General features: G+C 42.6%; 2 protein-coding genes across 10 annotated transcripts in view; one reads left to right on the forward strand and one right to left on the reverse strand.

Moving 5' to 3' along the window:
* Positions 1-3,259: 3,259 nt before the first annotated feature.
* Positions 3,260-55,859, reverse strand: ABCB5 (ATP binding cassette subfamily B member 5). 8 transcript variants are annotated; one of them, XM_082193879.1, is made up of 29 exons: positions 55,775-55,859; positions 40,493-40,586; positions 39,128-39,245; positions 38,988-39,042; positions 37,676-37,823; positions 35,818-35,878; positions 33,999-34,190; positions 33,533-33,704; positions 31,866-31,990; positions 31,187-31,364; positions 29,623-29,736; positions 27,699-27,809; positions 27,220-27,345; positions 25,330-25,533; positions 23,218-23,388; positions 22,271-22,432; positions 20,163-20,420; positions 16,700-16,846; positions 15,045-15,149; positions 13,854-13,931; positions 13,151-13,234; positions 12,057-12,260; positions 10,745-10,845; positions 9,191-9,331; positions 8,249-8,405; positions 7,812-8,009; positions 7,259-7,465; positions 6,361-6,507; positions 3,260-6,260 (listed from the first exon to the last, which is right to left on the reverse strand). In XM_082193879.1, the coding sequence occupies exons 2-29, from the start codon at positions 40,527-40,529 to the stop codon at positions 6,063-6,065; spliced, it is 3,999 nt and encodes a 1,332-aa protein (XP_082050005.1). In that variant the 5' UTR covers positions 40,530-40,586; positions 55,775-55,859; the 3' UTR covers positions 3,260-6,062. The 8 variants fall into 8 exon arrangements, with proteins under 8 accessions (XP_082050005.1, XP_082050002.1, XP_082050006.1 ...); XM_082193876.1 differs by having other exon boundaries at positions 39,128-39,281; XM_082193880.1 differs by lacking the exon at positions 55,775-55,859 and adding an exon at positions 45,632-45,716 and having other exon boundaries at positions 39,128-39,209.
* Positions 55,860-71,622: 15,763 nt separating this feature from the next.
* The window catches only part of LOC309515799 (uncharacterized protein), a 4,544-nt gene continuing 4,077 nt past the window's right edge, over positions 71,623-72,089 (forward strand). Inside the window, exon 1 of one of the 2 annotated variants that reach the window (XM_082194020.1) lies at positions 71,623-71,733. In XM_082194020.1, coding sequence (XP_082050146.1) covers positions 71,732-71,733 — 2 coding nt within the window. In that variant the 5' untranslated portion in view covers positions 71,623-71,731. The remainder of the gene's footprint in view (positions 71,734-72,089) is intronic. The other variant, XM_082194021.1, reaches the window with a different exon arrangement.

Consider the following 72,089-nt stretch of genomic DNA (forward strand, 5'->3'; position numbering starts at 1 on the left):
CGGGAGGCAGGGGAAGACAGAAGTGCCTGGCGTGCTCTGGTCCATGGGGTCACGAAGAGTCGGACACGACTAAACGACTAAACAACAACAACAACTTTGTGATTGGAAAGTTCATTTGAAAAAGGATTTAATTCACCCTAGTTCAATTTAAAATTCATTCACATGTTCCTCAGCATTTTTTTCTTCAGCCTTCAGAATTATACAGCCAGCTCTGCTAAAGTATAAAATATACTAAGAGCAAAATAAGAATCAAAATGTATAGGGTAAGGTGGACAATTGCTTTATTTCCTCCAACAATTACAAACTTTAAGCTTAAACAGCTTTTTGGACAGATGAAAATGGTAAATGCAATTGCCAGAATCAGAGTTAAGTGTGACGAAACCCATATATACAGAAATTATTGAATTAAACTTAAAGCTGAATTGAAACTGAATTTTTAAAACCACCCCAAGTTCCACTGCAAAAGGAAATTAATTCACATTCAGTTCACCTGGCAATTATAGGAGTTACTTTCAGATGCAATTCAAAGATTTTTGAATTAGATCAACAGAAATACTAGATTTATTTATAACCTGCCTGCACCTTTAAAGTACAAACCTTGGTTAAAATATCGTTCTCCAATTCAGGTATGATTTGTCCTGGTCAGATGGAAATCCGACTGGTTGTTATTGCCATTTTGTGCAAGGGAAGCTAGAGTGGAAATGTTTTTGCAGCTCATGTTTTGCGTTGAATGGAACTGGGGGACAAATGAGGCAAGCAACTTGTGTTCAATTTAACATCTGTACCTGGAACTCTTTTTGCCCTAGCCAGGAGCTAAGAGATAATGGAGCAATATTACCCTTTTCATGTTCTACAGTTGCAGACAGACTAGAGGAATATAACCCATAGTGTGGGATGTTCCCAGCACTAACTAACCCTTAATTACCTTCCTTTGCACACTGAGAGTTACATGAGGGTGGTGGGTGCACTTTTGTGTGTGTGTGTGTGGGGGTACATTCTGGAGAGGTGGCCAGAGTTGGTGGTGAGTGAAGCCATTCCCTCCCTGTCTTTTTCTCTCTTAATCTGGGCCCTGCTCATGGGCGTAGCCAGGATCTATTTTTTTGTGGGGGGCAGGCATTATGCTAGGGGGGCAGAACCTAGTTATCTGCAATGGAACTAGTCTGTTAAGTATTTTTATCTACCGGTACTTACTTGATGGGGGTGGGGTCAGCTGCCTCTCTTGCCTATGCCCATGGTCCTGTTACATCCAAGCAACCACTAACTTCAGCAAACATAAGAGCAACCACAACAAACCAGAAACAGATGATGATAAAGAAAAGTTCAACTTTGTGCAAGCCACTTGGGGGTTTTATTGAATCACAGTGATGGCACCTGAGACGCTGGCCTCTTGGGTGATCCTAAGAACGCAGCGCTAAGGTTAAAGAAAACATCATACCTAAGAAGATGCTAAAAAGAAGAATGGGGCATCTTAGCAAATGTGGAATCAAAACGTTACTGGGTTATTTGGAAGTGACTTAAGTAAAGAACTACCCGACACCATGAGTCCTAGTTACGCTTTCTCCTAAAGATACATCTTACATGGCTTTACCTTCGTGAATAATGAAATTGATGGAAAAGAGGGGAAAATCTGGTCCAGTCCCTGATCAATTTAAAAAGATGTGCAGAGACACTTTCACACCCTCCTATCTTAACACACTCCCCACATGTACCTGCTGTTCATCACACACATTCACTCCGGGTAACAATGAGTTTTATTCAAAAATGCCATGGAATTTCAAAATTCTTTTCCAACTAGGTAGGCTGGAGGACAGTGGAAAGACACCAATCCTTCCACTAGGGTAGGAAATGGCAGGCCTAGGATTCTCATGCTATTACCATGACTGTTTTGCACACAAATGCTCTATGCATCATAATTGCATTGACAAAACAGTCATAGTAATAGCCTGAGAATCCTAGGCCTGCCATTTCATACCCTAGCAGAAGAGTTGGTGTCTTTCCACTGCCTTGAAGAAAGATAGAGCAACATAAAATGTAATATGGTAGTTAAAATATCACATGCATATCTTAATCCGTATGATATTTTAAGCACCATATTACATTTTCTTTTATGTTGCTCTATCTTTCTTCAAGGCTCATTTTTTTAAAATGAATTTTAGTCTCTGAATTAAGCATTGCGAATCAGCACATGGAATGATTCATTTTGGCTGCTAAAGTTCAAGTCTGAGACCAGCTTACACCACCAAATTAACCTTTCTCTCACCCGCACTCATTAGTGACTAATGAAAATGGTGATAGTGGCTTCGGGTTTGAAGAATAAGTCTTCCTTCCATTTTAAATTCAGATATTGTAAAGTCACTAATTGACCTGCAAAACCAGAACTGCCAGTTCATGCCTAATGCACCTACGGTAATTCATTGATCATTTCTGCATCCCCTGCAGGCGACTCAATCTGGATCAAGAGGGCAGTGTGCACAAACAGGTTACAGAAGTAAATCCCCCCCTTACGTTTAGCAACACCCGAGTCCTGTATGCTGGAAGCATACAAAGTTCCTCATATTTCTCAATCTTCATAACCCTGCACAAGTTCACAAAATGATGGGTCATCGTGACAATCTAAGAGCTGCATATCTGTAATGTAATGGTTTCTAGCCTTGGGATGCATACCAAAGTCTTCTCAGGGCCAGAAGTGAAAGATCACCACACCACATACAATCCAAGCTATTTTTCTCCACCCATCTTCCTTGTCTGTTATAATAACCCCTCTAGAAACTACAAGTGGGGCTGGAGCTGGATTAGGGCAGTACAGGCAGTTCTCCTCCACAAGGCGCCAAGCCAAGGGGGAGCAAAATAACAACAACAAACCTATATTTATATGGGTATCTACTAAGAAGATCCATAAAAAAGCAACTGTACCACAATAAATTGTGAAAACTAAGAGTTTTCTTGGGGTGTGTGTGTGCCAAATTTTGTCTTCACTCAAGGGGGTCTTGTGCAGTTTTTTGGCAGGAGTGCAGTGGTCAAACTGTGGATGCTGAGGTGACTTACAGGTCAGTCACAAACCACCATTATGTATGAAGGCTAGTACATTTTCAAAATGATGCTGTCTCTATGGGAAGAAAAGCAAAACAGAGTGCTAATTTGAGATGGGGCTCAGGAGGTAGGGCTGCCATATGTCTAGGATTGAAAAGGCAAATCAATCAAAAAATCATGGGTGGTTTTTTTGTGTTTTTGTAAAAACCCCAAAACCACAACCAAAAGCTCAACAACATTTGGGGGGCCCTGGTTTTTACTTCTTGAAATATGGCAACCCTAACAAATGCTTTGCTGTCTCAAAAATGGGGGGGGGTACATAGCCTACCTAAATGTTAGAGTTTTAAGTCAACATTGCTGGTCCCTGAATTCCTGCCGCCCCCCCGAATAAGCAATGTATACTGTATATTATCTCTGACCAGATTTTTGAAAAACTATGGAATTTTGAAAGAACAGCTTGAAAATGGGCACTTAAACCGATTTCTCATTTTGAAGGTATCCTCTTAAAATATATAAATGCCTATGTAAAATGAAGTTTTGACTGTTTCAACTACATGACTATTAAAAACTGCACACCTTTGTCTATGGCAACAGAGGAAGCAGCCACATTCCAACTGCATGGGACAGCTCTGGAGTTTCAGACATTGGCCACAACATAGTCCCTTCCAAAATTCTTTATTTGCTTTGTCTTGCTCTCATAAAATAAGTTCAAAGTACCCACACTGACAGCACATTGAGCTATCACAGAGTTTGGCCCTCCCTTGGAATTCTCTGTTAGGGGAGACTAATACTTTTCAGTAATATGCCTATTTAACTAAGTGCAGATGTAGCTGATAAAATGTTGGATCGTTTCAAGGTTTGCAACTTACTTGCTATAATATGAACTGAACATTTGTTGTCATAGGACACTGAATGACAAAATACCTATGGAACTAAGTCTAAAACATGCAAATTGTAAAGTGAGCCTACATGATTTGTGTAGCTAAACCAAAGCTTCAAGCGCAAACTCTCTTACATTCTAAGAAGTTAATACAGTGGTACCTTAGTTGTCAAACGTAATCCATTCCGGGAGTCCGTTCGACTTCCGGAACCGTTTGAAAACCAAGGCATGGCTTCCAGTTGGCTGCAGGAGCTCCCTGCACTCAATTGGAAGCTGTGTCAGACATTCAGCTTCCAAAAAAATGTTCGCAAACCGGAACACTCACTTCCGGGTTGGTGGTGTTTGGAAGCCCATTTGTTCAGGACCCAAGCTGTTCAGCAACCAAGATACCATTGTATTGGATATCAGAATCAAAGTTGCTGCTTGGGTAAAGCAGAAACCAAATTTGGAGAGGGATATTTGGATATTCATCTTAGATATCAGAGGAAAACACTATGAAGAAGACAGAAGTCTTCAAGAGAAAGACCCAAAGCTCAGTGGCAGAAGACATTCTCTGCTGGCAAAAGGTTCCAGGCTCAATCCCCAAGTTTTCCAGGCAGGGCTGGAAAAGAGCAATTGCCAGTTAGTATGTACAATGCTGAGATAAGTGGATCAATGGTCTGATTTGGTGCAAGGAAGTTTCCCATGTTAACTCTTGTAATATTAGACTCCAGAAAAAGTGAAGGCAAAAATAAATTGTGGCAACCCACACACATTTTTCTATGCCTTTGCCAAGTTTAAGAAGAAGCAAAAATTCAGTTACAATTCCTCCCATCAGGACAAATTGGGAAGCAGCTTGCAACTATACACAAGCAGAGAGACCATTCCCTGATCTACCTACCTTGCATCTTCATTTGTTGAAACCAGTGTGGCAACCGCTGTTGACAGCCAACCACAGATGGAGAGAGAACATTTCACTTCCCTTAGTGCCATTGAATTAAAAAGCTTTTTTACTTCCTGGGATGTTTAAAATCCCATGTGGAAGAAAGCTGTGTTTGGGCTAGTTGAAAAGATAATTTAAAAAATTGGCAGGAATTGTTTTGTGTTGTATTTTATCCCCATGACATGTGGGGCAAAGATGACAATAAAACTGAAAAAAGTATATATATTTCTAATTGCAGTGCACTCGAGAAAATAAACAAGCTGTCATTTGTACAGTGAAGATCTGTAAACTGCAGTAAATGTAGACTTTGCAGTGTTGCTAAATTTGAATTTCAAGTTTCCTTCATGCAGTGCTGATACTGACCCTACAGAAAAAGTTAGCATGGTGAAACCACCTAGGGTTTGAGAAGGCCCTTGGTTTAAACCCCACACAGCTATGAAGTTCAGTGGACGACTGTGAGCCCAGCTGCTCTTTCTCTCATGATTGCTGTGCAGATAAAATGGGGTGAGGAAAAGCTTGTATGCTGGATATAGTGTTCAGAAAATAGCTTTAAAAATATATATTTCCCTGAAATTTATGAATGGGCTCACTTGGTCAATCAGCAAAGAAACGTTCTGCAGGCACTTTTAGCTGTTTCCACCACGTTAGAACTACTTCTCTGCTTCTGGCATCTTGTGGAAGTTAAAGCTTTTGCCCTGGGGCATAACATTGGGTCTGATGGCTTTCAAGTCAGCTCCAACCTTACCGGTAAATTCTATTAGTTCTTACTGGGGTTTCCCAGTTATTTTTTTTATTACTATTACAAAAGTAAAATCAACACCATGATACAAAAACATTCCGTAACAAAGTAAAATATAAATAAATCTCTTTCCTTTCTCATGAAGATGCCCAGCAGGCCTGCATCCCACATTCACAGGCTCCTGAACATTACCTGGTGATGGCGATAAGGAACAAGGCACAGTTAGCCTTCATCTTGATTGGGACCCAAAGAACTATTTCAGGGGTGCTGAAGGTCATAAACATGCCAAAGGACGACTTGACTTCCCTCTTCTCGGAACAGGAGATTCTCCCCTCTTCCTTATATTACACAACCCCTTCATTTTGAAATGCGGTTTCATCATATGGTACAGGGGACTGTTCTTTGACAGACTCAAGTACAACGCTGCCTTAGGCATAATTTGAGGGGGTTTTTTTTTGGTTTTTTGGTATCCACAGACTTTGCAGCCTGGGCTAATGAGGTACTTGTGCATTGACAAGTGCATGATAGAATCCACCCATGGCCAGCAGCTGGCTGTGAGTTCCCTGTTCCACTACTTTGCCATTCTGGATGACTGCTATGATGTCAGAATTCTGGATCGTGGACAACCGATGAGCAATGACGATGCAGGTCCGACCCTTTCTAGCTTCATCCAAGGCCTTCTGGACAATCTGCAGGCATGGGCAAAGAAAAAAATAATATTTAGAATGATAGCCTCGATTCATCCCTACCCTGCTGCAGTACAGGAAGCAAGGCTGCAAGTTGACTAACCTTTTCACTTTCTGTGTCAAGAGCTGATGTGGCTTCATCCAGAAGAAGTACTGCTGGTTTTCGGACAAGGGCACGGGCAATGGCTATTCTTTGTTTCTGTCCTCCTGAAAGCTGTGCTCCTTTGTCACCTACTCGAGTATTATATTTCTGTAAGTTGTTGTTGTTTTTAAAAAAGAAAAGATCACAGACATTGTGAGTGTTGTGAAGAGCAAGTTAGACCTTTTGGCATCCTATCAAAACTAATAGGCTGTGCATCTGGATCCTGTGCAGATGTTTCAACAGGGAAAAAAAGAGGATTTGATATCCCGCTTTTACTACCTGAAGGAGTCTCAAAGCGGCTAACATTCTCCTTTCCCTTCCTCCCCCACAACAAACACTCTGTGAGGTGAGTGGGGCTGAGAGACTTCAGAGAAGTGTGACTGGCCCAAGGTCACATAGCAGCTGCATGTGGAGGAGCGGAGACGCAAACCCGGTTCCCCAGCAAGAAGCAAGACCCACTGCTTGCCACAGGACTTCCTCAAGGATAAGTGTGCATGGGAATGCAGCCTTAAATATGCATTTAAAAATTAATCTCTGACCATACTTTATAAGTCAACATGATAAGGTTGGGGTGGGCTACCTGTAGCCCTTGGCCTAATTTCATATATGTGGTAGGGAGAGAGAATGACCAGAGTGCGGGGAGATGTGACAGAGAGAGAAAAGGATACACCACCCAATTTTGGCTCCAGCCCTGCCCACCATTAGCACATGGCCCCCTCAGAGGGACCCTAGACAGGAAGCCCCTTCCCTCATGCAAAGGATTCAGCTGTAGGTTTCTATACAACTGGGATTTGTGCAAAATAGGATAGTTATTCCTCTGGAGAAAGAGAATGCTGGAAAACGTAAGGACATCATTTACCTCTGGGAGATTTTCTATGAAGTTGTGGATATTAGCTGCTTTAGCTGCTTCTTCAACTTCTTCCTGACTGACAACTCGGCTGTTGTCGCCATACTGGATATTCTCTGTAATACTGCAATCAAAGAGAATAGGCTCCTGTTGCACAAGACCAAGTCTGGATCTTAGCCACTGTATATGTAGAGATTTGGTGTCCACGCCATCTGCAAGCTGTAGGTAGAAATGGAAGTACAGAAAGTTTGCAATGAGCTTCTGCAGAGTTGAAAGACACAACAATAGGCAGCTGAACCTGCGTAAAATTTAATGGACGCACCAAGTTTATGGTCTATATTTATTGTTGGGAAAAATATATAGACATGTAGCATATATAAACATGTATTTTTAGGAGAAAGTAAATACAAAAACCCGCATATCAGATAAAATATGTGCATTTTAAAAGCAATTTTTGTGTGTTTAAAAGAAATGGCAAACGACAGGATCGAATGGACTTATGATTTTGAACACATACAAAACTGACACAGAATGGAAATAGCTGGATCTGTCCATCCCTGCTTACCACTTGTCCTGATCCTGGATCGTAGAATCTCTCCAGAAGCTGGATGGAGGTGCTTTTGCCACAACCACTGCTTCCCACCAATGCCAGAGTTTGCCCCTTGTTAACCTTTAAACTGAGTCCTTGCAAAACTTGAACTTCTGCTCTAGTTGGATATTCAAAATGGATGTCTCTGAATTCAATGTTGCCGTCAAATTTCACCTACATTGTGGGGGTGGGAAATGAACAAAGATATATGTTATGGGTTATGTATAAAGCCATATCTCAAATAAAGGAGTTTCTTTTTGAAGCCAATTTTAAGCAACCAGAAACTGAGCTGACAGCAGTAAATAAAACAGCATTATATTTCTTTTCTTTTATTCCAGTAGACTACACCGAGCTCTGTTAATAAAAGAAGCACAACAATTCTATTTCTGAAAGCACTATCTGTATAGTCTTACCAATTTTTCACCTTCTTCACTATAGCTATCAATCACTGGCTTCCGATCCAAAAGCTGAAAAATTCTTTGTGCAGAAACCTTTGATTTGCCAAAATCTGGTGCAAGAGAACTGGACTGAGCAACATTCATAGCAGCAAAAATCACAGAAGAGAAGACTCTGTAAAACACAAAACAAAGAAGCATAGAAAAGCAAATGTTTTGTATTGAAAAGCAGAAGCCATACATCTCTGGATTCAATTGCAAACTACTGTTTATCTTGCAGAACTGAGATTTATACAGTGAGCTCCTTTTAACAGGCCTGCAATATTACTATGTACAGTGCATCTCTAACACACTTATCCTGTCACTAAAATAGTGTATCTGTACATATTGTGTACATACGATATATACATAAGAGCAAGCCTAAAAGAGCACCCATTGTCTGCAATTCAATTCATGATAAATTATTTGTAGGACTACCCAAGCCTACTTAAGTTAGGAAAATATGCTTGTGACTGCAAACGTATACACACTTTGGACTACTTTTGAGTACACACACACACATAATTGCAATGAGAATCTATACAAGTATAACTAAGCAAAAGACTATTATAACAATGCTCAAGTTGAATCAGAGGTGTTTTATTCAACGAGTATACAATTTATGTACCTGATTGCACCAATGATTGATCTGCACACTTGTAGTTATTCACACATAACACTCAACATTTGGGAAACTTTAATGTGGGACTCCCACCCTTTGTCCAAACTGCAAGTGAGGGCAGGATGGAACTTTGTCACTTGCTTCTCCTTTGTCACAGTCTCTTGCAGATCAGAAGGCGTCAGGAAACATTTTGATAGATATACATATTTATGTATATAGATTTTCACATTAGTATTTAAAATCAGTTTATGTTTTGAGTTCATTGCCTAGCTCTTACAAAATACAGAAGACACACTCACATAAAAAGTTGCTCGAAGTCCATTAAACAATGGGCAATAAGCCACGCTCCGAATCTGAAGACAGCGGCATTTATAAAAAAGTTGAAACACTGGGCTATTCCATATGTAACTCCATGAAGGGGAGCCTTCTTCAGAGAGTCCCTGTTAAAGGAGAAAGCCAATTAAAGAGTCACAATTCATCATGAAATAAAAGGAACAGTATAGCTTCTACTCCCAAAGCATTTTAAAAAAGCAAGTCAGAGTCATTGACTAAGATGCTAGAAAGCTTTTAAAACCAAAAAACCACACTGCAGAAATGAATCCTCAACAAATGGGGGTAGTGGAATCATACTACCCATTTTCTCAACACCCAGCCCATCTTGGGACATGACTCATCTATATATGTTGGGCATAACAAGCAAGTAGCACAAACAAATACCATAAGCCCAATAGCTTGTCATTGTTATCGGGCAAGATTGGTCAAGCAAGGGTCTTCACCACTTACATACTGTGCCCAATCTGTGTAGGTGATTACAATTTCTTGTTATTCTGTATCACTGTGACGTTAAATTTCAAATCCTCTTTTGCAAATCCTTTCTTTTGATCCGAGTTGAATATACTTCTAAGTTGTATATACTGCCATCTGTCAATTTCATATTGCCGTATCTCTTCATATAATTTTAATCTGAATTTCCATTGTTCCTCTTCCAATAATTGTCTATATGTTAGCCAATTTGTCATCATATTCAGTTTTTTGATAGCATAAGCCTCCAGCGGTGATATCCACCAAGGTGCCTGTAGTTCCAGATGCGATCTATATTTGTTCCAAACTTTATATAATGCACCTCTTAATATATGACATGTGAATTCTTTATTGACTTTTACTTTCTCATAATTAAGATACGCATGCCATCCAATCTGTGTAGGTGAGCTGAGTATGGCATCAAAACAAGATGCTGCACACTGAGAGACACGGTATCAAAACCAAGACTTGTACTCCACTAATACCAAACCAGCTTGGATCACGCTAACGCTCATCAGTGTCTCTAGTGTCATCAGTAAGACCGTTTGCAAAATTAGCTGTAAATGAAGTAGAAATTCCTCCCTTTCCATTACAATACTAAAAGAGGATCATGGGAGACACATCATCACATCGCTGTGGGAACTCAGAACTGCTGGGAACACAAATAAGACTGTTTGAATGGTGGTTTCTGCATGCACCAAAGTTTTGGCATACCACTACTATTAGCTGAAAAGACTGTCTAGCAGTTTTATGCTAAAACTCAACATATTCAAAGTTCTGCAGGAGCCACTGGACTTTACACATCACTCAACTGCACATTTTGGTACTAGCTGTTTAAAGCCATTGCAAGCCCCAGATATTTGGACCTTAAAGGGGTGATATCTATCTATCTAAATTGTGTATGGGGAAATGGTACAAGGTGGATTCAATCACACTTCCATAAATTTAACATAATTATGCACAATAATATTTTTAGTTTGTGAAATAATGTAATTAAGAAATAAAACTCAGGAACTCAAAGAAGAAGACGACAGACTTGCATACAAATTTACCTGTATGGACCTTCTACGCTTGAAATGTATCTCTCAAAAAATCTGTCTTCTCTTGTTAATGAAACCACAGTTCTTATATTTTCTACAGCTTCTGTTGAAATCTGATTTGGGAAACAAGGAATGTACAAGGCTTTAGAAAATCCCGACTTCACTAAAGGTTAGGTGTTCTCCATTAGATGTTTAACCTCATAGCCATACACAATATTGAACTAGGTGCAACTAAGGGTCCAGGCATTGAAACAATATCAGAAGTCAGGCACTTGCACCCGGAGGGTTTGGGGACAGTGTCCTTGAAACCTGAAGTAACATATTGGAAGTGGTTATCTGCAGGGTTACGCCTTCAGTCAAGTACTTGCCGGACCATCCAAAGTGCACCACGCTGAGCACCTTGTGCAGGAATCACTGTCCCACTGTGGGTATTGATATCCCAGCAGTCATATCAGGAAAGCGGCCACGATTCTGCCTGAGCCAGTCTGGCACCTGAGAGCACCCAAATGAGAGCCAGTGTGGTGTAGTGGTTAAGAGCGGTGGACTCGTAATCTGGTGAACTGGGTTCGCGTCTCCGCTCCTCCACATGCAGCTGCTGGGTGACCTTGGGCCAGTCACACTTCTCTGAAGTCTCTCAGCCCCACTCACCTCACAGAGTGTTTGTTGTGGGGGAGGAAGGGAAAAGGAGAATGTTAGCCGCTTTGAGACTCCTTAGGGTAGTGATAAAGCGGGATATCAAATTCAAACTCTTCTTCTTCAAATACAGTTGGGGACGTATTCCAGTTCCATGTACAGTCGTACCTCAGAAGTTGAACTGAATCTGTTCCAGAAGTCAGTTCGACTTCCAAAACGTTCAGAAACTGAAGCACGGTTTCTGATTGACTGCAGAAAGCTCCTGCAGCTAATCGGAAGCCGCAGAAGCCTCATCAGACGTTTGGCTTCCAAAAATAGTTTGCAAACCGGAACAGTCACTTACGGGTTTGCGGCATTCAGGAGCCAAAACGTTTGAGAACTAAGCTGTTTGAAAACCAAGGCACGACTGTAATTGAATGAACCCTGTATAGATTCTGAGGGCATACACATCAACTGTTTTAATGGTTGGCTTTAGTGGAGTGTGTTTTAAATCAGTGTTCATCCTTTTACAGTGTTGAAAACTTGATGATATAGAAATATTTTGAACAAGCCAATCAACAAACCAACCAAGGGCTTCTGGGATAGGCACCAGTGGACATGAATAAAAGTTAAGAGCCGTGTTGGAAATTTTCCCTTCTCTCACTGCCACAGATCTAATCAGAACCACATATTTTAACTATATAGAACTCACTCTTCCAGCTTCCTCGAGGGCTTTTTGATCCTTTGACGCATGGCCGGTCACTGATTTCAGTCGTATAACATGGGCTATCATAACGAATGGAATACAGGCCAGGATGAGCAATGTTAATTGCCAACCATGCACAAAAGCAATAATAATAGCTGTCAAGAGTGTAAAGATCGTTGAGGTTAATAAGGCCAGCCGACTTCCAGTAGCCTAGAAATAACAAAAACAAAAGACAACACGCTGGAAGTTAACCTCATTAAAGAATTAATTGCAAACACACATGCAAGTTAATCATGTTCATTAGTGGGTCTAACTCTGCATATGGCTAGCCATTGTCTTCCTAAAATAGCAAGTGAGTCACAATTATACTTGGGAGTTTAACTAAGAAGGCACAATGCACATATTTAATCTCTCTTTAGCTTCAACCAATACAGCAGCCCTGCTCTTGCCAAGTCGTGTTCCTAAAAGTTTTGAAAAGCCATTCAACAGTCCTCACAAAATTCCTCTTTGTTAGTTAGAATGATTCATCAGGATTTTTGCAAAGGCACCTTGTAAGAGTCTCTATGCCAACATGATGTCAGCATGCGATGCTACAAATCTAGTAGGCTAGTTGGCACAATTACACCTGCAACCCAATGTCATAGTGCTGAAATAAATCATCCAGAGACATCTCTGTCAAACAACATTTAAGCGACTGCAGGAGATCCTCTCTAGACTGACCTCTCTCACTCTTAACCAACCAAATGCCCTGAGGTGTGCATTATATTCAACAAGCTACATTTACAGAAGTCAAGCTTATAGCAAGCTGAATCATCAATAGCAGCCACAAATTAAAGACAATGAGTTGTGTACTGTTCAATTTCATTCAGAGCAGACTCTCTGAAATTTATGAACCCAAGTTAGTCATATCCATTAATTTCTACTCTGAGTATGACCAGTACTTGATACAACCCACTGTCAGCGTGGTACATTAAATGCCATGCAGTTTCAAAAGTAGATTCATTATGCTCTTTCCACAAAAGCTTCTTTTTGAAATCACTGCAATTTAAATTTCAATTCTTTTTTTTTTAAAAAAGCCCCTAAATAAATGGAAATCATACTCCTTTGACTTGAGAAGCATCTGTCGCAAGCCGGGTTAGCAAAACTCCGATGCCGTTGTTATGGTCATCAAACCATCCAATTTCCTGAAAACAAAACAGATAATTTTTGCCTTTGCAAATGGATATTGTCATGGCTCAAAGCAGCCTATGAAGCTTTTGAAGTACGTGATAGTTGTTTTTTTTTTAAAGAAACACTTAAGAAGTTGGGAGGGATTGTAGTTCTGTGACAGAGCACAGGTTTTGCCTCGGGCTGAATCTTTGGCATCTCCAAGCAAGAGCTGTGGCCAATCAGCGGAGACAACACTGAGCTAGATGGTCTGACTCAGCAGGCCAACTTCCTACGTTCCCGCAACCTTTTGTATAACGACTTGAGGCTTCCCTACTTGGCTTTCAGCATGGAGACTAGAGACTGCCCCTGAAGACAATGGACCACATCCCAGACCAGGGGTCTGCAACCTTTAAGACAAAAAGAGCCACTTGGACCGAAGAAAAAAAAACTGGGAGCCGCAAAACCATTGCAACATTTAAAACAGTGGGGAGTGTCGGGGCAAACAATGCGCCTCCTCCCCTCGCTAGTGTCCGCCCCGGAGCCACGGCAAAGGTGTAAAAGAGTCCCATGCGGCTCCGGAGCCGCAGGTTGCTGACCCCTGTCCCAGACCCACCCACAAAATTGCTCCCCTTTTCCTGTATCTGTTGGTGTTACCTGTTGAAGCAATGCTTTGAATGAAAGTGATCGCAGCCTCATAGTCAGAGCTTCCCCAGACCTCCCAAACATGAATCCCTGAAAAATGTAAACATAAAGCATTTAGATTTTATTTACCTGTACAATGCCATAACATTTTTAAGACTGACGAGCTATAGACTAAAGCGCTGGAAGAGTTGAAGCTATTTACTAATACAGAAGCTCAATAGAAATCCTACAGTATGTTTTGGTATTTTTCCATTTGTTAAGCTAAGTTGAGGAAAGTTTGCTGAGGGCCAACATTTTTCTGTTAGTTGAACAAGAACCAGGCTGTCCTTATTACAACACACACTGTATTTCCATTCCAGTGCTTCTAGAATAGGAATAAGGCCAATTTGCAAAACTAGTCACCCTTTTCAAGCTTGCTCCTCTAATTAAGACACTGATAAAGTGTCCTATAAGCATAACACCCACAAATTTTGAGTACTGATTATGAAGGTCCACCTTTCTAGTCCCAAGGTCCAGGGGGCAGAGGGGGACTAGATGTTGGTCTGAGAAATGCAGTAACAAGAAGGGGTCATGAGCAGGAATGGCAAAACATGCGTAAAATTAAGTAGTCAGATAGGAGAAACTACCTTCCTGAAACTCCAACAATCAACTTCTTCCTTGGTGCTACTGGCTACCAGGAACATAGGTTGCTGCACCATCAGTCCTAAATATTTTTTTCCCCACCACCTCATCCCATTTTATTTACATTTGGTGTTCTTATCATACTGAATGCACTGCAATGGTTGCATTTTTGAGTGACAGCAGCTCCTCCCTCCATTTATAAAGCTACAGCCCAATCCAACTGTAGCTCATAGAAGTAGGTGGTAGGATCCTACTCTCACCATCTTGTACCCCAACCCCAGTTCTGGACTGCCATGGATCCCATTACAATCAGAGTTTACAGTAATCATGCATCATTATTTGATTGAAATGTGCCCAGAAGCTTGAGGGCTTCTATATCTTAAATAAATGAAAACATGGTGCCTCAACACCATTTATTTATTTTTTGCTGGGGAGTGGGGACAGGGATTCCTTGTTTTGCTTGAATTTTCTGAGTGAATTGGTACGTTATCATGGTCTCACAAATTTCAGCAATCCGCTGCGCCATTCTGATATTATTATTATTAATTATTATTATTAAGTAGGCCTTAGGATAGTCCTTACCTGGACAACATATGTTATTAAGCTGATCACTCCCAACAAAAGAAACATAAGAGAAAACAACACCGTTTTTTGGCTTTTCTTGTTTTCGTCTGTTTCTTGGAAAGCCTGGGTTACAAAGCACAGAGTTAGTCACCAGTACTAGAAAATCATTTATTTATTTTCTACACTGCCTGTCACCCGAGGATCACAGGGTGATTTACAATATAATAAAAAAATAATAATACATAACATGGTAACAAACAAAAACAATACCCCCAGCCCGCCAGTTTAAAAGACCATAGTTTGTTTAGTTAGCCAAAGGCCTGGGAGAGAGAAGAGAGCCATCACTGAAGAGGCCCTGTCCTCCACTTCAAAAGGCAGAGACCCTGAGAGAAGAGACTCTCCAAGTGTTAGAAGACCGGAAAGATTAATATGGATGGAACTGCCCTTTAAAGCTACCTAGGGCTTTAAAATGTTATATGCATTTTGAATTCTGATTGGAAACAAACTGGAAGCCAGGCAAGATCTTTTTAAACTGGCCAAATATGTCCAAATCAGAAAGCCAACTTATGTACTGTATTTTTCCATGTATAACACATGTTTGTGGGGACTCCAAATTAAGAAAATGGGGGGAGACTGTCAAGGACCAACGCTGAAAATAGCAAGCAAAGCAAAAGCCGCCATTCGCCTGCCCAATTGACGCAGGGGCAGCCAATCGACAACAGCCCTTGCCGCAGCCACCAATCAACCGCCCAACAGCTGCTGACAATCTCCTGCTCATGGCTGCAACTAATCGCCCGTCCCCCCTCTGCACTATCTGTGTATAACACGACCCCCAATTTTTAACATAATTTTTAAAGATAAAAACCTCGTCTTATACACAGAAAAATACGGTATTTCTAGTTGGCCCATAAAAAGGCATGCAGTGGGGAAGACTGAAAGCTACGCTCCTGACCTGACACCAGAGTCACTGTAGCTTACGTGAATCAAACTGGGCTGCCCTGGCAGAGCCTATCCAGTACTCTTGCAGCCCCAACCTCTCTACTGCTCCCAGACGAGTAAGCGGTAGCGAGGCCAGTGGCAGGAGGGCAGCTCCATAGCCCCATAGGCTGCCCCCACAGTTGCCCAATATTTAACGCATATTGGCATTAAATCTTTCAGGCTTTTAAATTATCTAGAATGTGTTTTTTAAAAGTATGCACTGGTTGAGAACAAAAGGTGCTAGCAAAGTATCCTTATTCTAAAGGCATTTGGACCAGATGTCATTATGGAAAACCAACCAATGACACACTGAATTTCTTTGTTTTCAATGAACTGAGAAGAGGGTAACATCTTCTGATTTCTTTCTGCAGGGCCTGTAAGACAGAGTTGTTCTGCCTGGCCTTTGGCTTAGAATCAGTTTGATTCCCTCCCCCCTCTTTCTTTTTTCCTTTCTCCTCCTGTGAAGAGGCTGCATCTTAATGTTTTAATGTTGTATTATAAACTTGTTTTTTAAATTGTATTTTAATCAACTTGTTTTTATTATTGGTTGTTAGCTGCCCTGGGGAGGGCGGGGTATAAATAAAATTTATTATTATTATTATTATTATTATTATTATTATTATTATTATTAAAGATAATGGAAAGTGGAAGCAAAAGGTTTTTGCAGAGGCTGAAGTATAAGCTTCTAAACTTACCCCAATTATTTTACCGAACAGAACAGCAAATGCAGGCGTGACGCCACCTCCAATGGCAGCAGCAATGATTCCAAACACTATAGAGCAGAATTCGGGCTTATTTAGGGCTAGAATTCTAGAATAAGGCACCTCAGGGAGCTTCTCTTCCTGTAAGAGTGAAAATTCCAGTTGTCACCAGCGGGTGAGAACACCGAAGGGGGTAATGTAATTGCCTGGGCAATGAACCATGCTAGCAGAAGATTGCTGGGAAATTAGTATGAACTCAGAATGTACTAAATACGGAAACTTACTGAGTTATGCACACCCATTGATTGTCAGCAAAGTTTTAATTGCTCAAAAATGTGGAGAAAACAAAGGGGGGAAATGGAACAAAAGGCCGACTCATGTCAAAATCTATCTAAAAGGGCACTGAAAAGTCAAACTGGATCAGTCATAATGAATGGCAACTTTAACGCATGAACCTTTCTGATGAATGATTTTTAAAAGAGTATTTTAATTTAATTTTGATTTCTCATCATTTTCATGTTTTGATGTAAGCCGCTTAATTCTTCAGAAAAAAGGGATCTCAATGTTTAAAAATTAAAAAGTAAAAATTGAGAACATTAGTCTAACACAGCTACAGCCATCCTTGAAGTCAGTGGTTAGGAAGCAATATCACGAGTGTATCAAACCTCTTCCAAATTGCTTTGTCTATCAGTCAAGCCCAATTACCAAAACCACCAGAGAGTTGTACAAAATTGCAATTTAACCAATATATATTTTTCTGCAGATATGGACATAGGTAAAGGTAAAGGTACCCCTGCCCGAACGGGCCAGTCTTGACAGACTCTGGGGTTTGTGCGCCCATCTCACTCAAGAGGCCGGGGGCCAGCGCTGTCCGGAGACACTTCCGGGTCACGTGGCCAGCGTGACAAAGCTGCATCTGGTGAGCCAGCGCAGCACACGGAACGCCGTTTACCTTCCCGCTGGTAAGCGGTACCTATTTATCTACTTGCACCCGGGGGTGCTTTCGAACTGCTAGGTTGGCAGGCGCTGGGACCGAGCAGCGGGAGCGCACCCCGCCGCGGGGATTCGAACCGCCGACCTTTCGATCGGCAAGCCCTTGGCGCTGAGGCTTTTACCCACAGCGCCACCCGCGTCCCTTTGATATGGACATAGGTGTATCTTTATGTCAGGTTATATGAAGACAGAATCAAGCATACAAGTTTGTAGAAAATATTACATGAAGTCATGAGGCAAGTTTTTCAGACAAGCTATTTTTCACAAGCTTGATAGATACTGACAGAAGCATGACCATATTTGGCATATTATTATTACTATTACAATGGATATATTAAAAAGGTAAAGGTACCCCTGCCCGTATGGGCCAGTCGTGACCGACTCTAGGGTTGCGTGCTCATCTTGCTCAAGAGGCCGGTGCCGTCCGAAGACACTTCCGGGTCACGTGGCCAGCGTGACAAAGCTGCACTGGCGAGCCAGCACCAGTGCCGCACACGGAAACGCCGTTTACCTTCCCGCTATAAAGCGGTACCTATTTATCTACTTGCACTTAGGAGTGCTTTCGAACTGCTAGGTGGGCAGGAGCTGGGACCGAACGGCGGGAGCTCACCTTGCCGCGGGGATTTGAACCGCCGACCTTATGATCAGCAAATCCTAGGCACTGAGGTTTTACCCACAGCGCCACCCGCATCAATGGATATATTAATTACCTTTTAAACCATCGTCTCAAGGAGATTTACTCAAAAGATTATTTAAAACAGTTAAAAACACAAATACATTCAAAACAAGAGTAGAACCTTAACAATTGGACACTCATGGTAAAGACCCAGCTGGGAAAATCTATTCTCAGCTTTGCAAAATGGATGCTTCCAGGAATGCTACACAGGGGCTGTGTCTTTAAAGTCTTCACTGGCTCCCAGTTCCACTTTCCCACTCTTAACTCCATCCCTTCTTCCACTTTGCCTACTGTGAAACAATATTTTGTTCATCTGTCAATACCAGGCATAGGCAAACTCGGCCCTCCAGGTGTTTTTCGGACTACAACTCCCATCATCCCTGACCACTGTTCCTGTTAGCTAGGGATGATGGGAGTTGTAGTCCCAAAACAGGGCCAAGTTTGCCTATGACTTGTCAATACTCTCTCGTTTGTTTGTTCTGCACAACTTTTTCTACATCACTGGACTGTCTCCCATTTCTGCAATCCCCCCCCCCTATTTTTTCTTCCCATGCATGAAGACAAATGCGATAGGGGAAGAAAACAAGAGAGCACTCCCAGGGCATTCGTCACCTGACAAGCAAGTCTGTTTCCACAATGGAAAATGTCAAGTCTGCCCACCAGTCGATCTAAACAGTGGTTCACCTCATCTGCTTTACCTCTCTCTTGTGCTTTGGTTGGGGTGGGTCTGCCTTTATTTTTCACTGCCTATTTAATAATAATGGAAACTTTCCATTGTTATAAGAGTCGTTCAGGAAGTGGGTGGATAAATTCCTGCTGGCCACCTCTGGCCTATGCTTCAAATTTGCAGAATTGCTTTGTTCAGAGTCCAGCCATGGAAAGCAAAGATACATTTGGACTGAATGTAGGGAAGGCATTTCCAGGTGGCACTCATGTGCCAGAAAACCCTACATGTTAGACAGTCCCCACCATACCAATGCTGGTTATGCATCAGCCAGGGAGCAGGCTCACCATCATTTAGGGGAAGAACATCCCCTGCATGGTCCTCCTTGTTCCTTCACGTATTCAAACTGACCCCTGTAGAGAGTTAATGAAAGATTATCTCTGAGTGATAGTGTCAGGGACTGGGCAGAGGAGCAATGGTGGAGACCGACTCCCCAGTCTGACTCTTCCAGAGGGAGGGAGGTCAGAGCTCAGAGGAAGATGAGGGGGAAAGTTGGGAAATAATGGGAGAGAAGGAGCAGGCAGAGCTGGAGCAGCAGCTGGCTGACACGTTATCACTAGAAAGCATTCCAGACCCACCATCTCCCAGAACCCGGCGAGCCTTAAAAGTAGGAGAGCAAAGAGCTCAAAGACAGATGCCACTAAGTGGCGTGATGCTGATGATGAATGAGGAAGTGGGAAAGAAGGGTGTGTGTGGAGATTTACTCGGGACAACGCCATTATCCAAGAGGCTGTGTTCCAAAGCCTCTCTCTGTAAATACTGAATAAAAAGCGGATGGTAAGAAACTTTTCTCTGTCTTTGTACGTTCCTGGCAACGGGCCGTGGGTGTTGCTTGCAGCCACCTGACAGACAGAGACTTTGTATTTAAACCTCAGCCAACATACATGCACCAATAAAAAGCATATGGATTATGAAGTTCATGAAAGCTGAAACTAAACAGTGCTCAGGTCTAGCATGATGTATAAGAAACACAATGCATCTACCATCTTAACAAAATGGAATGTTCTGTTCTAAATTTTATGCTATTCTCACAAGGCATGTTAAGAATTAATCTTAGCACTAACCACTTTCTTCTTCTTCCCTTTCTTCTTCTTCCTCCTCTTCCTCTTCTTCCTGTCAGAGTATCTTTTCGTAGAAGCCCTACTGAGGCTGCGTTTACGGAAGCTTCCTCCCTTAGCTAATTCTGTGCCACCAACAGGACTTTCCAAGACACTGGCCTCCACGTCATTTAGATAATCATCCTCAGAGTCGTCGTCATCTTCCTCAGTCTCAAAATCTGTTTCTTCTACTGTTTCATCGCTTTGATCATCTCCACCATAGCACTAAGGTAAAGAGGAATTAGTCATTCCAAAGAAAATTCATTACCCATGGAAAATATCAAGAGAAACATATTTAATTACTATGTACAATGATTAAATCTCTGTACACAGAAAAGCATGTGGTGCACTCTGAAGTGGCACAATTTCAGATTTTTTGGGTGGTGGTGTCATTTTTGAGTTCCATTCCAAAACTAGTTGCCCAAGAGATATTCAGAAAAAGGATTCTAGCATAGTCTTTCTTTTTGTACATAAAGGTTTTCAACGTGCAATGAGTTTTTGACAAGAGTATTTTAACAGGCTGTCATACTTCTGCTCTGAAATCCTATGGAACTTGTGCTATGTGCTTTTCCTGAACATGTAAAGCACCTTTAACTGAAAAGTACTTGCCTATTTCTATCAATGAAAGTGGAATTAAAATAAATAAAACTACCCAGTACAGTAGTTCTCAGAAACAGACACAGACAGAAGAAAGCACCAGTTCAGTCTGTAACTTTGCTTGGGTGTTATCTGGGCAGATGGGTAGAAATAACCTTTTTAAGGCTGAGGGCCACACTTACGCATGGTCAACTATGTCAACTGGGGCCCTATGTCAAAGTTGGCTTGACCAAATGATTGGGGTTTTTTTTAGCAACAATTTTTGTGGGGTATTCCAAGCATCACAGAATGACAGCAGGGGACTCACGGGAATCATCAGTAAAGAAGGGGGGGAGGATTATTATTATTATTATTATGAAAAATGGACATTTGGGGGGCACAAGAAACATTTTAGTGTTGTGGCATGACAGCGGCTTTCAGCATTTGAGGCATAGGTTTTCAGGACCCACCTTATTTTTTATGGTTGAAAGCATGAAGGGCAGGAAATAACTACCATATTTTTCGCTCTATAGGACACACTTTTTCCCTTCTAAAAAGTAAGGGAAAATGTGTGTGCGTCTTATGGAGCGAATGCAGGCTGCGCGGCTAAGCCCAAAGCCAGAACCGGGAGATGGAGAGCTGCGCAGCGCTCCGTCTCGCTGCTCTAGCTTGGGGATGGCTGCGCAAAGACTCCGCAGGGCAGCGGGGTGCCTTCAACCCGCTACCCTGCGGAGGCTTCACAGGCTGTCCCCGAAGCCAGAACAGCAAGAGGCTATCCCGGAAGCCAGATCCCTCTTGCTGTTCTGGCTTCTGGGGTTCAGAATTCTTTTCTTCTTGTTTTCTCCCCGCCAAACTAGGTGTGTCTTATCGTCCAGTGCATCCTATAGAGCGAAAAATACGGTAACTAACTAACTAACTAACTAACTAACTACCGGTAACTAACTCCCATTTAAAAAAAAGACAATAGGGAGGGTCTGGGCCCTCTCTACAAAAAACCTCTTGCATGACCTGATACGACTCATAGGTCATGGGTTAGCCATCCCTGATATATATGAATTCTTTGTTATATTACACTAGAGAAGCAAACAACATCTGGCAAAGACAAACATGTGTTGTTTCTCCTAACTTGCATTTGTGTGCAAGTTAGCTTTTAACCACCAGTGCTGTGCCCACGAAAGGCGAATGCTTAGCTGTTTCAAGCACCTTCACTCAACACAGGGAATATAATTGGGTGAAAAGGCAAACCCAAATGGTAGGTGCAATAGCATGATGCAAACCTTACAAAAGTGGTCCATAGCAATGGTTTCGCTTCTTTGGCAACCTGCCATCTTTCCCAACACTCTTAACTCTGTGAAAAGGATCTCTAGTCTCTCACCTGCCTGCCACAAAGCCCTGCGCACTTTCACGCTTCACCTGCTCCAACCTCTTTCTCCGAGTTCCCATTATGCTGACCCATGGGTTTAGCATGATGTGTTAACTGGGCTATGATGGCTCATTACCTGTTGCATTACAAGTGCATAGTAGACTCCCTTATGTGCCATGAGCTCGTCATGGGTCCCCTGTTCAACAACGACACCTTTCTCAAAGCCAGCAATAATGTCGGCTGTCCTGATGGTGGAGAGTCTGTGAGCAATCACGATGGTGGTTCGCCCAGTTCTGGCCTTGAGAAAAAAGAAACGAAAAGGGGTGGGAGAAGGCAAACATTTTTGTATACACAAACACAAGAAACATATACACAAGAAACTTTGTTCATCTGACATCTGCACACATAATGTCTAAAAGGAGGAGTCCCAGAGATTATTTATTTACTACCAATAACGTACATCCAACAATTCTATTAATCACCTCTTATATTTAACTAGATTGTTATAGTTATAATTCATCTCTCACTTTTGATTTCCATTCAATGTATTTTCAGCACGTGATTAGACATATCATTATTGCTGTTTCCTCAACCGATTTAGCATTTCCTTTACAGATTTCACATTAAAATCTCAGTGTTGGCTAAATTAACACGGTTAACACTACAGTACACCAAGTCTCACTGCTTTGGCACCTTGCATTTTTGTTTGTTTTTATTTAAATATTTTTAAATCACACATAAGGGGTGGGGTGAGAATCCAAGGTGGTATATGACCTAAAAACACAGTATAATAAAAACACTAAACATATAAGTAAAAGCTGGTTGGGCAAAGAACCTCAGGTTTGGAAGTTCTGTCTAAATAGTATTTTTCAAGGGTTATGGCATATTCTTAAGGCCAAACTAGAACTGACCTAGGAGATGCCTCAAGGAACTTCAGTTTTTTAAACTATAGCTCAGTTGGTTAAATTGTGGTGCTGATAACACCAAGGTTGCAGGTTCGATCCCCAGCATTGCAGGGGGTTGGACTAGATGATCCTCAGGGTCCCTTCCAACTCTACGATTCTATGATAACAGACTATTTACCTTATCAAGTGCTGCTTGTACTATGGATTCGCTTTGATTATCCAGAGCAGAGGTAGCTTCATCCAGCAACAGGATCTTGGGGTTCCTGGCTAGGGCACGAGCAATTGCTATACGCTGCTTCTGCCCTCCACTCAGCTGAGCTCCCCTTTCGCCAACCATGGTGTCAAATTTCTGGGAAATTCAAAGCACAGAAATCAGACTGAATCGCATGAGAGTTTCCACTCTTAGTTACAAACAAGAAAAGGCAATGCTGCGTAGAAGTAACACTCTACAGCCAAACACAAAACATTCAGTAACATTCAGCAAAGGAGCTTTCGTTTCTGTTTTCAGGGTACCATACCTCATGAGCATGGGTAGGCAAACTAAGGCCCGGGGGCCGGATCCAGCCCAATCGCCTTCTAAATCTGGCCTGTGGAAGGTCTGGGAATTAGTGTGTTTTTACATTAGTAGAATATGTCCTTTTATTTAAAATACATCTCTGGGTTATTTGTGGGGCCTGCCTGCTTTTTTTACATGAGTAGAATGTGTGCTTTTATTTGAAATGCATCTCTGGGTTATTTGTGGGGCATAGGAATTCATCCCCCCCCCTCAAAATATAGTCCAGCCCCACACAAGGTCTGAGGGACAGTGGACTGGCCCCCTACTGAAAAAGTTTGCTGACCCCTGCTCATGAGCATAAGGACTTATTACTTGCAGCACAGATGGTGCTAATAACAGATTTATCTGTAAATATCTGGGACGCGGGTGGTGCTGTGGGTTAAACCACTGAGCCTAGGGCTTGCCGATCAGAAGGTTGGTGGTTTGAATCCCCGTGACGGGGTGAGCTCCCGTTGCTCAGTCCCTGCTCCTGCCAATGTAGCAGTTCGAAAGCACGAAGTGCAAGTAGATAAATAGGTATTGCTCTGGCGGGAATGTAAATGGCGTTTCCGTGTGCTGCTCTGGTTCACCAGAAGCGGCTTAGTCATGCTGGCCACATGACCTGGAAGCTGTACGCTGGCTCTCTCGGCCAATAAAGCGAGATGAGTGCTGCAACCCCAGATTCGTCCGCGACTGGACCTAATGGTCAGGGGTCCCTTTACCTTTATCAGGGACAGATTTAGCTAACAATACCTGGAAACTTTCCTAATGGAGAGAAGAAGGGGCGAAAGTGCTATGGTGGCACTCCAGTAATAAAATGGGTTTCTTCATTTGTGTGAACAGTCTAAATGATTTGGTTAGCTATTCACATTGGATTCACCAGTGTGTCCTATATGATCCAATATGCCATTTGCTAAGAATAAGTTTTTCTGTTATCAAAAGGAAGCAAAGGATTGGTTGACTGGAGCCATCTCAATGATTAACCACACTTAAACAATGACTCATCTAAGCCACACATTTGAAGAGGACTGAATATCCTGAAAATATAGGAACAAAGAATTTGATTTAAGAGCTGAGCAGAGGGACATTTCCACTCACTCCAGTGTCCCCTCCCACAGCCAGATGTACAGCTATGTTGTTGTTTTAAAAAAGAAAAATTCTTTGTCCATCTACTGGAGTGAAAAACAATTAGCAATACAGTCATACCTCTTGTTACGTTCGGTTCAGGTTATGTCTTTTCAGGTTGCGTGCCGCGGCGACCAGGAAGTGCCGGAAACGGTTACTTCTGGGTTTCACAGCTTGCACATGCGCAGACATGCAAAATGATGTCACATGCATGCGCAGAAGCGGCGAATTGCGACCTGCGCGTGCGCAGACGCGGGTTGCGTTCTGTTCAGGTTGCGAACAGGGCTCCGGAATGGATCCTGTTTGCAACCAGAGGTACTACTGTACAGTCGTACCTTGGTTCTCAAACAGAATGCATTCCAGGAGTCTGTTTGACTCCTGAAACCATTAGAAAACCAAGGCACGGCTTCTGATTGGCTGCAGGAACGTCCTGCAGCCAATCAAAAGATGCAGCAGACAGAACACTCACTTCGAGGTTTCAATCGTTCGGGAGCCGATTTGTTCGGGAGTCAAGGCGTTTGAGATCCAAGGTACGACTGTAGTTTAAAAGCTGACACGTGTAAATCCTTGCACATGTGGGAACGAAGTTCTCCAGATCGTAACAGAGAATGTGACAGTTCAGGTACTCACATCAGGAAGTTTGGATATGAAGTCGTAAGCATTAGCTTCTTTTGCTGCTTGCTCAATGTCAGCATCAGTAACATCCTCTCTGCCGTAGCGGATGTTGCCTGCTATTGTAGTAGCAAACAATACAGGTTCCTGGCTTACAATGCCAATGTTTTCTCTCATCCACTTGAGATTGAGTGTCCGGATATCATGTCCATCTATGGTTATCTGGGATAAAGATGTAGCAGTTTGTAAGAGGTCACAAAAGCAGGTTTTAAAATGGGCGTAGTTAATAGCTACATTCAGATAAACTTTCTTAGATAACTTCTAACTTTACAGATGATGAAGGGATAAATATACTCCAGTAAGCTATAGTTTTCCATTACATCTGAACCACAAAACTGTGGTTATTTGCTTTTAAAGAAGTCTGGATATGAAACTATGATTTAAAGTTGGCTTCAGATTCAGACTTGTTTGGAAACCACTGACCACAGTTTCCTGGTTCGAGCATAACAGATGACTTCTCGGTTTGTTTACTCAATTGCAAAGGGAGGGTGAAGAGGGGAAATGCTGTTTGTTCATATCTTATTATGATTGCTTGAATGCAGCCTATTTCATTAAGGGAAAAGCAAGCTAAAATGTTGACACATACGTACATACAGACTTGCCCTGGCCAAATCTTATGAACCTTCTTAATATGAACTTTTTGTATTTAGGCAATTAGTTGTATACTGTATATTGACTTGAGACTACAGTAGGTCATGAAGGTAAAAAAAAAGGGCAACAAAATCAAAAAGAGGACAAGGCATTGCTAAGAAAAGCAAAAACTACAAATTGGGAGTTGGAAGTGGGATTAGATAAAGCCAGAGACAAGAAATATGCAAGAGAAATTCAAAACCTAGAGGGGTCCTGGTAGGCTTGCAGAGAAGGAATGTGGTAGCTTTCTTAAATGAACATTTAGTACAATATATATAATTAGATCAGCTCTGATCCAATAATATAAAGGCAGCATTCAGGCTGGGTGCTAGCCAAATATGGATAATATTTCCAAGTTACACTATGGTCAAGTTTATTAGCTTATGAGAATAAGAGGCCATTAACTATTTTAACTAGGTGGGTGAAAAATTATCAAACGAAGGCCATGATATTGAAATATTCTCTATATCCATCCTGATGTTCTTATTAAACATAGGGAGTTTAAATTTCTAAGATATCAATTAAGGAATAAAAGAATTAAATAGAGATGGGGCATTCTGTTTAGACTTTCAATAAGGACAATGACTGACAGTTAAAACTATTGAAGAGCTACATGAGATGGAAAGGAACCTTAAGTTGACATTTTCAAAGGTTGAAAATAATCCAAATTCATGGCCCAAAACTAAAGATGGAGATCAGACAGCAGAAAGCGTAAATGTCAAGGACTGAGGGAAGGAACTAACTAACTAACTTCAGATAAGGGCACAGCAGATTTGGGCAAAGAAGAGCTTTCAGTAAAGGAAGGCCAAATAATCAAATAATTCAGAGAATTTATAAGATTAATTTTAACAAAACTATTATCTGTGTAGAGTATAATATCAAAAACATAGTCATGTGTATATATATATGTATAATATCTATAAATGAAAATGTTAACAGTATTTCTGTGTGTGTGTGTGGGGGGGAATCATTTGTGACCATTTTTATTCTGTTGAAATAATATGTAAACTAAATGACCAGAAGCAGGAAGCACAGACTAAGAATTGCTCTTAAATTTAGTGAAAGTATTTAAAATGGGATTTCTTAACACAGTGGCAAAAGCACAGATGAATCTCTTACAGCAATGACTTCCAACCAAATATTTCAGTGCTTTTTCATATAGCAAACTGCAACTTGTGACACTGAAAATTGAACAGCTATGATTCTGTCAAAACATACCTCTCCTTCAGCGGGATCGTAGAATCTCTGCAATAGCTGAATTGTAGTACTTTTCCCACAACCACTGGAACCGACAAGAGCAATAGTTTTCCCAGGCTCGATTTTTAAGCTCAGACCTTTGAGAATCTGGAATTATTCACAAACATTTAAACATTTTAAACACAATGAAATAAAACAACAACAACCCAGAGATCACAGAAGCCTTCAGGGTGATTTGATCGATGAACAACACCCTAAAAATGAAACATGTTAACAGAGACATGGTTGCTGTATCTCAAAAACACATGCTGTGTTCTGAATGCAAACACCTGATTTAGTTGCTGATATTTTTATTTTGTTAAACAACAGCAATCCTAATGATATATTTTAACAAAACCTATCAGCACTTATTTGAACACGCAGTAAATCTTAATGCACATTTCCATAAATACCCGAAACAACAAAAAAGAGGGGGGGGGGGAGAAAAAAGAAAAGCTTACTTGAGTATCAGGCCTTGAGGGATAGCTGAAACAGATGTCTTTGAATTCAATCTCTCCTCGCAGTTTGTCTGGCTTGAACCCCTCACTGGAACTGCTATCTATGGGGCGCGGCTGGAAAGGAAATTGGAAGTAAGATACATTTCTGTAACTGTGGCATAACACAGGCACGTTCTTCATTTTATGTCTAATGATAAACAAACAGGCCATTTCACTCTTTAAAATACTGCACGACTCTCTTCTCTTCCAAAAGGGCTGTATTTCTGGAAACCAGAACTGCCATTTCAGATGGCGGGGAACAGGATTCACAATGAAGTTCAAAGATCACAACTTGCATAATATACTTATGGAAAATAAAGTAGCGAAAAAGCCAGTTTGCTGCAGCTACTTTATTTTAACACCTCATAAATAAATATATGAGTGCTCCTGAGGAATGAAGGAACACGGGTGGCGCTGTGGGTTAAACCACAGAGCCTAGGACTTGCCGATCAGAAGGTCGGCGGTTTGAATCCCTGAGACGGGGTGAGCTCCCATTGCTCAGTCCCTGCTCCTGCCAACCTAGCAGGTCGAAAGCACGTCAAAGTGCAAGTAGATAAATAGGTACCGCTCTGGAGGGAAGGTAAACGGCGTTTCAGTGCACTGCTCTGGTTCGCCAGAAGTGGCTTAGTCATGCTGGCCACATGACCCGGAAGCTGTACACCGGCTCCCTTGGCTAATAAAGCGAGATGAGCACCGCAACCCCAGAGTCGGCCACGACTGGACCTAATGGTCAGGGGTCCCTTTACTTTTACCTGAGGAATGATTATTTGTGGGCTAAAGCACAAGGCTGAGGTGACTCCTTCCTTGTTAGCATGGTGTAGTGGTTAGAGTTCTGGATTAAGACTGGGGAGGCCCATGTTCAAATCCTCACTTGGCCACGAAGCTCACTGGCTGACCTTGGGCCAGTCATTTTCTCTCAGCCTGGCCTACCCCAAAGGGCTGTTGTGAAGATAAAAGCTGTATTTTGTGATAATTGTGTAATAGGGCGGTTCATAAAAAACTTTTTTTAAAAAAAAAGTCTGCTCTAAAGGTCTCATCTTACTACACTAGGAATTATATTCCATGCATATCAGTTAATATCTTGACCCTGCTGCACTGAATTGAAATTTCAGCCTTCACGACATAGGAAAACAGCCAAGTAAACAGCTATTTTCGTGGAGGAGGGTCAAGATATTAACTGATATGCATGAAATTTCAGATATAGCTATATAATCCCTAGTGTAGTAAGATAAGACCTTTGGAGCAGGCATTTTTTTAAAAAGTTTTTTTTATGAACTACCCTATTGTGTAAGCCAATTTGAGGTGCTTCCAGGAAGCTTGGCTATCCAAATTGCAGTGAGCAGCAAGAAGGCGGCAAATGTAGAATGCTGTTGCTCACTTTCCTTCCCGGTGCTGAGTGTTGCTGCCAGTTCCTGAAAGGGGCAAGGAGCTCAGCACAGCAGCAGAAGTGTTACCGTATATTGCTGCTGAGTTCCCTGTGTCCCACTCCTCTCTCTCAGAAATCAGCAGTGATGCTTGGCACTGGGAAGGTAAGTGAGCAATGCCATCCTACCTGAACTGCCTTGCTGACCATTGCGTTTCTTGAGTCCTGAGAATTTCTCAGTGCTATAGTTGCCCACAATCCATCTGTAAACACATCATTAAATCTTGTTATCCCGCATGTCGCCCAAACTGGTTGCATTTTTCTGTTTTAAAGCCATAACTATATATAAAGGGATACTAATGGGTTTGTTTGTTTTAAAATCCATTTTTTCCTATATTTGCAATGCTGATTCAAGAAATGGCTTAGGATAATTCATAACCTTCTATAGGAGCCTGTGTGATACTAAGGTAATTAGTTAATTAGACGATTACAGCAGTCATATTATACATCCCAGCCAATAAATACCTTCCTGATAATACTAAAGACTTCATAGGCTGCTCCTCGAGCATTAGCCACACTCTCCAAATTTGGGGAGGCTTGTCCAATGGAAAATGCGCCAATAATCACAGAAAAGAACACCTACAGTGAGGAAATGGTTGAAATAATTAATATTTGAAAACTAGGGATTTGCCATCAGTTAATGTAGTACCACAACAATTACAACTGCAATTCTATGCCTAGAAGTAAACCTCACTGAACACATGCAACTTACCTCCAAGTTAACATGACTTTTTAATTTTATTTACAGCAGAAACACTTTTACAAACATTTCTCCCCTCTCTTAAGTTTCTTCAGCTATTAAAAACCTCCTATGTAGTCTAGCTATTGTGTCCAATGGAAAGAGCAGTTGAATTGTTCAGTCTGTAGAGCAAGAGTCTTGAACTCAGGGCCATGAGTTCAAAACCCATGCTGGGCAAAAGGATTCCTGCATTGCAAGGGGGTTGGACAAGATGACCCTCGCGTTCCCTTCCAACTCTACAATTCTATGATTCTAAGAGTGCATAGTGTGGCTATTTCTGCAAACAGGTGGAGCGGTTGATTGACTTAGCTCTGATAGAGGCACCTCTGTCTCGATTATTTTATCAAGAGGTGCCACTTCAGGGAGGAAATCTGTGCAGAGTAGGATTTTGTGTACAGATTGCCTTGCTGGATGTTATGTGCATCAACAAGAAAACAGGTCCAATTATGCATATTGTGATGGTAGATAAGGTTCATACACAGAGAGATTTAGTTAGGTAATGTTAGATTCTGGGCTTAATGGTATTCCCTCTTTAGGTTGCAATGGGTTTATTGGGTTATTGCGTTTGGTTTGATTTTCTGTGTTGTGGTACTGTTGTGAACCACCCTGAGACCTCCAATTATAGGACAGTGTATAAGTTGAATAAATAAATGATGATGATGAACTAAGCCAAGAGAAGAGTACTAGACTTCTGCCCTAATGTCCTTGCCCAATGGCACATACATATACACTGAAACAAACTTTGGTCACCGTGAATGTTGGAAATTACTGCTTCCAGTATCCACACAGCACCAGTTTGAAACGAAGTCCATTGCTGCACATACTGATCTGCAGATCAAGATAATATGTGCAGAACCAGGTAGCAAAGCTTCTGCGGGTTGGGCTCAAATCTCCAATGCAGCCTCATAAGTTCAGAGCAGTGGCGTCACAACGGAGGGGGGGGAGGATCCCGGTGCTGGCAGCAAACGGCTATGCACAGCGCATGTGCGGCATTGCACACATGCGCTGTACATAGTGGTTTGCCACCGGCGCCGCTTGTGCTACAGCTGCGTGTACTTCACCAAGGGATCCCGGCACCGTCCGTATGGCGCTGGAGCGGCAGCGCCGGCAAACCACTATGTATAACGCATGTGCAGCATTGCTACGTACAGCGCATGCTTCCTACGTAACAACGCCGCACATGCACCCTACGTAGCGACGCCCTGCCCGGGGTGTCACGATGCCTTCGTTCGCCCCTGGTTCAGAGATCATTTTTTTTAAAGTCTGGATTCAGCAGGACAACTGACTTACAATTAATACTTTCCCGATGTTGTAATTTTCTTTCTCCTCCAGTGTGAGCTTGGTTCCATACCAAAAGGCAAGTGCATAGCATCCATATATGAAAAACTGGGAGAGACCCATAGAGACATTGGTGGTGATGCTCTTTTTCATTCCAACAACCCTAGCGTCCTCTAGGTTTGCATCATACCTGAAAACAAACCGCCAAATGTGATTATTTAAGGTATTTCCCACTCAGTTCTGCTTCCATACAGGCAAGTACTCATTGCTATTTATCTCTACAAACAAACCCCATACTGCTTAAATCTTCTGAGGCTGCTTTAGAACCACACTGGATTTTTCCTATCTGAAGGTGTAACCCACAGTTTTAACAAGAAATGTCGTGAGAAAAGCAGGCATGTTTCATCCTGTGATGCCCCTTGGTTGAAGGCAGACGTTCGAAGAACATAGTTCACACTGGCTTACAAACCTGTTTCCATCAGCCATGTTGGATGGGCAGAATTATAGCTTGATCTCCACCTGAACATGTGCAATAATACACACATTGGGTTCTACACTAATCTGGAGGGATGCTTTCAGTTGCTGATCTCTAATGCCCTCAAAGAACGCCTGTTTCAGCTTTTTCAGAGAAGGAACAAATGTACCTTCTAAATAGCTTTCTAATTACGCTTATTGTTAGAAGCGGCCTTACCTGGCTGTAGCTTTCGCCTGCCCATTAAAAGCAACAACGGTTCTGATGGCTGACAATATTTCTTCTGCCACAGCACCTGCCTTAGCATAGGCTGACAGTTCTTTAGTAGTCAACACCGACAGGAGCTGGAATATGTAAAAAATGAAACGAAAAATGAAGTTGTTTCACAGAACAACCCAATAAACTCATAGAACTATCTATGTGACAGGAAATGGGAACGTGTCTTTTAATCATAGGCAGTATTTCAATTCTAGCTCTGAATGACCCCTGGTTTACACCAGAGTAAGGAACATGTTTTAGCCCATGGACTGCATTGTCTTATAGGCAACCATCGGCAGGGTGCATGCCAGTGATGGGCTGCAGGCCAGAGGCAAAAGTGAGCAACAGATCCTGCAAAACTCTCTTCACCCAGGCAAGCAAGATGCATAAGTATAGTTCAAGGGCACTTTCCAGGCATGCAGAAACACTCGAGGTGGTCAAGGAGCAGAGTGGTGAGGCAAGGAGCCTGGGCAGAGTCCCAAGGCCCAGAGAAAGCCCCAGAGGGCTGCATTAGGCCCTAGGCCTTATGTTCCTCACCTGTTTTGCACCAACAAAATGGGTTACTTGTGCAGACAGTTCTCTTGCATGAGAGACTTTTCTTGATCATATAATAAAGCTGATTATATGGGTTTTAGCAAAATGACTAAAATACTACTTTAAAAATGTATGTGCTGAAAGACTGGAAACTCCTTATAGACTTTTTGAGTGATAAAGAATACGAACTTATGATATCTGGGTTTGAGGATTGAAGAAAATATTGCTTTTATAGAAAGCTGAACTGATGGGTGCTATCTTGGAGTGGATATTTTGAATAATTTTCTATGTAAGGCTGACAGACGAAGAATAAGAAGTTCTCTTTTCCCTTCCCTTTTCTTTTTTCTTTCTTTCCCTTCCCCCTTCCTGGTTTATGTTTTTAGATTATTTTATCTTTGATTAAACAGTATTGGATATTAACCTCTGTACATTTTCTTTCAAACATTAATAAAATTTATTTTAAAAAAATGTTTGTGTTTAAAAAGGTTGCTACTTTTCTTTAAAACAATGAATTCAGCTAGTCTTTGTGTGGGGATGCAGGAAAATGAGGCCGTATCTGTCCAGTTCCTTTCCATAGCTATTTAATTATAGTCATTGGAATCTCCAATTATAAGGCATGTGTGCCTTATCAATTAGCACCAATTACAGGAGGCACAGATGTGGGTTGGGTAGATTTATTTTTCATTATTATATACTTATCCCACCCCTTCCTCTCAAGACCCCAGAATGGTATACATGGACCCTGCTATAGGTCAGGCTGAAAGAAAATGGTTTGCCCAAACTTCCCCAGTAAAGTTTATGGTCACATAGCAACTTAAGCCTAATCTCTCTGGTCTATGTCCAACTTTCTAACCACACTATCTCTTTCCTACAAATGGTTAATAAGAATTCTTAACATGACTGGAACAGTTTCTTGGCACCAAGCTATGCCAGATTAATGGGGCACAGTCTTTAAAGAGTGTTTTAGTTCATGAACACCATGCCATTCCCCCCCCATGCAGGTTTTCATTTTATCCTTCTTTCCTTCGGTTCTTCACCCCCCTTTGTTGTGCAGATAAGGAGAATTTTCGTTTGTAGCAGCTCCAGCAACTTACATATGACCACACACCCCCAGATATAACGAGAAGCGGGCTAACAGACAAGATAACCAGGGTCAGCTTCCATCCGTGCACAAATCCTATGATAATGCCCGTCAAAAACGTGCTTAAATTCTGCATTATTATGCTGAGCTTGTCTCCAAGTCCTTCGTGAATGGTGTTAATATCACTGCAATTAAGGATGAAAAATGTGAATGTCAGTTGATGTTTTTATTCAATAGTTAAGTCTTCAACACCTTTGTGAATGGTGTTGAAATCACTGCCATTAAATACAAACTCAGTATGGCAGCCTATGTACCTTCCCATCCATTTGGTTATGAAGGAGGAATGCATATGCAAACACATTTAGGAACTAGCCATGTAGGGATTTACACCTGGCCCACAGCTGGAATCAGTTTTTGTTACATGGCACTGACCCCCCCACCTTTCCCTCAGATTATAACATAAAACAGAAACATCTTACTCTGTTAATCTCGTGTTCAATGTTCCAATCTGGTTGGTATCAAACCAGGCCATCTCTTGGTGAAGTACAGCAAAAAAGAACTTCTCGCGTATCCTTGCTGTTTGTCTTGCGGAACTGGTCACAAAGGTCCACACCTGAATCATGCTGCAGAGCAACACCCCAAATCCAATACCAACAAAGTAGTAAGCATGTCTGTTGAAGAAACGACAGGTCAATGGGGTATTGCAATCCAACGTTTCCCACATCATGCCCTCCAAGCGTTTGGGACAAGAATTCTCAACAGCACAGGTCATCCTGGCTAATAGTTAGATACGATGTGATTTAGAGTCGAAAATCTCTGGAGGGTACTAGGTTAGGGGATGTTATTTCTATGCCACCATTCAGCCGAAGAGGCAGCTCGCAAAGCTTAGAAGGTGAACAGTGTCTTCTGTGCTACAACTCTTATATTGGGGAACTGAGGCTGCACTCACAGTTAGGAAGTGCAAGTGCAAAACGAAACTGATCCTTTAGTGTGGCAGCACCTACATTTTGTAACTCCCTTCCTGCTGACATTAAGCAGGTGCCTTCGCTGTACTCTTTTCAGTTCCTCCTTGAAACATTTCTGCTTAGGCAAGTCTACCCAGACAGGTGGAAACTATATGTTTACAGTGGAACCTTGGTTCTCGCACAGCTTAGCTGATGAACAAATCGGCTCCCAAATGCCACAAACTCGGAAGTAAGCGTTCCAGTTCTCGGATGTTTTTGGGAAGCCAAATATCCAATGTGGCTTCTGTTTGAGTGCAGGAAGCTCCGGCAGCCAATCGGAAGTCGCACCTTGGTTTTGAACAGTTTCAGGAGTCACTCAGATTTCCGTAACACATGGGTAGGCAAAGTAAGGTGCAGGGGCCAGAACCGGCCCAATCGCCTTCTAAATCCGGCCCATGGATGGTCCGGGAATCAGCGTGTTTTTACAGGAGTAGAATGTGTCCTTTTATTTAAAAAGCATCTCTGGGTTATTTGTGGGGCATAGGAATTCGTTCATCTTTTTTTCCTTTTCAAAATATAGTCCGGCCCCCCACAAGGTCTGAGGGACAGTGGACCGGCCCCCTGCTGGAAAAGTTTGCTGACCCCTGCCGTAACAGATTAAGTTCAAGAACCAAGGTGCCACTCTATTATCTCTTTTTAACAACAGTTGATTTTAATAATCTTCTAATACCCATTTTAACTTATTTTATGTAGAACTACCTAGTTTTTAGCTAGATTTTTTTTTTTAAAAAAGGTTTTTATAAAAACAACAACAACAAGCCGTATATGAATTCTGTTAAATAAAGGAACACAATGTGCTTGAGAGCAAGATGAAAGTCCATGGAGGGTAAATCTGTAACTGGCTACCAGCCATGATGACTATACATTACCTCATAAATCAGAGGCACATGTTTCATTGTACCTGTGTTCAAGCATTTGAAGAGTACTCTTTGGAAGAAAGACCCATATATCCTTCATGTCACTCTCATTATCAGAAGAAAATTCTTAACTAATGTTTTAATATAATTTTTCAAGGTAATTGGGGGAAAAAATCATTGGTTTGTACCCAATGCTGGTCATATTCCTTGGAATAGACCCACTGAAATTAAGTTTATGTTGTGAACCACCCTGATACCTGTGGGTATAGGGTGGTATACAAATTTAATTCAACATCATCTGAATAGCTGTCAGTGGGGAACAACTGTGGGAAGAGGGATGTGACTTCCCAACCAGCGTCTGTTGGGTCTTTAGTCTTCTTATGTTTTTAAAGTCAGCCATAGCTCAGTTAAAAAATAATAATTGGATAGGTCCTTACACGGCCATTTCGTTTTCTATATCTGAAGGTGGACATCCTGAGATATTAGCTAGTGCAGGTTCTGCAAAAGAGAAGGCAGTAGTTACAATTATCAGAAGAGGTGCTGCAAGATTTTCTGGCAATGCCATCTTAGCATTTTTACATGGCATTGCATGGCACTGTTAATTATTACTCGACTTAACAACGAAAAGTCTCAAGTAAAGAAAGATTAAGAGTTGCAGGCATTAAGCAGCTAGCCGGTTTCTAACCTTCAGACCTGATCTCTTCATGATGCAGGCAACTTTCCTAGGCATTTTAAAAAATATGTCAGTGTCAATAAAACATGCATTCAGTCCATGAGGGACCAAGCATGGCACGTTAGTTCCATTTAATGTTTCCCAAATTAACGTAACTGGATTTAACAGAAGCATATGACTGTCACACAGCCACTAAGTAATACTAAACCCACAACCCCTCCATGGGAAAGTCGCTCATGAAAAAAAGGAAAAATAAAATTGAGAGTTGTTGTTTTTTAAGCACATAGCATTTGGAACCTGGGATGCAGGTGGAGCTGTGGGTTAAACTACTGAGCCTGGGGCTTGCCAATCAGAAGGTTGGCGGTTCGAATCCCCGCGACGGGGTGAGCTCCCATTGATCGGTCCCTGCTCCTGCCAACCTAGCAGTTCAAAAGCATGTCAAAGTGCAAGCATGTCTGGCGGGAAGGTAAACGGCGTTTGCATGCGCTGCTCTGGTTTGCCAGAAGTGGCTTTGTCATGCTGGCCGCATGACCCGGAAGCTGTACGCTGGCTCCCTTGGCCAATAAAGTGAGATGAGCGCCGCAACCCCAGAGTTGGCCACGACTGGACCTAATGGTCAGGGGTCCCTTTACCTTTATTTGGAACCTGTTTGACGCATGTGGCTTTTTCATCCCTCCCCCCCATCCTATATATCCTTACATCTCTGCCAATGCATTCTTTTAGTATGTAGACATCTAAGTATGAAACACGCAATTACCCAAACATACGAGATCCATTTTCAAGCCACATTGTCCACACTGTTGAAACTGATGCCCAAGTGGACCCTGATTTGTAGGCCGGATCCAGTTGCCATGGCTGCCAAACAGTAGCCATTTGCTTCTCCCAAGCTAAACTTCCTGTTAAGCAGCAATGGGGAATCTCTGGCTCTTCAGAAGTTCTTGGACTTCAACTCCCATCAGCCCCAGCCAGTGTGATCAATGATCAGAGGTGATGGGGTTTGTAGTTCAAGAATATCCAGAGGGCTACAAGTTTCTCATTCATGCTGTCAAGATTTAACCACCTGAGCAAAGGTTCATTTATTTTATTTTATACTGAGTGCTTGGAGTAGCCTTTGCTTGATTACAGTTCATCAAGATTAAGAATGTAATTTTTTTTGGGGGGGGGGGAGGTGAATACTGATCTCTAGCATTTCAAAGCTCTGTGTTCTCCAACAATATTCTCAGTCTCCATATCTAGAAACTCAAGAAGCCCATAATATTCATATATTCTCTCTCTCACACACACACTGCTTTCCCCCCTAAAACAATGTCTAGGGGTGCTCTCATTTTCCTGCTCATATTGAAATATTGCCCCACAATGAGAGCAAACTTAGATTCACAAAAAAATTAGGGGTATGTGTCCCCCTGTGTCCCCCCCCCAGAAAAAAGCACTGTGTGTGTGTGTTTATGTCTTATATTTATGTTATTTTTCTTTCTCATTATCCTGTGTATGACTGTAACACAGAATGCATTGATGATGATATGATAAAACAGAAAAGCAAATTAAAAATATATTAATAATAATAAAAAAGAAACTCAATAATCCGAAAAAAGCACAGATGGGGCAAACTTAGTGATTTTTACCTGTAGCATTATTGTGGCTGGTCGACACAAAGCTGTTTGTCATTTGGCCGAAGACGATGATTAAAAGTGGCTGTCCAGTTCCAGCTGCAGCAGCTGCGATTAACCCCACTATCATTAAAGTAATATCTAGCCCATCTGCAAAATGAAACTAAATTGAGAAAGAAAAAACAGGAGGAATCAGGTGAAATTATGGCAGAATGTGTGTATATGTGTGTGTCTCTGTGTATATGCCCGTATGTATGTACACACACATCATACTTAGTCGGCTGCTGCGCTTTCTTTCTGTTCTTCCTACCCTACTGGTGCTCTTTGTCCGCTTATGCAGAACAGACCTTTGTACCCTCCAACATTTCTCTGATGAAAATAGGGACATTCTATTGTAATTATTATTATTATTATTATTATTATTATTATTATTATTATTATTATTATTCCCTCCATCTGGGCAGCTTCCAACATATACAAAAACATAATAAAACATTAAACATTTAAAAACTTCCCTATACAGGGTTGCCTTCAGATGTCTTCTAAAGGTTATATAATTATTTAGCTCCTTGGGGGGGGGTGTCACATAATTCCATACCCTCCAACATTTCTCTAATGAAAATAGGGACGTCCTAAGGAAAAGCAGGACATTCTTGGATCAAATCAGAAACCAAGATGGCTTCTGTAAATCCTGGACTGTCCCTGGGAAACAGAGACACTTGGGAGGGTCTGGACCTTACGTCAGAAAGGCCTCTCTCCAGCTGAGAATTTTCAGTCAACATTTTAACCTTCCCTCTCATGGTTTCTTTGTTCCCATTGCTCTCTCCATCTCTGAGCAACTGGGAGTTGATCGACAGCCCACCTTTCTCTTTTAGTTGACTAGTTCCGCACACTAGGTCAGGCATATCCAAACTTGGCCCTCCAGCTGTTTTGGGACTACAACTCCCATCATCCCTAGCTAACAGGACCAGTGGTCAGGGATGATGGGAATTGTAGTCTCAAAAATGGCTGGAGGACCGAGTTTGGGGATGCCGGCACTAGGTATTCCAAATCTCATTTTGAAGAAAAAGAGACATGGCTGGTTGCCTTCCTCATATTTTGTATTGTAGGATCAAGAGCAGGGCTTGGGCTCATATATTTCCTCATCACTCTTCCCCTCAAACATCTGGAGGCCACCAGGTTCCTGTGGGTTATGTGCTATGGAGGAAATGGGGAAGGGGTACATGACTCTGAGTGATGCTCCTGATGTCACTACATTTGTAGATGTGAGGAAGGCACACATCTGAGCCAGCCAAAGAAAATGACGAAGGCAAAGAAGCATACTGACCAGCTCGAAAAAGCCAACTGCCTCCCCTTTCTTCTTTGGCTTCTCATTTTTCTTTCTGAAAAGTTTTGAACAGAAAAGCAAGTCAGCTGAGGTCATTTGTGGAAAATGAAAGGCATCAAAGCGCATAAGGAAAAACCTACTTTTTCTTCTTCTTCTTTAAATGACCATTTGGTGAAGGTTCTTCATCCAAATGGAAAGAAGGGTTGTCATAGCCTGGAGGTTCTGTTGATGGGAAAGGGTTGTCATAGCCTGGAGGTTTTGTTGATGGGAAAGGGTTGTCATAGCCTGGCGGTTCTGTTGATGGGAAAGTCAGTTGAATTTCATAGAAATAGTTGGGTTGGAATCCAAAGAATTCGCTTGAAACTTTATTCACCGAATTCTCCAGGAACACGCTTACGTTTGGCAGGTGCCAGCCCCATACCCTAAACACATCTACAAACTATATAAACCTATTTAATTCTATACTACTGACTCAGGCTGAAATTCTAAATATACTTACTTGGAAGCAGGACCCGTAGAAATCAGTGAGACCTGCTTCTCAGTGAATGTGGAGATTGGACTTGCAATAGGATTGCAAATTTTAGAAGCAAGTCCCTGAAATGTTCAATGAGCAAAAGAAATACTATAGATATTAAATTTAAAATCAAAGCAATTGTTTCTATTACTGATGCAATAATTAATCTGCATTATGCCTGAAAATGCAGACAATTATTTCTGTTGTACATTAATGAAGATTAATCGTTGCACTGTGAAAATGTCCCCATTTACCAACAAGTCTGAAAACACGTTAGATTTTTATAGAGACACCTTACTAATATGTGTAAAACAAATGAAATAAGGAACGCACCCCTTGCAGTACACATCATGTGCCAATGAGATGATTTTAAAATATGGCTTTTCCCCCACTAAACATTTTAAAAATAATGTTTTAATCTGCTAATGAGTTCACAGGTCTTCACCAATAATATCTCAAGAAGATTTCAGTAGACTTCCACCCCCAACCCCCAAATGCATTATTTTCTCAACAAAAAGTATTTTATTATTTGGAAGAAAGGTCATTGCAGGAACAGGTCTTTGGAAATTCTCACACCCAACAAGTCACATATGAGTCACATTATGAAGAGAAGCTCAGGTCACTGGGTAGGTGGGAAAGTAACACAATAGCTTCAAAAATGTCCATTTTAAGTTATTAGATACAGATTGGAAATCTACACAAGTATTATGGCAAAGTTAAAACACAGGTACTTCCACAATATTGTGAAAAACTGGCACAAGGGTTAAATAAAAACCAAATTTTGTTGTAATTACTATTAGCCACTTAATTTTTAAAAAAAATGACACTCAGAAATAAATATTTGGAGAGGGAAACAACAAAGTAGTTATAGCTGTTGAATGCAATTTCATGGCTATCAATCCAAATTCACAACACCTTGCTCTATTTTTATAACCATTCTTAAACAAAGGGATCCAAATATTAAGGAGTAATGAAATATATTACAACTTACCAGTTTTGGACACTTGATTCACTGTGTAACTTCTCATGGTTTTGTTCTATGGTCCCGTTCTAAGGTAGAGAAGGAAATGGTGTTCACCCAAAATCTGTGTAAAAAGAGCACAGTGATATAATATACCCATTTTTAAAACTAACGTTTAAACATTTTATTTAGATCACCTTCATTTTTCCTTATTTCATTCTTTTTACATATTTGTATCATTAATACCCTCTGGACAGGATCAATATTGTATAATAGAATTGATTCTGATCCTTATTAAACACCGAGATGTAATTTTCAAGGTTTATTTGTGGAAATATCTGCTTATTCAAATTGGAGAGCACATCAGAAATATGCAAAGGAAAAGGTGTCTCAGAGTGCCAACATTCTGACACGCTTTTTCCATACAAAAGGTGGCAATCACATACCATCAGCACTTGAAGTGTTTAAAGCTAAACCCCTAGTACAGTTACTATATGGGGCTCAGATCTGGACAGGTGCTCACCTTGGATCTACAGAAGCTGTTCAGTTTAAATTCCTAAGGCAATCCCCCCCCCCCCGTTCCATCCTGTGTTAATTGTGCTTAGAGGCTAACCTCCCCTCTGTTGAATTACAGATTTGGTGTAGGACATTTAATTATTGGCTTCGGCTAAATTTAAACCCCACTGGTCTACTACCCTTAATATCGCAAGATTGTCATGAGGGCGCTTGGACTAAAATTGCCAACCAAAAACTTTATTTTTCTGGTTTAACACTGCAACTGTTATTAACACTGGGCTTCAGTGCAGCAAATAATTTAATTAGACAGCACCTATATGATATTGAGAAACAGAATAATTTGGTCATGATAAGGAAATTTTGTCCAAGGTACGATTATTTTCCACCTAGCCATTTTGATATGTTGGCACCCTATTTGCAAAATTTAACAATTCCAAAATACAGACACGCATTCACTTATGCAAGATTAAATATACTGAATTCAGCTGTACTCAAGGGTTGATTTCAAAAATTTCTGCTGGAAAAGTGCTTACGGCCCTGTAGAGATGGCAGTATTGAATCAATGGCTCATGGGCTTCTAGCTTGCACTCTTTATAAAGATTTGAGGAGTGAGGTTATTACCCCTCTGCTACTGTTCATGCCAGGTTGCTCAACCCAGTGGTGGAGCTAGCCACTCCTGCACCAGGAGTGGCGTGGCAATCTGCCCACGGGGCGATTGGCATGGTGGAGTGATCCTTGGGGGGGGGGGGTTCCAATTGAGGCGAGACAGCACAATCCTCCCAGCAGGGGGCCGATCGTGGTGAGGTGGTGCAATCCTCCCGGCAAGGAGCCAATCGCGGCACGGCAGCGCGATCCACCCAGGAGGGATTTTGTCACCCCCCTCTGGGATGGCACCCGGGGTGAACCTTCCCCACCACACACCCCTGGCTCAACCATTTCTACTGTGTCCTTTCTTCTAGCAGATTAAGTTATTCAGGTGACAGCAAAAAATGCAAACTTTTCAGCAGGGCAATTAGTACAAGATCTATTGTTTGGTTATGGATGTTAAACCTACAGAATGTATGTTGTATAGTTAAGTTTTTACCTCTATCTTCAGTACATTGTATTTTATTTTAGTGGCTGATGCAAATAAAGATTCTTCTGGTTCTGGTTCTTTGTTTAGACCATATTATTGCACACCACCCCAGCCTCTGAGTGGCGTGGGATTGGAGGGCTTCTAGGTGCTTACCCAGGGTTCGTGTTTCCTTTTAGAAATGAGGCACAGTGGAGACTGTGGTGTCATTATGATATATGGTTTATTTACTCTTATCTACAACCTGAGCCTACGGTGGAGCATTAGCATCCCAAAAGGGTCTTGTTTCTCCCATAGTCACAGCCTCGGATTCCAACAAAAATCAAACACTGTGTTCCGACTCTGTCTCCAGCTTGTTGCTTTTTCTCTGGTTCACCTCGCAGTCCCAAAACTCTTCTTCAAACTCTGCCTTTGTTTGTCTAGGTAGGGCCCCCCCCCATCATTTGCCATCTCACACCTAGCCCCTTAATCCTGTGTTCTCTTAATGGACCATCACACAGGCGATCACCTCGTCAGGAAGCTAGGCTGGCTGGTATTTTAACACTCGCTGGTTCCAGAGGTTAAAAAGGTCTCAACTTCCCCCGCAACTCATAATACTATAACTACATCACAATTTTGACAACAGCTGTTAGACAAGGAAAAAGCCTATAAAAACACAACAATATGCTCTCCACATATTTGTGCTGAACAGACAAGTTTGCACTGTTACCTTTATTAGCACCAATTCATTTTGTTGTTTATTTGTTTTTAAAGACTTTAAGATTGCCTTTGTAGTTCTGAACTAGCACATAGAATCAGACCTGAAAACAGATTGGAGGCTATTGACGGGAAAGCTTGCTTTCCCTCTGGAGAGCTCAACAGCTGCTCCTGGGCAGTCAGTGCCTTGAAATCTATTTAAAGAGAAAGAAAAGGGAGGAGAACAAAGTGAGGATGGAGAGAAGGAGGAGGACAAGCCAGGGCCTCGGAGGGGAAGAGAGAGCAAGGAGGCAAGGACGGAGCAGCCACTTTGTAGCGGGCCTGGAGATCTCACATCTGTACATACTCCAATTGACAGCAAAGAGGGATAATATTTGCAGACCTCCCCCAAGAAGGAAGGGGGCTGGAGGAGGTCATCTAACTAAGGCATTTCCTCATGATTCCAAAAACAAAACAAGAATCAGCCCATGAAAAAGGGAGCAGACCCCCGCAAGAGATTTACACAGCATCATGTCCTGCACAGCTTCACTTGGATCTCTTTCTGTGGCACTTACTTCCAAGTAAGAGTGTCAGAACATATCCCAATCCTAAGCACAAAGTTCCCGGAGAATGAAGGGGTACATTTCCCCTGTCCTTCTTGAAATAAATGCAGTCCACCAGGGCCATCAAAGCAGCTTCACTGGCAAACCCAGGCAAGAAACTTATCAGTGTCATCCAAGAATGCCTAGAGTTGGAAAGGCCACCACTTTGGATGAGCAATTTGTTCAAGAATAAGGCCAGAAATTTGACCATGGGCAATAGGGACTAGTGGGAGATGGGTTGGGGGTCAATGTGTTGTGCAGGAAACAATTGTTCTTAGCATACTCCCTTTAATAAGCAATTGCAAACAAATGCAAAAGCTTTAAACACACTATTGGAAAAAGTTAAGAAGTTGGGAGGCACCTGTGTAAGTGCAGGCATCCAAGATAAGCAGATTCATATACATGAAAATATGTTTTAAAATAGCTTTTTCTTGGCCAAATCTTTTTTAGTACAGTATCTTGTATTTGCACCGTTTGATTTGTTTCAAAGTGTCTTTTGTATTTTATTATTGTAAATAGGTTTGGGAAACAGCTGAGTGTTTGAAGCAGTATATAAATATACTAACTAACTGTAAAGGAATTCTGTCTTTTTCCTGTTTGCAGATCTCTATTGTGTAAAATCATTCACCGATTCAGTTTGACATTTAGAATCCTGTTATTGCTGTGTAATATATCTGAACAAGTAGAAAATTTCAAGAGTACTCAATCTTTGGATTTATTCAAAGTATAATTTATACAGAAAGGATAACCCCTTGATGAACACGTATCAGAGACAGAAAAGGTACTATGTGGCACCTTAAAGACTCACAGCACACACTAGCCTTGAATCTATTTCTACCAGATGAAATTGTTTCATCTTTTAAGGTGACACAACACACACACACACACACACACACACACACTTTTCTGTTTATTTACTAATAAAGCTACTGTTCTAGAATACAACAGAGATTCTCCAAAACTCAAATGGATTAAAAGAGGGCAGGAAGTGACTTTGAATTGTTAGAGGCTACAAGAATAAGCTTAGTGTTAAGGTTTAGACTTATTATAAGTTATTGTAAGTTTAAGTTAAGTCTGCTGCAACTGGATTTCTTATGGACAGTACCAATGTATACAGTGGTACCTCGGGTTACATAAGCTTCAGGTTACATACGCTTCAGGTTACAGACTCCGGTAACCCAGAAATAGTACGTTGGGTTAAGAACTTTGTTTCAGGATGAGAACAGAAATCGTGCAGCGGCGGCGCGGCAGCAGCAGGAAACCCCATTAGCTAAAGTGGTGCTTCAGGTTAAGAACAGTTTCAGGTTAAGAACGGACCTCTGGAACGAATTAAGTACGTAACCAGAGGTACCACTTTATTGGATTTGTGACTATTATGTTCATTTGCCGTCAGTAGCAGTAAAGCTTTGCTGGATGAAATACAGTTGCCTCTGGTCTATTTTTTTGGGGAAAGTTTTTAAGTTTTTACTCTGCTAACTATATGTCAGAGTTCTGCTCTGGATCAATATTGAGTAGAATTTCATGGATAACCAAATTCTGTTTCCCATCAGGATAATGGGCTATTGTATATTAAGGGATGTCGGGTTGGGGGTATCCCTGGCAGGTAACTGGGATTACCCTTTGATTACCCTGACCCAAAGGACCTCGGGAGAGGGGAGGTGAAGCTGGAGTGATAGTTCGGAGGCAAATGCCATTACCTCGTTCTTCCACCACAGCTGAAAGAATCCAAAGGCAGCAGGTTGTGTTGACATGTGTCAATCCATCCTGCGTGCATTGCTGAGTTGGGGCTTCTGCCCCAAAGGCAGAGGGGGGCGTCACGCACATTCTTAACTTAAATCGCGCGCGCGCGCACGGACAACCACTTGGACGTGTGAGGATGTCTCTCTTACAAGTAAAGCCTCATTAATTTATTCTTTACAACGCGTTGCTAAAATCTGGCTTAAAAACCGAAACATTCTTAAGGCGGCAGCCCTGTAAAACCCCTTACCCGCGAGTAAGCCCTACTGATCTCACAGCAACTTACTTCAGAGTAGACACGCGCAGGCTTGCACTTGCCAAGCAGCCCGAAATCTCGAGGCTCCACCAGTCCTATAGGCACTTCCCTGAGGGTTAAGTGCTACTGAGCCCAGTGGGACTTACTTCAGAGTAGACTCCTAAGATCGGAAAGGCAGAAACTGCGGTCCAAAAACTTTCTGGTCGGCTGAAGGAGTCTGCCGTCGGATGCAATGAGAGAAGCCTTCCAAGTGTGACCGCTATCCATCCCCTCACCCCCCCCCCCAACATTGCAATCCTGCAGCAACTCACCTGGGACCCGATGGGGACCTGAGACGCCGCTGGCGCGCGGCAAGCCCAGGCGCTCCGGACCGGAATGCGTTCGCCTGGGGATGCAAGCTTCGTCTGCGAGCTGCGCCGCGTGAACGCCCCTTTGCAGCTATAAAGGAGGCACGCCCAGACGGCTCTTTCGCCTCGAGGAAGGTGGAAGGTTGCGTGACCTGCAGAATTCCCCTTAGCAACCCTAAAGCTAGGAAAAAAGGATGAAAAAAAGAAAGCCAGTCCGGAAGCAGATATATGCCTCTGTCTGGGTTTGTTGGGCTCAGTTCAGTGGCGAGCTCCGAAACGACTTTTAAAATGAAAATGCCATGTAATATATAGGAGCAACTGACCCTCCTCCTGGTATTTTGAGACTGCCTGTAAAGTCAACAATAATTAACTTGGGCGCTGCAGAGACTTTCTATTTTTGTCCAGCTCAACTCAAACGTTGGTCCGGATTTATCCCACCCATTACAGGCTTCGCCAATCTGGTGCCCTCCGGATGAGCGGGACAGCTACAAAACACACTTTTCTATGTAGTTAAGACCTGAACCTGTACTGGAAGGTCCTTTAAACACGGCTCCTGTTGACTAGAAGTTGCTCTTCTGCAAGCAGCGGCATCCTAGCTTGTGTAGTATTTCAACGGCCAAACCACATGAACGGGGATCGATCTGATCAATTGTCTGAGTGCCAATTAGGTATTTGGGACCTGGGATATCAGGCCCCACTGATCATTGTAATTGGATAATTTACATCAGGGGTCGCCCACAGAGGCTTTCACTGGCACCCTTGGCAACCTATTTTCTGATGGGTTTCTCCAGCGCTCTCTCAAAATTTGAGTCATGCACAAGGGTCCAAAAAGGCGGATAACCCCTGATTTACATGTTATGATGGCAGCATGGGAGCTTCTCCCAGGCAAGTGGCTTCCTTGTAGCTCAGGCAACTTTAAAATGCCCCTATCAGTTGTCATATATGGTTGTAAATATCTCAAGAACCAGCTTAAATGTAGAAAACAGCTCAGGAATGTCGTTCTTAAGTACAGCTGATGATCCGATTTATATACAGCACCAACCAAAATTGAAAGCCAGACTACACTGCCGTAGAACATGCATGTGCCACAAATATAGACATAATGCATACATCCTTGCAAGGTCCATTCCGGGAATTCTTATTTTCAATTGTAAAAGCAGTTTAGAGCCCTGCGCTCTTTGGGCTGCTACTCTGATGAGGAAATGACAACACACCCTCGCCCATAACACCATTCCAAGCAACCTTAGTTGTTGCTACGTAAGTGAAGCTTGACCTTAGCTCTTCCAACTCTGACCATCACCATTTTTCTTTGAGGATGACAGCATTCACTTCCTCTTTCAGCATAGCTCACGGTATGATTTGCATCATTTTAGAATTTTCGTCCAAAAATAAAATAAAATACATAAATGTAGTGTACTTTGATGGCTTTGGTACAGCCAGCAGCTTCTTTAAAAAGCAGAGCAAAATTACCTTGGGCCTAGCTCTAGCTTGAGAAGACACTTGGCAGGCTGTGAAGGGAATGCCTCTCATATCAAAATCAGTTACTTTGCTGCTTCTTGTGCAGATATTACTTGGGGCGGGGGGTTGGGGGGGAGACACAAAAACCCAGAAGTGAGAAGCACAATCCAACTTCCGCTATCAGGGCCCCTGGGAGGGTTTACCTCCTCCTTTCCAGCAAGAACACTAGACTGTAAGCAGTTGCGGAAACGGTGTGGTTTGGTTGCAATATCTTGCAGTTTTTAACTTGATATTACTGCTGCCACTGAGGGAGGGAGGAGAAGAGGGTAAGATACGATATTGGTGTTTTTATTTCCCTACTCTATTAGCAAATTATTCTGCTGTATTTGTTGTACAGTGGTGCCTCGCAAGATGAAAAGAATCCATTCTGAGAGTCTCTTCGTCTAGCGGTTTTTTCGTCTTGCGAAGCAAGGCCATTGACGGATTAGCGGATTAGCGCTATTAGCGGCTTTTAGCGGCTTTTAGCGGCTTATCGGCTTATCGGATCAGCTGATAAGCGGCTTAGTGGCTTAGAAAAAGGGGGGAGGGAAAAAACCCCACAGGAACTCGCAAGACATTTTCGTCTTGCGAAGCAAGCCCATAGGAGATTCGTTTTGCGAAGCACCTCCAAAACGGAAAACTCTTTTGTCTAGCGAGTTTTCCGTCTTGCGAGGCATTCGTCTTGTGGGGCACCACTGTATTTTTATTGCATTACACTAGTTAAATTGAAATGGGCTTTATTAAATGTTACACTTTGAAATCTCACCTGTTTGCTGGGGACAATATTTGCCTGCACCGAGGGAGATGGAGGGGAGAAGGTATCCCTCCCAGGTCGTACACATTGTAGAGATTTATACTGGTCAAGCACACCATTTCCAGGTGTGACTTTACGGATACTATTTGGCATTGAATTGTTGCTGCTATATGCCCAGAAACCTCACCAAAATGCTGGAAAGGATGCACCTCCACAGGTACATACCTCCACATGTGGTGGGAATGTCCCCAAATCCAACTCTTCTGGACATCAATCATACAAGAAAAATGCAAAAGAACTAAGCAAGTATTAGAAATCACCCCAGAACTGGCCCTACTAAACATCTTCCAAGATAATAATGCCTACTCACATCATGAAGAGCTCATAACACACCTACTCTCTGCAGCCAGAAGCATCATAGCCAGACACTGGAGAGACTTGTCAGGAGGATGCATGGACCAATGGTATCAAATAGTATGGGAAACAGCCTTATTAGAAAAAACTCACCAATAAACTGAAACTGACACGGGGACAAATAGAAGAAGAAGCCTTCACTCCGGTATGGTTCTCCTTTATCACATACACAGTCCAACAAGACAACAACAAGAATCCCCCAGCAGCATACGAATCAATCTAGCTAACCTGATCCAAACACAAACACACATCCCACTCACACACGAAAACAAAGTTCACCAAAGCCAATCAAAAACAACCACCCACACCCTAGGCCACCCACAACCTCTCTCACTACCAAGGAAATACACCAAGTGAATAGTAAGAGAACCCACACAAGTGACACTGAAACAAAACCTCACACATACACTAAGTAGAAGAATAGAGGCATCGCCACCCATCTCCACCCCACTCAGCATTCCCCCTCCCCCTCTTCCCTCCTCTTTTCTTCCTAACCTAACACTGTATGTAACACTGATGTCTCACAACAAATGAAACTGATCTGTAGAAAACGCTACTTGGAAAAAGAGAGACAATGCACGTATTTTTGTAAACTAAGAAATCTTTAAGAAAAATATATTAAAACAAAAATGGTTGCTGCTATGACTGCAGTTTCAATTAAATGATGACTTATTTTGTGCAGTTTTATTAGTTCTAGCTGCCTTGAGCTCCAGATCACAGGAAAGGTGGGATGTAAAAATCTTGAACAGATGACTGAATAAATAAATAAGCAAAACACTACAGCAAGGCTGAGGCCAGCGTGACCTTAGCCATTGGCCAGAGCCTCAGCAGCTGCAGGCTGCTTGCTTCCCCTTTCCTTATCAGAAACAACTCTGTCCCAATTGCCAGCTGACAGAAGTCACCAGCAAGAAGGCTCAAGGGCACTGTCTCATTGCACAATGTTTAACAAAAACACAGGTAAGGAAATGTCAGTCTTTCTTCAGTTGGATCTGAATGCTGGTTTGCGGGTCACAAACTTATTGTCTCTGTGATCTCTGTTATCTGAATATGGAAACAGGCAATACAATATGTATGTAGCAAAGAGTAGATGCAAGAGCCACAGTTATTTCTATTTTTTAAAGAGTAGCTTATTACTTGGCCTATAAAGAATGTCAGATGATACATATTATTGGACTGATTTAAAAATTCTGACCACAGAAACAAGAGAATGCTAAGGGCTGAGGTTCAGGTGTCAATGTATTCTTCCTTTCAGAGGACAGCCCTCTGTTTGAAGATCTGCTTAGGGGGTCTTTGAAACTACCCATCAACAGCGCCTAGAAGCAGGGGTGCAGGCCATTATGGCAGATGCATGGTATTTCAATTTAAATTCTAGCAATATTTCTAAAATTGAATCTGTGCATATAAATAAGGATACACAATTTTTATGGAAGCCATTATTTTAGCGATGTTGGAAGCAGAGTGATGTGTAAGCAGTCAAACATAAAATGAACCCAACCTCTCTCTGTAGTCGGGTGATTTGTATTACATATATTCCTGAGTCCACAAGATCTGGCTGGCTGTGTTAGACTCCCTGTCAGACCTGAAGTGGGCAGAGGTGCGCCATTGGATATGGCTGCATGAAGGTGCCCCATGTCCTCTAGTGTTCTGCTGTCAGAAAGCACCTCACACACCTTCAGGAAGGGACAGCCAACACCCCCACCTGCTTTTCTAGAGCATGGAAGGCTAATGGGATCGGTGTTGCTTATTTGGTCCTGCATGGTCAAGGCATCTTCCACTAACCCAGAAATAGTACCTCGGGTTAAGAACTTTGCTTCAGGATGAGAACAGAAATCACGCGGTGGCGGCAGCAGGAGGCCCCATTAGCTAAAGCGGTACCTCAGGTTAAGAACAGTTTCAGGTTAAGAACGGACCTCCAGAACAAATTCTTAACCCGAGGTACTACTGTACTGTATTAATTGTTCATAGATCTTTCTAACTCATGAATGGCTAGAAATTTAGGAGTATAACTCAACCGCTTTCCTTTTTCCTAGAGCAAACAACACAAGCAATGTACTTCTGCATGGTAACAGTGTTTTGTTTGTTTACTAAAATAGGAAGTCTTCGACACCAAATGCCTTCTGTCCTGGCATTAGTCACATTTGGTTCAGCGTGAGTTTCTCCATCTTCTCTACTACAATAGGTGAGAGGTATAACTATAGCCATACATTCCTTGAACCTGCGTCAAACCCAGAATTGATGGACATCAGCAGAGCTTAACTGATGAAAGAAAAAAATTAAAACAGTCAGGCTATCATAAATTTAAAATATTAAGGCAGCCTTCAGGACAATGTAGGCTTCCAAAAACAGTCTTGCCAAGTTCCTATAAATGTTCAGTTAACCCTAACTGCCTTCTCTTTGGATGATGTTATAAAAGCACCCAACACACAAAAGCCCCACATAATGCTGTTTTACTGCACTGTCACCATGGCATTCCCATTTTACCAAAGACAAAACATCCAGGGCTTTCACAAATGGGTAGAATCATCTTCGTTTCCTGCTTCTCACCTTGAACAGCATCCTGATGTACAGAAATTAAATGGCAACACTTTCCCCACACCAAGGAAAAGAACATTATGAAAAGCACAGGATGAAGCTTGATTTTTATTATTATTTAAAAAGCCAAAATAAATAAATAAAAATGGTTTCAACTTTCCGATTCCTTCTTCCACATTCACGAGATGATCCTTTTGAGCTCAGCTTTAATTAATCCAGATTGTATGTGCAGTCACTTAGAATTCTTACATCTATACGTGTTTCACTGAAAGGGCTATGTATATATGACACATACTGATATTCTCTTCCCTCCAACAATAAACCAGAGTGTTAATAGTAGGAAGGGAAAACCAGTCCATATTTAGTGAGCCCTATTCATGAGATTTGATGGGTCCATATATGTCTATATGTGAGGGTCAGAGCAGAGCCTAGTTATATAGAATCATAACATTGTGGAGTTAGAAGGTACATCCAGGGTCATCTAGTCTGCAGTTGTTGTTGTTGTTTAGTCGTTTAGTCGTGTCCAACTCTTTGTGACCCCATGGACCAGAGCACGCCAGGCACTCCTGTCTTCCACTGCCTCCCGCAGTTTGGTCAAACTCATGCTGGTAGCTTCGAGAACACTGTCCAACCATCTTGTCCTCTGTCGTCCCCTTCTCCTTGTGCCCTCCATCTTTCGCAACATCAGGGTCTTTTCCAGGGAAACTTCTCTTCTCATGAGGTGGCCAAAGTATTGGAGCCTCAGCTTCATGATCTGTCCTTCCAGTAAGCACTCAGGGCTGATTTCCTTCAGAATGGATAGGTTGGATCTTCTTGCAGTCCATGGGACTCTCAAGAGTCTCCTCCAGCACCATAATTCAAGAGCATCAATTCTGCAGTACAGGAATCTAAATTAAATCATCTGTGACAGATGACCTTCCAACCTCTGCTCAAAATTAGCTGTTTCTTTGCGGCTGATTAGCTGTTCTCCCTGTGCAAAGGTCAGAGGGGGCAGGGTTTCCGTTGAGGCAGGTGATTAGCTGTGGGAGGAGCTTATCAGAGCTAGCAGGGCAGCAGTTGAAGAAGGAGCAAAAAGGGATTTATTGTGTTTGTGTGTTTCTTTGTGGCTGATTAGCTGTTCTCCCTGTGCAAAGGTCAGAGGGGGCAGGGTTTCTGTTGAGGCAGGTGATTAGCTGTGGGAGGAGCTTATCAGAGCTTGCAGGGCAGCAGCTGAAGAAGGTGCAAAAAGGGTTTTCTTGTGTGTGTGTGTGTTTTTTCTTTGTGGCTGATTAGCTGTTCTCCCTGTGCAAAGGTCAGAGGGGGCAGGGTTTCTGTTGAGGCAGGTGATTAGCTGTGGGAGGAGCTTATCAGAGCTAGCAGGGCAGCGGCACGTCTAGCGGCAAGCGCAGTTTGATCCATCTTTTAGATTTAGGGGAGGTACTCTCAAACGTTTGTTGGGGGAGACCTAGGGTTTTTTTGTGGGGGGAGTTATTTGTCCTGTCTTCACACTTTTTATGATGGAGGACCGCTGTAGCCACCCCCAACGACACGTTCTCAAGATGGAGGGGGAGGCAACAGCTGCAGTCGCCTGCGGTTCCTGCGCAATGTTTGCCATCTTGCCAAAGGTTGCAGGCAGCTTTACCTGCAGCAATTGCATGCTGATTGCCCTCTTAAAAGACAAAGTCCAGCAACTGGAGGAACGTGTAGCTACGCTCCAAAGAATTAGAGAGATGGAATTCTTCTTGGAAGCAACAGAGCACACCGTCTCCACCAAGGAGGAGACAGGGGACTCCCCTGAGAAGGAGGCTAGTTCACCAACACAGGAGCCAGATATATGGAGAAACGTGACTCAAAGAAGTAGGAGGCCCAGGGTTTGCTCTGATTGTTTAGAAATACACAATCGCTTTGAGGTCCTCTCCCCTAGCATGGAAGACGAAGAGCAGACTCCATTTGAGGATCTCTCCCTCATTACAGTCGATCAGGTATATGAAGTCGAGCAGCAAAGTCAGTCCTCAGGGAATGTGCAGGCGACCTTGGAATGGACAGCTCACGGAAGAACCCCGACCAAACCTAAGAGGAGGCGTGTAGTGGTGATAGGGGATTCCCTACTGAGGGGAACAGAAGCAGTGATCTGTGGGCCTGACAAGATGTCTCGGGAAGTGTGCTGTCTCCCCGGGGCTAAGATCCAAGATGTAACTAAACGACTGCAAGGAATCATAAAACCCACTGACAAATACCCCTTCCTCTTGGTTCATGTGGGAACCAATGACACAGCAAGCAATAGCCTCCAGAAGATCAAAAGAGACTACGAGGCTCTCGGCAGGAAATTGAAGCAACTAAATGCACAAATTGTCATCTCATCTGTCCTCCCAGTTGAACAACGTGGCCCAAGGAGAGAGGGAAAAATAGTGGAAGTGAACAGCTTGCTTCGCAAATGGTGTAAACAGGGACGGTTTGGATTCTTAGATCATGGACTGCAGTTTCTTGAAGATGGACTTCTGGCAAGTGATGGGCTGCACCTCACAACGGTTGGGAGAAATGTTTTTGCCAAAAATCTCAGAAACCTCATCAGGAGGGCTTTAAACTGACTAATGTGGGGGAGGGAGACAGTGCTCCTGAAGGTAGGAGTCTATCAATTGATGAAGATGATCATCCAAATGCCATAGACCAAATAGAGCAAACAGCACGCAGACCTAGTGGTGGGAGGAAAAAATCCTTAAATAAGAGACACGGGGGAATGATTAATGGACTTCAATGTCTGTACACTAATGCGCAAAGCATGGGAAATAAACAAGATGAGCTTGAGCTCTTGGTACAGCAAACTAAATATGACATAATAGGCATCACTGAAACCTGGTGGGATAAGTCCCACGATTGGAATGTAATAATGGGGGGGATACAATCTATTTCAGAGAAACAGACCAGACAAGAAAGGAGGAGGAGTGGCGTTATATGTCAGGGATGTATATACCTGTGAAGAGATCCAAGATTTAGAACCTCAAAGCCAAAGTGAGAGCATTTGGGTCAAAATTAAGGGAGAGAAGAATAACAGAGACCTCATTGTGGGAGTTTACTATAGATCCCCAAGCCAAACGGAGGACATAGATGATGCCTTCCTGGAACAGATGACCAAGCATGCAAAAGGAAGGGAGATAGTAGTAATGGGGGACTTCAATTACCCGGATATTTGTTGGATGTCAAACTCAGCCAAGAGCATAAGGTCAAACAGATTCCTCACTGGCCTTGCAGACAACTTCATTGTCCAGAAAGTGGGAGAAGCAACAAGAGGAACAGCCATTTTAGATCTGGTCCTAACCAATGTTGATGACCTGGGTAGTGGGGTAGAAGTGGAAGGATCATTAGGCGCGAGCGTGGTGGAGTCTCCTTCTTTGGAGGTCTTTAAGCAGAGGCCTGACAACCATATGTCAGGAGTGCTCTGATGGTGTTTCCTGCTTGGCAGGGGGTTGGACTCGATGGCCCTTGTGGTCTCTTCCAACTCTATGATTCTATGATTCTATGATTCTATGAAAATCCTCTAAAGAAGGAGTTTTGCAATGAAATTGCAAGTGACTCCTAATTGCAGGGAAAGAACCTCTGTACCCACAACTTACAAACATAGGAGCTTCATACCACCATTTCATAAACACAGATAGGTTGGGAGAGCAGGAGAAGGGACAATCCTAATTCCTACTCCATAGCAGCCTTAAGTATATGCCCTCTGTATTTTTGATAACGACACTACAACCAAATCTAGGGTACGTCACAGGGATGCTGTGAGGATAAAATGGGAAGGAGCAGAACTAGGGTTGCCATGAGCAGGGCCATCTTAAGCATATCCGGCGCCCTGGTACAAAGCTCCCTCCGGCACACACCCCCATTCCCCAGAGTTTTTTTAGGGAGGACAGTGCTGCTGGCGGGGCTGGAGGAGGCAGGCAGCAGCTGGAGGGCAGCTCTTCCGGAGGGCAGCTCTTCTGCTGGACGCAGCACCCCCCCCCGGCTCAGCTGGCCACTTGGTGCCATGGTGGCCACGGCAGATGGAGGCTCTGGGCACAGCGCTGCTTTGGCGTGGCATGGCAAAGGTGGGCGAGGGGTGGCGAACTGATGCCAGGAGGAGCCACGTCCAGTTTCTTCCCTGGCGCCCTCCAGAACTTGGCGCCCTGCCACCCTACGCAACTAGCCTCTATGGGTAAGATGCCCCTGGCTATGTGTCCACTTTTTCCAGGACACGTTCTATTTTTGCAGGGGTAAAATCTGAGACAAATTGCATTTATTTGCTTTGAATGGCCGTCATAGAGTCCTCTTTTTTTGTTCTTCAAAATATGGCAGCACTAACCTTGAGCTCCTTGGGTGAAAAGTTGGATATAAATGCAGCAAACAAGCAAATAAAACAACATCCAATGCCCTCCAACCTTCCCCTCCTGATCCTCCACTCCAAAGAAAGAGAATGAAAGCATCAGAAAAAGTCTTCTTTAAATGGGAAGTCAGAAAGTTTGAAAGGTTTAGAAGTATGCAGAAAGGCAAGTTTTAGAGGGTCAACTATTTTTTGGGGTGTGTGTGTGTTACATCTGAGTTAGCAAATAGTTCATGATCTGATGTAAGCTGAGGGTGCTTTCAGCTTATATTTCTTGAATAGCAACTCCTCCTCCCGCCCCACAGCGCTGAACCAGAGAAGGGTTTCAAAAGAAACTTATAATATCTCACCAGGAAATCTACTGTTCAACACGGGGAAAGTTAGAAACCACACTGTCTGAAGTATATATTCTGTGTAGAATATAAAGTTTAGATTCTGGCCACAACCCCTGCGCTAGAAACAGGGAGGGCATGGAGTCTTTGACAGAATATGGAATGAACACCCCCACAATTCATCCCACCTGTCAGTATTTACTATTGATAGTTCTGACTTTCTGGTAACCCCCCCCCCCCAGTTTTACCTTTTTGGGATGGCTCCTTAGCAAGGGTTCTGTTTGCTCCTCAGAGTAAACAAAAGCGAAATCTTGCAGAGGTGGAGTTAGCAGCCTGACATTTCACACACAGGAAATCCTGAGGCACATTTTGAACTCTAAATACTGTGTACCATATTATAAAACCATTGTGTTATTACAGTATACTTTGGCCCAGAGAACAAATGCACTGCATCTTTTAAATCAACAAATATGGCGTGATATTTCAGTGTCAATGAACTTAGGGAGCTAGCTAGAACTTTCACAGGCTGTGGCACCCAGCTACCAGATTCAGAGGCACCAAGATTACTCTAAGATGCCAGGCCAGGATAAACACAATACTTTCTCAAGGAGGTTATAAACATAAGCATACAAACCCAGGAAAAAGGCTAACAGCGGAAAGATATGTTTAGGAATTTGACTACAGAACAGAAAATAAAAAAACTAGCTTGCCTCACCCTTATACTAAGCACCAGAGTCATGGATTCCACTAAACCAGTAATTGGCATATAGACACACATAAGTGCTGAAATCCACAATCCTCATCCAATTGGGGGCCGTCTGACCAATGTCAAAGACCATTTTATGCACACACACACACGACTGGATACAGGAGTGTAAGTTTTACTTAGCTGATCAGGGCTTGGGGGCAACCTTCCCAGCCCCAGAGGGTGTACATATGGGTTGACCACGCAGCCAATTTATTCAGTCTTGGTGATCTTGATGTCATCTTGCATTAGGCACTCACAAGTGGAAAAGTGAACTAATTAATGGAACTCCTCCTCAGGGAATACAGTACCCAGCCATGGGAGAAACAGGACTTTCCTGGAGCGTAATGCTGGAAGCCCCTCCATTGTGGGCTCAGGTTGTATATATGTGTCAATAAACCACATATCCTAAAGACACCACAGTTTCCGCCTTGCCTCATTTCCGAAGGAAACATGAACCCTGCATAAGTGTTTTGACCCCTAGAATCTCACACCACTCAGGGATTGAGGTGGCATGCAACAACCTGCCCAACTGAAGGTCTGTGGATCTGGTGGACAGCAACTGGGTGATGTTTGTTAGCGAAAAGTGGAGTTCAGTTGTAAATTTCCATGAACATTTTCCAAACAATTACAGCCGTGTTGTTATTTTAGAAAAATGAAACAGTTAGTCGAGACGTTTGCTAATATTTAAGTTCACAGCATGAGAAGTGCCAAGGTATGTTAGCAGCCGCTCCAGTTTCTAGCTACAAGTATTAATGCCAACATAGTAGGAGCTCAATTACTGGGGCCAAGGGCAGCTTCCCAGTTATGCACTTGCATTAGTCTGATTCAATCAACAATGTGGTTGTGCACTGACAACTCAGGTTATTGCTTTTTATATATATAAAAAAAACCTCAAGGTAGCAGCAGCTGACGGAACCTTACTTAGTGGCCTATGGCTTCACAGCCAGCCTTCTAAAGTAGCACATATGCTCTGCATTTTTCTCATGTGGCTGCTTGCTGGTTTATTGTTTTATTGCTGCTCCCGTAAACTTGTCATCAAGTCCACATCCTGAAAGTGCTCCTATACTTTATCACCATCATATTTTATACACTCATTTCTAGAGAGGAATTCCACCAAATATAGCTTCTACCATCATTCCAAAATTGCGCCTAGAATAGCTCCGCCAGTCATTTACGAAACATTTAAGGAAACTGGAGCATATATACAAGAATATGGCGGAAGGGAGAAATAGATACAGTGGTGCCTCGCAAGACGAAAATAATCCGTTCCGCGAGTCTCTTCGTCTAGCGGTTTTTTCGTCTTGCGAAGGAACCCTATTAGCGGCTTAGCGGCTTAGCGCTATTAGCGGTTTAGTGGATTAGCGGCTATTAAAGCCTTAGCGGCTTAGAAAAAGGGGGAGAAGCGGAAAAAAATCAGAACACTCGCAAGACGTTTTCGTCTTGCGAAGCAAGCCCATAGGGAAATTCGTCTTACGAAGCAGCTCAAAAATGGAAAACCCTTTCGTCTAGCGGGTTTTCCGTCTTGCAAGGCATTCGTCTCGTGGGGCACCACTGTACTGTTTCTTATATTTCTCCCTTCTGCCATATTCACCTATGTATAATATGCTGTTGATTTCTATTTGCTGCTGTTATGCTTATGGTATATATGTGTGTGTATGTGTGTGTGTGGAGAATTAAACAAAACCTATAAAAGCTCAATCTGCTCAAAATTTTTCCATTTCAGCTGCTGATTCAGAGAGAAATGACCACAAACAGGGACAGGTTTAATGCATGAAAACCCTTCTTTTCTCCAAGAGAAAGCAAAAAAGCGAATCAGCAACCTTAGAGCTTTTTAAAAATCAAGAAAGAAGAAAGAACAAGGATTGAGGCACTGAGTGCAATCTCCTTTTGATCCCTGTTCACTCCCCACCTTTTCTCATTGAAATTCACTTCTCTTGTTGGTAAATGTCAAATAGGACAATACTCCTGTAAAAGACATTTTATTTTACTTTTATTTATTCCCAAGCCGTACAAACAGGGCTTTTTTTCCAGCCGGAACTCACAGAATTCAGTTCTGGCCCCTCTCAGATGGGCACCATTGCCATTCTAAGAGAAGAAGGGAAGTGTTCATGGTGAGTTCTGGCACTTCTTTTTCTAGAAGAATAGCACTGCTTATAAGGAGTCTCATGAGGGTCCCTCAGAGCTGCTAACCAGCCTCTTATCTTTACCCTGGCACCTGATTCCAGCTGGACTAAAGCCTTGCCAAGCCTTCTGTTCTCATGCTCCAGCAGGGGCATGCCAACCCTTAAAACAGATATTCAGGACTGCTTGCCAGGCATGGCCAAACTTGGCCCTCCAGCTGTTTTGGGACTACAGTTCCCATCATCCCTGACCACTGGTCCTGTTAGCTAGGGATGATGGGAGTTGTAGTCCCAAAACAGCTGGAGGGCCGAGGTTGGCCACGCCTGGCTTAAACAATCACCCACGATTTCCTTGATCAAAGTTTGCTTCTATTCCACTCCACAGTTTGTGGCATTATGACCTTAACTGTGCAGGCAGATTTGCCCCAGAAATTGAGCTGAGTAACATACCCTATCTTCTTTCGTGTTTATACTTATTCTCTGTGTTGCATGTATATTGCACCCTTCTTACTTCGCAAAATTCAGGTTTTGCTATGGCTGGGCTCTCATCTGGCCACTGACTATATCCAGCCCTAATTAGTTTCAGCATGATTGCATCATGCTAGATTTTGTTCTTGTACAGAATTGTCCTTGCAGGACATGATCATTCCCCTTTGCTCAGAAAAAGAAAAAAATCTTAATTGTCTTCAAGGAAATGTATACAATACATACACTGTAGGGAAGGTTTAACTAGCAAAATAAAAGAATTTGGCTGCTCTTAGGAGGTCATTGAAGTTTACACTTCAGGGCAGGGCATGATTTGCAACTTTTCCTAGGTCAATGTAGTTTACTTCTTACCATAAAAGGAGAGGAATGGAAAGACCTTGTACCTACAGAGAATGGAGAGAGCTAGCTCAGCAAACACATGAAAAACATTGCCCATCTTGTATTTTCACCAGGGTCTATCAATCATTTTTGCCCAGGGCTTCTGAGAAATCAAGGTCATCATCATAGTGAAGACTTTAAATATAATCTTAGTGAAGACTTAGATGCAATCATGCAATACTAGTTGCAAAAGATAATCATGACGACAACAACATAGCTGGGCTGCATCTTACACAGGGGTTTGGCTCCAAGGGTAATGCATACAGCAAAAATTGCATATGGCAAAAATCGTGTTAACCTTAGAACCACCCTGTGGCTAGCTAGCCTGCCTTCTATAAATTAGTTGGTGGGGGGAAAGAGAGAGAGAACAATGCTATCTGTCCCAGAGCTGGTTTGTTGAACAGACCTTGCCTGGAAACAAGAATCATAGAATCATAGAATCATAGAATCATAGAATCATAGAGTTGGAAGAGACCACAAGGGCCATCGAGTCCAACCCCCTGCCAAGCAGGAAACACCATCAGAGCACTCCTGACATATGGTTGTCAAGCCTCTGCTTAAAGACCTCCAAAGTAGGAGACTCCACCACACTCCTTGGCAGCAAATTCCACTGTCGAACAGCTCTTACTGTCAGGAAGTTCTTCCTAATGTTTAGGTGGAATCTTCTTTCTTGTAGTTTGGATCCATTGCTCCGTGTCCGCTTCTCTGGAGCAGCAGAAAACAACCTTTCTCCCTCCTCTATGTGACATCCTTTTATATATTTGAACATGGCTATCATATCACCCCTTAACCTCCTCTTCTGCAGGCTAAACATGCCCAGCTCCCTTAGCCGTTCCTCATAAGGCATCGTTTCCAGGCCTTTGACCATTTTGGTTGCCCTCCTCTGGACACGTTCCAGTTTGTCAGTGTCCCTCTTGAATTGTGGTGCCCAGAACTGGACACAGTACTCCAGGTGTGGTCTGACCAGAGCAGAATACAGTGGCACTATTACTTCCCTTGATCTAGATGCTATACTCCTATTGATGCAGCCCAGAATTGCATTGGCTTTTTTAGCTGCCGCGTCACACTGTTGGCTCATGTCAAGTTTGTGGTCAACCAAGACTCCTAGATCCTTTTCACATGTACTGCTCTCAAGCCAGGTGTCACCCATCTTGTATTTGTGCCTCTCATTTTTTTTGCCCAAGTGCAATACTTTACATTTCTCCCTGTTAAAATTCATCTTGTTTGTTTTTGCCCAATTCTCTAATCTGTCAAGGTCGTTTTGAAGTGTGATCCTGTCCTCTGGGGTGTTAGCCACCCCTCCCAGTTTGGTGTCATCTGCAAATTTGATCAGGATGCCCTTGAGTCCATCATCCAAGTCGTTGATAAAGATGTTGAATAAGACCGGGCCCAAGACAGAACCCTGTGGCACCCCACTAGTCACTCTTCTCCAGGATGAAGAGGAACCATTGATGAGCACCCTTTGGGTTCGGTCAGTCAGCCAGTTACAAATCCACTGAGTGGTAGCATAGTCAAGACCGCATTTTACCAGCTTCTTTACAAGAATATCATGGGGCACCTTGTCAAATGCCTTGCTGAAATCAAGGTAGGCTACATCCACTGCGTTCCCTTCATCTACCAGGCTTGTAATTCTGTCAAAAAACGAGATCAGGTTAGTCTGACATGACTTATTTTTCAGAAATCCATGCTGACTATTGGTGATCACAGCATTCCTTTCTAGGTGCTCACAGACTGTTTGCTTAATGATCTGCTCCAGAATCTTCCCTGGTATTGATGTCAGACTGACTGGGCGGTAATTATTTGGGTCCTCTCTTTTCCCCTTTTTGAAAATAGGGACAACATTTGCCCTCCTCCAGTCTGCCGGGACTTCGCCTGTTCTCCAGGACTAAGAGCTTAAAAGTTATTTTCATGCCAGGTCTGCTTGGGCCTAAGGTAAAGGTAAAGGGACCCCTGACCATTAGGTCCAGTCGTGGCCAACTCTGGAGTTGTGGCGCTCATCTCGCTTTGTTGGCCAAGGGAGCTGGTGTACCGCTTTCGGGTCATGTGGCCAACATGACTAAGCCGCTTCTGGCGAACCAGAGCAGCGCACGGAAACGCCGTTTACCTTCCCATTGGAAGTGCTTTTGAACCGCTAGGTTGGCAGGAGCAGGGACTGGGCAATGGGAGCTCACCCCGTCGTGGGGATTCAAACTGCCAACCTTCTGATCAGCAAGTCCTAGGCTCTGTGGTTTAACCCACAGTGCCACCTGCATCCTGCTTGGGCCTACTCAGCACAAAAAGAGCATTTAAGTTCTCGGCCTTGTTTCTTGGGCAAGGCCTACTCAGTGCGCCAACCCCGGGAGTGTTAGGGATGCCTTTGGGCTGACTTCCTGCAAAATCTCGAGAGAGCACCCCCACCTTGCCCACGTATACTCAAAATCACGCGAGCTAAGCTTGCATAAGATCCGGGCATACTGTAATCATAATAATAGAACACCACCAGTGTGCATGGAGCGCATAATCTCCACTAGGATTGTACAAAATCCAATGAAGGCAAAATAGTTTATGTCGTAGTGATTGTAAGTGGCTCATTGCTATGGTGATGGAAGCGCAGGATTCTTTGAGGGATGGTGGTCTGAGAATGGCGACTGGTGTGGCCAACTGCAGTGTTTTGTTCTTCTGTAATTTCCACAAGAGAATAACTGAGGGCAAATTGAAATGCACATAAGTGAGATAGTAGCAGTCCTTATACAGGGACTACATCGCCTTCAGTTTTATGTGGGGGTTGGCTTGACCGCATCTGGTTCCCCCTCACCTGACGGAAAAAAGTGGTTGTCTCTGTCTTATGAGGTACATTCTTAGCACGGGAAAAACATTCTTATTCTCTCATACAAATGCCATCATATGCTGTTCACATCATGGCACACCTCCCTCACAAAGACACTAGGAAGGCTAGACAGTTCCGTATGCATGGTGGAGGGGGGTTTACGTTGGCTCCCTTTCCTCTCCCAGCCCACACAGTGGCCATTCCCCCATCTTCAACTTTTGACAGTGTGTGAAAGGACTCTATATGTGTACGGATATAGGCACCCAAAGTTCCTCCACCCAAGAGGGGTGGGAGGGAAATGCATGGAGCTTTAGGCACATACATTGCTACGCACAGAGCGTGAACCCAGGGAAACGTGAATGAGGGGCATATCCCCATACAGGGCCTTTTGTTTCAATGTGAGTGGGCAGAAGCACCTGAACATGGCTTCTGTCACCTCAGTTATACATAGAGTGTTTGAATCTTGAGGCACATGTCCAATTCTGAGGCAATACGATGGTCATGGAAGGATTGTGTCTCTTCAGAATGATATGTATGTATCAGCCACAGATTACCCTTTCTGAAGGGAGGGCAGCATTAAGTGGCCACATAAAGACTTGTGTATTGTGGCATGAACTTATTCAGTCTATTATGTCCCTCTAATTATTTTTATTTTCTATCCACTTCAGAAAGGTAAAAGTGTAGAGAGGGGCAACACTGTAAGTCTGTTGCTGGGGGGAGGGGGAAACAGTAAAGAGTATTGAGATACCTTAAAGACTAGCGGACGTATCACGACATATGCTTTTGTGGACTGTAATGCCAGAATAAATTGATTAGCTTCCAAGATTCTGTTGCTTTTACTGAAGCAGACTAACAAAACTATAAGACTGGAAGTGATTCCCTTCCTGAAATGTGTGTGTGTATGTATGTGTGTGTGTGGTAATAATAATAATAATAATAATAATAATAATAATAATAATAATAATAATAATTAGAAAGGAAGACTATTACTCCCTGATATACTTCCAGTACCTGGAAATCTCTCATCAACCATATTGACTGACAGTCAAAATAAACAGCAAAAATAAGTTGAGTGACTGGGATCTGGGGGCATTATCATACCAGTTCCATGGCAGACTAAAGATGTTTTTAAACAGCGCAAAGCCTGACTCAAACTGTCAATTCACAAGGGGAGATTTGGAGCCCTACATTTACCTGAAATCAGATTTTTTTACCTTTGAAACACTCAGCGGGTGAGAAATGTCTGTAAAAAATCTTAATGGGTGTGATGATTATACTGCTGCAAGGAAGTTCATTCTCTTCAGTGACCTCCTGTATTCTAAACTTGTAAAGCAGGAGAGAAACCTGACACACCTGATTCTAGGCTGCATCTTGGGGCTCTTTCAGTCATGAAAATTTCTTAACTCTCTAATCGCAAATCGCTCTCTCCATATGGAAAAAGAGAGTTGTACTGGTCATGTTAAAAATCAGCAGAGGTGCTTTCTGTGACTTTATAGCCTTGAATGCATGCAAGGATGCCAAGATGAGAAAAATATAATTTTTCCATTGATAAAAAGTGTCATATATAAAGGCAGCCTTCTGTTTACATTTTAAGGACAAGGACACTGTCTTGTGAGCTCAATTTCTGTGCAAATCTAATGGGGAAATTACAGTACATATAAATTAACTGAGGGGAGCAGAATCCACAAGCGGAGAGATTATGCATATTTGAGTTTCCAGAATATTTTATAAACTATGGATACATTGTTAAGATACCTTGCACTCACATATATGTAATGTTTAACTTAGAAATCACCAGCAGCCATCTGGGTTTGCGATGGGTGATGGAAATGTTCCCTCAGTATTTCCCCTGGTGGTGCTTACTGGGAAGGAAAGTCTAATGAGTCAAATTATTGCATTAATAACCTGGCAGGAAATTATGGAAGCTATCTGTGTTCATAAAAGCAATCAGCACGGATCATGTGATCAATAACCGAAAGGGCCCATCAGGAATTATATCAGCTTAGTCATTTGGGTGCAGCACTAATAAGTAATGCATTTGTTCTAATGTAGAAAAAACCCACAATGACATTTTTTGCTCCCTTACCTGTACGGTTCATTAGAAACACGTTTCATTGATTTTGAAGGCTAACCCAGCAAACCCAGCCTCGTGCAACTATATGACAGCTACCAAGGTCACAGGTGTTTAAAAAAGATTTTAGGTTTACGACATATTATAACATATACTCCAACAACAGAAGAAAAATAAACTTAACAAGGTCGTTGCAAAGAGCCTAGGATAACTGAACATCTTACAAATTAGCCATGACCTTGTCTGAACCAAATAATATTATGCAAGGACAGAGGAGGGAAAATGCCACGAGCCCAACAAGACTTCCCAATGTTTCATGTTAGAGTGAACTGCTTTAATAGTGGGCGTTTCTACCACTAGCAAATCTACAGTTTATTAAAGCATCATGGTAGAAGAAAGAAGAAAAGAGGAATCTGCCAGCTCTCTTTATTTATTCATTTTAAACACACATGACTGTTTCTTTAGATGATTCAAAACCTCTGCATGGAAATCCCTTTGTTGTAGTAACCAATATGTTCATTTGATTTAGTCCACAGCCTATGGTTGTGACATCTCCAACCACATTCACACTATACATTTAAAGCACTATGACACCACTCCACAACAGACAGGAAGGGGAGTGGAGCCCCTCCTGCAGCCATGTGTTAGTGGGTGCAGACAAAAAGGGTTTGTGAAAGGTCTAGGGTTTCCATTTGGCCTGATGTAAGCGAGGAGGAAGGGACGCGGGTGGCGCTGTGGGTTAAAGCACAGAGCCTAGGACTTGCTGATCATGAAGGTCGGTGGTTTGAATCCCCGCGAAGGGGTGAGCGCCCGTTGCTCGGTCCCGGCTCCTGCCAACCTAGCAGTTCAAAAGCACGTCAAAGTGCAAGTAGATAAATAGGTACCACTCCAGCGGGAAGGTAAACAACATTTCCATGCACTGCTCTGGTTCGCCAGAAGTGGCTTAGTCATGCTGGCCACATGACCCAGAAGCTGTCTGCGGACAAACGCCGGCTCCCTTGGCCTATAGAGCGAGATGAGCGCCGCAACCCCAGAGTCGGTCACAACTGGACCTAATGGTCAGGGGTCCCTTTACCTTTACCTTAAGCGAGGAGGGAGTTTAGTTTGGAGTTGGCAAGCTGCAGAGGAAGTGGGGGTCAAAGCACCATGTGGGCTGACAGGCCATTATTGGGACAGAGAGCATCGCTTTTTGCTGTTTTGGATCCAAGACTGCTGCACCTATGGGAGAAGCAGGAGATGTGAATTCGCTGAACTCCTTCTCTCTAGGGCTCAGGTTGCATATATGTGTGAATAAATGGTATATCATTACAATACCACAGTCTCTGCTGTGCCTCATTGTCCAAATGGTACTCCTAGAATCTTACAATGCTCAGAGATTGGGGTGACATGAAACACACACACACACACACACACACACACACACACACACACAGTTTGGAAGGTCAGCGGCATACGTAGTTCTCCACAATGATCTGTCACAAAACTGAAATAACTTGTATAGTGTTACATAACATTTCCTGCTATATCTAGCTCAGTTTCAGACAACATGATACAATAAAAGGCACATAGATAAAATATATGTTGATGGGAAAGAACTGAAAAAAGCACTATTGACATATGGAAGACTAGCTGGTTACTAGATTATATTTCTATATCCAAATGATATATCTATTGATGAATTCAGTGAACAGGGCTATGTTTTAGCACAGTTTTGCATATTGATTCATTTGTATGATAGAATTACAAGGGCTTGTCACAAACAAAGTTATTCACCTCCTATCACTATAATAAATTTCCTTGCGGGAATAATTCTTTTATTTTTTAGAGAAAAGAGTGGAGGAATAGAAGAGCAAACTTGCAGATCTCATGGAACTGTTTTATAAATGCAAAGCCGTACATCGAAGGTCAGGAAAGTTGCTTAATGTATAGTAACTATATTCCTTCCCACCCACTCACGTGCAAATTTCAAATGTTTGTGTGGTGAATCTGAAAGATGCCCAGGGTGGAAAGGATTAACTAGGCAGCACTGCATCCTCTGCTTCCTTCAACTTTAAGAGCATAGCTTCCTGATGTTTCATCAAGCTCGGCCCTTGAATCACCTCAGCTACGCTGTGGATGATTTCCTCATTCTGAATCTCTCCCACGTTGAATGAACACTGTCACAAGGTGGAAGTGACTTCATCTCAGGACAGTCACAGCCTTACCTAAAAAAACACAAAATATAAACAACAACAGCATAATGCTGCCTTGCCATAAGCAATTATGACCATGGATGAGGAGCCTGTGGCCCTCAAGATGTTGCTAGACTACATCCCCCATCACCCTGGAACAGTGGCCATGCTGGCAAGGCTGATGGGAGCTGATGTCCAGCAGGTTCCCTATCACTGAATAAAATGGTAACATCCCCACCTGCACTAGGTTTGTAATGTTTCAGAAACTTGAGCCCTTGGATTTATGGTAGCAGCAGTAACATTTCTGTGACTGTTTAATAAACGTGGTTATGCACACCCAGTGCTGGATTTACATTTAAGCTAAACAAGCTATAGCTTAGGGCCCCACTCTCTTGGCCTCCCCCCCCCAAATAAAAAACCAACAACTGGATGTACATTTCCAAAATATAAGATAAAAAACAAATAAAATAAAACCTACGTACAGCAACAGTGTTGTGTGTTGTGTATGGACCTATTTGGTCCATAAATTACCATATAGCATATATTCAACACAATTTTGGTTGTCGTTGACAAAGGACAGCTGGATATATAAATGGCCCCATTACCTTCAGTAGGGCCTCATCAAGCCTCATCCGGCCCTGTGCACACCTGAAGCTCTGGTGAGTGATTTCAGGGGTGCCAGAACATCTCTCAGGTTAGGTTTATTCAGGATGAAGCTCACTTTAAAATGTTGTGTTGTCTTTTTTGTGATGTATGGTTTTATTTACACACATATACAGGCTGAGTATAAGACAAACGGCCTCACAGCATTTACACTGCGATAGATAATAGTCTCCTCCCTCAGCTTTCCAGGCAGGCTCCTTAATGCCTAGCACTGGATCCTCACAGAGAGCAAAACCATGTCCCTTTTGTGTTTGCAAGTCCAGCTCCAAGATAAGACTGAATATTCTTCTTTCACACTCACTCCCAGCCAGTGGGGGAATGGGGAAAAAGCTGAACTCCGATTCCTAAATGGCTCTCTCCTTTCAAAATCACTTAAGGCTATTGGCTGCTTTTCTAGAACTATCAAAGTAACCTCCAGCATCTCTGCTTGTTCCTATTGGAGCAATCCTAAGTGTAGGATGTCAGCGAAATTTACAGCTGCTCAAATTAAGCTGGTGTAAATTATTCTTGTTCCAAACTCTGTTCAGGGGTGTGGCTGCTGCCACGTGAGCCAGGTCTAAGCCTGGCCGAGGGAAAACAAGCTTTTACAATAGTCTGACTCACACCACCACTCTTCTTCTTCTTCTTCTTCTTCTTCTTCTTCTTCTTCTTCGGCGATCACTCATAGCCAAGTAAGATTGTCTTCCATAAACACAGTTTTTACAGTGAGTCCATAAGTGATTGTGGAGGCCAATTCTGGATCCACACGTCCTTCCACAGTGGGGAGATAGGTTTCCGGGTGGGAGTTGATCACGGTGAGGGTTTGCCAAGCATGCCTTCCTCTTAGCACATTTCTCCTTTTCGTCCTGCGTTCAAGCGCCTTCAAAGTCCATGACACCTTTGGTGTCCAACTGGCGCGCTCGCAGGCCAGTGTTTCCCAGTTGCCAGTGTTTATACTGCATTCTTTAAGATTTGCCTTGAGAGAGTCTTTAAACCTCTTTTGTTGACCACCAGTATTATGCTTTCCATTTTTAAGTTCAGAATAGAGTAGTTGCTTTGGAAGATGATAATCAGGCATCCGCACAACATGACCAGTCCAACGAAGTTGATGTTGAAGAATCATTGCTTTGACACTGGTGATCTTTGCTTCTTCCAGTACACTGACATTAGTTCGCCCGTCTTCCCAAGTGATGTGTAAAAATTTTCGGAGACACCGTTGATGGAATCTTTCAAGGAGTTGGAGATGGCGTTTATAAGTGGTCCACATTTCACAAGCATACAGCTATGGTAGTTCCATAGCTTTGTAAACAAGCATTTTGGTTTCCCTGCGAATGTCCCAGTCCTCAAGCACTCTGCACTTCAATTGGGAGAAAGCTGCACTCGCAGAGCTCAGGCGATGCTGGATTTCGGCATCAATGTCAGGGATGCCAGGTCACATGACTGAGCTGAACAGAGTTAGGGCAGCGGTCCCAATCCTGCCACTCCCCCAGAATGGAACACCCATGATTGTAATCATGCCATAATGCCTGAGAAGGATTAAAACTATTTATTGGATATTTTTAGACCTCATGCTTCTTCCAATCTGGAGCACAGGGCGGCTTTGCATAAGAAAACATTAAATACCACTAGTACCAATAGGAGTGGAATAGGAGTGTGCCTCCCTTTCTCTTCTTGCTGAGCCAAAATAGGGAAAAAACCCATGCCAGCTACCAATACCTAATTTTTACAACAGGTGAATCTGTTTCAAAAAATACATTTTATTAAAATGCCCAGCTAACATACCCTGTTGAGTGTCAATATTCAACAGCTCTGCACTTCCGTTTTTGTCTTAGCTCTCCGTGACTGTAAAATATTAAACAAGGGCAGAGCACAACCTTTTGCACAAGCCAGAACCAGTCCAAACCAGAATTATTTCAGAAAGCACATCATCTGTGTCTCAGTGCATAGTTTAGAAAGTCTGCCCACAATGTTCATCACATTACAGGCTTCGCAGGAAGTAAAAGAAACTCTCTCTCTCTCTCTTTTATAGCTTTATTCAGACTTTTCAAAATACAATAATACAGAGAATATTATAGATAGTAATAAAGGTATAAAGAGAGAAAGAAAGATAAAACAGAAAGAAATAGGTAAAAAAGACTTTCAACATTTACAATAATTCTTCAGAATACTCAAATGTTCCATCTAGATTAATATCCAGCAGTTCCTCCTTCTGTAAGGTGATATTTTTCCAGTCATCAATCCAGGACTCTCCAGTTCATTGATTTCTTTCAATACAAGAAGTTCAAAGGAGATTCTTGTATAGCTTTTATATATAATAGTCCACAACAGTTGTCTAGTCCAACATCATATTACCTCCAATAGCGTATTAAGAAACATTCAATCCTTATTTCTTATTTCCTCCAAATTTCTTCACGGTGTTTATGTATTAGGATAGCAACCCATAATTATTTATTATACAATCCTTAATTCACACCTAAGTCAACACCTTCCAATCTCATTTCCTGTCAACCATGTTTATCAATACTTTAAAAAAATATATTCAAATTTCCACCTCTCCCTTTTCCAATCTTTTCCCAGAAAAGTTGCAAGAAACTCTCATGTGGTGTCAGGAAGGGTGTTCCTGAGTTGTTCAGTAACTGAGGCACTTGTCTCATGAACTCATTCTTCACAGTTTCCATATATTGTTGCCTTTGCCATTATCTGCAGTTCAATTCAATAAATAAACAAACCAACCAGGGGAGACCATTAGCTTCAAAAGGCCTGCCAGCCAGATGAATGGCTTCAATCCCTTCCCCCACATAAAATGATGAAACTGATGGAGAATTCCAGAGAACTCAAAAGCTTGCATACTATTTTGTGATTTTTGATTGGTTTAAGAAAGATAGTGCCCTAATATGAGTTTTCAACAGTCACATTAGTGGTCAGAATATTCATTGGTAAAATATGCTTTTGCACTGCATTTTTAAAAAATATCCAACAGGAAAAGGGTTCATTCATGAAACCTGCTGGCTGGCCCTGGGCACGTTATCATCCCTCATAGGAACATTGGAATCATATACCAAGTCAAACCATCGGTCCATCTTCCTCAGTACTGTTTATATGGACTGGCTGCAGCTCTCCAAGGTTTCAGTCTAGAGACATTCTCAGACCTGCCTGGAGTTGCCAGCGATTCAACCTGGAGTTTCCCCCTGCAAGCAGAAGTTCTGTCATTGAGCTGTGGCCCTTCCCCACATCTAAACTTATCTCAAAGGGGCATTGTGAAGGTCAACTGAATCTCATATGCATTGCTTTGAGCTTGCTGGAAGTAATCTCTATGGCCACTAGATGGCACAGCTGTTCGGAAATACAGTGGTACCTCGGGTTAAGTACTTAATTCGTTCTGGAGGTCTGTTCTTAACCTGAAATTGTTCTTAACCTTAAGCACCACTTTAGCTAATGGGGCCTCCCGCTGCCGCTGCGCTGCCGCTGCACGATTTCTGTTCTCATCCTGAAGCAAAATTCTTAACCCGAGGTAATATTTCTGGGTTGGCGGAGTTTGTAGTGGGTTAAACCACAGAGCCTAGGACTTGCCGATCAGAAGGTCAGCGGTTCAAATCCCTGTGATGGGGTGAGCTCCCATTGCTCGGTCCCTGCTCCTGCCAACCTAGCAGTTTTAAAGCACGTCAAAGTGCAAGTAGATAGATAGGTACCGCTCCGGAGGGAAGGTAAATGGCGTTTCCGTGCGCTGCTCTGGTTCGCCAGAAGCGGCCTAGTCATGCTGGCCACATGACCCGGAAGCTGTACGCCGGCTCCCTCGGCCAGTAAAGCGAGATGAGTGCCGCAACCCCAGAGTCGGCCATGACTGGACCTAATGGTCAGGGGTCCCTTTACCTTTACCTAACCTGAAGCATATGTAACCTGAAGCGTATGTAACCCGAGGTACCACTTTAACTGGGGAATGCCAATTAATCCTTATGTCCCCCATGGGAAACTATGAAATTAAAAATGGCTGACTCCCTGAATTCAAAAAGCTCTGGATTTGTCTCACTCTGTAGCCAAAAGAGCCCCCAAGCAGAGTTTAAAGCTGAAATATATGCAATGTTTGCAAAGTGGGGAAATACCGGTTGTTACATCTGTAAATATTCCAGTATTAAGCATTCACAATGTGCTCCACCACCTTTACCCCTCTCACAGTGAATATACCACAAACTGAAGTAAGTTCAAATGCTTTATTTACAGTAACCAGAGGTCTTAATGATGCATCATTCAATGCCACATCAGAAACAGGTAAAACGTTTTTAAAGCACAAACTACAAAAAGTATCTTCAAACATGGAGTCTGGGCACAAACCGCCAGCATCATGCGTCTGGTCAGTTACATGGTTCAAAGTGTAGAGGGAGAGAAAGGAACAGGAAACAAGGCTTACTTCCTCCCTCCCCAAAGGTGAGGCGGCATTACCTAGCCAAGCCTTCTCTAGCAGTTCACAGCTCTGTGGTCCTTAACCCCTTCATTTACTAACTAGCATAGACACGCATTGTTAGGTCTGACTGCAAAATGTCCCACAACGGTTGCTTCATTAAACTTTCACTAGCTCTGTTTGCAGCTTAGGAATGAGCGAGCCCAAGGCTTCCAATATCAGGCTGCTAAGGCCATTATGAGATGACCTCCACTGTGACGTCACCCCCTGCTAGCTCACCAGACAGGTAAGCCTCAGAGCATTGCTGGACCTGCTTCCTGGAAGCTAGCCAGCTACCTGCTCATATTTATTGATATTGCTCAAAAAGGAAGAACCATATCAACGAACATGTAAGTAGGACTTTTCTCCCACAGCTTCTGCATTGTGCCTGTCTCATCGTTTATGATGGTTCATGCCAGTCCCTCACAGGGGGTAGGGGGCTATTTCTTCCCTAGCTAAGATTGGCTTTCTCAGTCAGGACCATGGTAAACACAGCAGCTGCCCCCTTTTAGCCCCTGCCTCTGGGCTTGAGGAAAACACTCCCTTCCCAGGACAGTTTGAGATACCAGCTTGCCGGCAATCTGAACCATTTTAAGATCAAGAAGATGCAAATAGCTACCGGTGACAAGTGGGAATTCATGTCACATCTTGAACCTTGACGTGGCTCAGGGGCACTGCAGTCATGTAACAGGGGAAGAGTCTGCGA

Source organism: Podarcis vaucheri, assembly GCF_965113315.1.
Source record: "Podarcis vaucheri genome assembly, chromosome: 12".
NCBI lineage: Eukaryota > Metazoa > Chordata > Lepidosauria > Squamata > Lacertidae > Podarcis > Podarcis vaucheri.

Excerpts from the sequence above, each read along its gene's own strand:
- ABCB5 (XM_082193876.1), bottom strand. The coding sequence starts at position 40,529 with ATGAGAAGTTACACAGTGAATCAAGTGTCCAAAACTG. Across the intron at positions 25,534-27,219 it reads ACGATCCCGCTGAAGGAGAG|ATAACCATAGATGGACATGA; the intron begins GTATGTTTTGAC and ends TCTTTATCCCAG. Across the intron at positions 7,466-7,811 it reads ATCCAGGATCAGGACAAGTG|CTTGCAGATGGCGTGGACAC; the intron begins GTAAGCAGGGAT and ends TTCTACCTACAG.